At 47.7% G+C, this 70,864-nt stretch overlaps 2 long non-coding RNA genes across 2 annotated transcripts in view, besides 4 other annotated features; both read right to left on the bottom strand.

Moving 5' to 3' along the window:
- LOC105371738 (uncharacterized) overlaps positions 1-610 on the bottom strand; it is a 3,890-nt gene extending 3,280 nt beyond the window's left edge. The window contains exon 1 of the long non-coding RNA XR_934687.3: positions 495-610. This is a non-coding gene — a long non-coding RNA (uncharacterized LOC105371738). The remainder of the gene's footprint in view (positions 1-494) is intronic.
- Positions 29,036-29,536: an enhancer, noted in NCBI's record as "H3K4me1 hESC enhancer chr17:32771890-32772390 (GRCh37/hg19 assembly coordinates)". NCBI's record gives its function as "activates a minimal SCP1, AML or CMV promoter by ChIP-STARR-seq in naive H9 embryonic stem cells {active_cell/tissue: H9 hESC(naive)}" and the evidence as "EXISTENCE:reporter gene assay evidence [ECO:0000049][PMID:30033119]".
- Positions 29,940-30,439: an enhancer, noted in NCBI's record as "H3K4me1 hESC enhancer chr17:32770987-32771486 (GRCh37/hg19 assembly coordinates)". NCBI's record gives its function as "activates a minimal SCP1, AML or CMV promoter by ChIP-STARR-seq in primed H9 embryonic stem cells {active_cell/tissue: H9 hESC(primed)}" and the evidence as "EXISTENCE:reporter gene assay evidence [ECO:0000049][PMID:30033119]".
- Positions 48,596-49,097: an enhancer, noted in NCBI's record as "H3K27ac-H3K4me1 hESC enhancer chr17:32752329-32752830 (GRCh37/hg19 assembly coordinates)". NCBI's record gives its function as "activates a minimal SCP1, AML or CMV promoter by ChIP-STARR-seq in primed H9 embryonic stem cells {active_cell/tissue: H9 hESC(primed)}" and the evidence as "EXISTENCE:reporter gene assay evidence [ECO:0000049][PMID:30033119]".
- On the bottom strand, positions 61,787-67,635 carry LOC124903986 (uncharacterized). Its single transcript, XR_007065722.1, has 2 exons — positions 67,431-67,635; positions 61,787-62,272 (listed from the first exon to the last, which is right to left on the bottom strand). It is a non-coding gene; the product is annotated as an uncharacterized LOC124903986 (long non-coding RNA).
- Positions 63,804-64,559: an enhancer, noted in NCBI's record as "NANOG hESC enhancer chr17:32736867-32737622 (GRCh37/hg19 assembly coordinates)". NCBI's record gives its function as "activates a minimal SCP1, AML or CMV promoter by ChIP-STARR-seq in primed H9 embryonic stem cells {active_cell/tissue: H9 hESC(primed)}" and the evidence as "EXISTENCE:reporter gene assay evidence [ECO:0000049][PMID:30033119]".
- Positions 67,636-70,864: the final 3,229 nt, after the last annotated feature.

Below are 70,864 nucleotides of genomic sequence, written 5' to 3'. Positions count from 1 at the left end.
CTGCACTTTCCCTCTCCCTGGCCCCCACTGCCCTCACCATGACAGCTTCTTACCAGAGCAAAAGTAGGCAAAGTGCAAAGAGGCTGCCCATGGCTTTCCCAGCCCCATGCCCCGCCTCACTGCCTTGCTCCTGCTGAGCTTTCCCGTCTGCCAGGCTTGGCTTCTGCAGGAAATTTCCCTGGGCACCTTTACTCCCAACTGTGTGTTAATTACTTAGTCTCCAGCCTCCCCATCCACCTCAGAATGGAGGGACAGGGTCACCTTGCTACATAACTTTACCCCTGTTTGAATGATAGTAATAAGAGGCAGCCAGGGGCCAGGGGAGCAGGTTGACAGGGTGCCTAGGCCAAGACTACGGCCACCACAAGGAAGACACTGAGTATGAGGAGCTGAAATACACAAATCTGGCCCTCATGCCCCACTCCTGTCCTCCCTCCTCGAATCTAAATGCACTCATCTCAGGGATTGGAGGTATTTGAAGGGAGATGACTTACCTGGTTGCCCAGATACCTGTAGGTGATGTGCCAAGCCTGTTTCAGTCCAGGGGAAGAGTCCTTTTCAGGAGACAGCATGAGGTGAGGGGTGGTAGCCCAGAGGGGTGTAGACTCACCTGCTTGGAGACAGGAGAATGGCTTAGGTAGGCCAAGCTCCTTCCTCATTTTACTCTCATTAGTGACATCACACTAGCCCCTCTTCTGGCCCCTCCCATGAGTGAGACGATCTTCTTTTCCCCAATTCCTACTCCTCCACCCGTACATCCCTGTGGCTTTCCTCTTAAGTTCATGGGTCTAATGGTTTCTTACAGCTTCCTGGAAACCCTTTCACTGTTATGAGAGTAGACTGAGGCTCAAGACCAGAATTCTTTCTTTCAAGGGCACAAGAGTCTTAAATTCTAGTCCCAGACCCTGTGATCCTGAGACTGGGTGACCTGGGTACATCATTGCTGTCCCTCTGTATTTTGGTTTCTTTACCAATAAAAGAATCAAAGACTTTACAGGCAGCTCCATGCTCTGCCACAGGGCATCACAGTGGGATTCCAGAGTGCTCTGTGCATGGATCCAGGCCCCTGGGCCATCCAGCCACACAGTCAAGGAAGTTCTTCCAAGGGAGGTCCTGGTAGTGATGGAGGACCATGGTCGGGGTAGTAAGTGCTTCCTGACCTTCCTCTTCAAGGACGAGCCAGATGGCCAGTGATTAGAGCATTGGATTAACAGACACAGGACTTACTAGGAGTGGGGAGACCTGCCCAGGCCAGGGCAGGGTCCACTAGACTGTGAGTTCCTGAGGGCATGTCTGGTTCATCTCTCTAGTTCTTCATATTCTGTCTCCTTGGAGCTGATGCTCAGGGAATGTTTGTTAAAGAAATGGATAATTGAATGGAGAAGAGAAGATCAAGTTTGTGAGATAAAAAACTAAGGAAAGAAGAGATCTTGGAATGCTGGACCAAGTGGAAGAAAAAAGAGGAATTAGAAGGAGATGACAAGATAGATTAAGGCTGTGTTGTGCTATGGTGACAAACAAGTCCCAGATCTCAGTAGCTGAAAACAGCAAAGGTTTATTTCTCATTCATGCTACATGTCTACGTGGGTTGGCAGGGAAACTGCTCATTTTAGTCACTGAAGCATGTAAGTTGATTGAGCATTGAACATTGCCAGTCACTGTGTTAGAGAGAAGAGGGTTTCACTCTAGCCATTAGCCCAGAAGTAATATTTTCATTCGTACTCCATTGGCCAGAACTAGTCACATGGATACTTTTATTTACAATTCATGGGCCAGAACTAGTCACAGAGTTACTTTTGCTCACAATCTATTGGCTATAACTAGTCACATGATTACTGTTGCTTACAATCATTTTGCCAGAACTAGTCACATGATACCTCCAATAAAAAGAAGATGAGGAAAAGCAATCCTACCATATGCCTAGAAGACAGAAATGGAAATGCTTGATAAATAGCATTAATGAGTAATTGAAGAATTAGCCATGGAGAGCTGGAAGGGGGGGTGTGCAGCTGATATTCCAGATCTTCACCCACCCACATGCTAGGGTTCCGAGCCTATGGGTTGTGCTTTATTAAGATCTTAAAGTCATAAACTGGCCCTAGAAGTTAATGGGGTAAGGCAAGCTGCACATGAATTGAGTACCAACTATGTGCAAGATTATTATGACCACTGGAAATATAAGATGGATACAGCCCCTACCCTGATGGAGCCAACAATTAGATAAGAAATACATTAAAGTATGAAATAGCATGAGGATCTGATATCCTAGATTCCTGTTGGAAATGGACCAGCTGAGGAAAGAGGAGACAGTATGGCTTGTAGCTACACTTAGTGGTTGCTATATTTTTTCCTATTGTCTCAAAGATTTAGATTGCCCATAAGTAGTCACAGACCAGTACAATTACACGGCTTCTAGTTCCTGCCTCTACCTCTGTCCACACCTCTCCAAGATTAGGAGCCTTTGTAAATGAAGATACTCCCGAGAGAGAAGCAAAGACTCACTTCAAAGTCTTAAAAGCACTTAATGTTGTCCCAGTAAGCTATGTGCTCTTATTAATGGGACTGCTTCCTTCTGATTACATTTTTATGGACATTTTCCTGGTGACATTGTGCTAGCCTTGTTCTGAGCTCCCCAATCCAACTGATAAAAGGCCAAAATGAAAGACAGAGAGGGAGAAAGACAGAGAGAGAGGAAGGAAGAAAGGGAGGGTGGGTGGGGAGGAGGGAGGGAAGGAAGGAAGACTAGGCTTTCATTTCAGCAAGATAGGTTTCCTTTCCAATCATGTGGAGGAAAATTCCTCCCTCACTGATATGGTTTGGCTGTGTCCTCACCCAAATCTCATCTTGAATTGTAATCCCTATAATCCCCACATATCACAGGAGGGATCCGGTGGGAGGTAATTGAATTATGGGGGAGGTTTCTCCCATGCTGTTCTCGTGATAGTGAGTGAGTTCTCACGAGATCTGATGGCCTTAAAAGCATCTGGCATTTCCCCTTCTGGCACCCATTCTGTCTCCTGCTGACCTGTGAAGAGATGCCTTCTGCCATGATTGTAAGTTTCCTGAGGCCTCTGCAGCCATGCAGAACCGTGAGTCAATTAAAACTCTCTTCTTTATGAATTATCCAGTCTCAGGTATTTCTTCATAGCAGCATGAGAAGACTAATACCATCACCAAATTTTGGCTTTGTGCAATTTGGCTTGAATTAGGGAAATCAAAGGACTTATAGTAGTAATACTTGAGTGAATACCAAATTTACCAGTGTCAGAAGAAGAGAAGAGGACAAATTACACATATATGCTCACTTAGGAGCTACAACTTCACTAAAGAACTGTAACTGTCAATGGTTGGATCCTTTTGTGGCTTCTTTTTGCCATCAGAATAAAATCTAAATTTCTGAGCTTGGATTAAAAGACCTTTATGATATCACTCTGTCTTTTCCTCTAGCTTCCCCTCCCCTTTGACACCTACCTGCACTCCACACTCTAGTTCTAGGCTGCCTACCTTACACTTACCCAAACGTGGTTCATGTCTCAGTGCCTTTGAATTTACTGCTTCCTCTACCTGGAGTGCTCTCCCAGTCACCTACTTGGAAAATTCTCCTCATCCTTGTATCTGTGGATCAAGCATCTTTGGTCTCCTTTAAGCCACTACTCTCTTGTACAAGCTTCTATTACAGTTCTTATCACACCGACTGACAATTGTTTCCATGCATGTCTCTCCAGTTAAGCTGTGGAATTCTTGAGGGCAGTGATTGTTTCTTATTCCTTTTTATTTTTCTGTTGTGCTTATTATAAGGCTTAGCATACAGCAAGGGTTCAGTATATGTAATAAAATGAGTGAATAAATGAATGAGTTGGGAGGAATCTAAAGGGTTACCTAGTGTAAACTCCCTCTCAAAACAATAATTTTTACCTCTAGCAGGGGTCAACAAATTATGGCTTGTGGGCCAAATCTGACCAGATGCCTGCTTATAGGAAGAAAGTTTTATTGGAACACAGCCACATCCATGTGTCTATTGTTTACAGCTGCTTTTGCACTACAGCAACAGAGTTGAGTAGTTGGGATCCTATGGCCCTCAAAACCATTTCTGATCTTGCCTTTTACCTACCACTGTTTTATAGCATTGGCTTTTAATCTTTCTTGGACCAGAGACCCCTTTGAGACTTTGATAAAGGCTTCGAGATTGAATATATGAACACACACAGAATATGTTGTATTCAATTTCATGAGGATAAGTGACTCCTTGAAGCCCATTCATCAATCCCCTAGGGATTCGCAGACACCAGGTTAAAAATTCTGTTGCCCAAGGCTAGTGAGGCTAGAGCTGAGAAAGTGATGGAAGTGTGGTCCAGAGGTAGCTGGGGGAAGTGAAGAGGCCTAATAGTCATATCTCTTAAAAATAAAAAAATTTAAAAATAAAGCATTGCCCTGAAGGATTCCTGACACCTTTAATGTGGTATCTCAGTCCCAAGGAACTCACAACTATGCTTGATGTTGCTTGGTTGAGGAAAGCGCAATTTGCGGGGAAAGCCTGTCTTCACACTCACCTGAACTCTGTATCCTTACAATTTGAACCTATTGGTCCTCCCGGATGTTGAGGCTGTGGCCCAAAGGGCACAAACCCGTCTCCACAGCCAGTGTGGAGAGGCAAGGAAAAACCAGAAGGCAGGAGAGAACATGCCTACCCTCACCTTCCAAAGGAGAGGCACAAAGGGGAGAGGGAAAGGAAGGGAGCTTGGGACCATTACAGTTGCTCATATCCAGCTTTGCTTTCTTAAAAACAAGGGCGGGTAGAGAATGTGTGCATCGGAGAGCTAATGAAGTCATGAGCAATAGGAGGCGTTAGGCCTCTGGGAAGCAAATTGTGGACCAAATGAGCTCATGTTTTAGCAGAATTATTAACTTAGCAGATGAAGGGAACATATTAGACATTATGAATCTTGCTTTTAGCAGAGCCCTTGATAGAGGGTTGTGCAGATGCTTGCTAAATTCATTCCATTAGGGTTGGAGGGAAGCTGGCATCACCGGGATCCCCAGTGGAAGCCAGCACTCCTGGAAGGGACAAGGGGGTGATGTCAAATGTATATCTGGGCCAGGCATTGTCTGGGGGCTTTATTCAATACCACAACACTCAGCAATGAAGAGGCTATTGTTCCAGTTGCAGAAGAGAAGATGAACTCAGAGGGGTAAAGTACCTCATCTCAGGTCGCACGGGGTCAGCAACTAGGCTCATGGTTGGAGTCGGGTCTGCCTTAGTCCAAACCCAGTGCTCTTTCCCTGAGGGGAAGAAATACCTCCCTGCTGGGATCTCATGGGAACTACTTAGAAATGGAGCAAAGCGCTAGACTGGAACAAGAGGGATAGGTGAGGTAAGATCTGGGGTCAGGCAGAGCGGGTTGAGACCTTCAGGTAGGGCTTAGTGAAGGCATAGGAAGGGAGCTGGGTCTCCAGGGGCAAGGCTGATTCTAAATTCTGCATTTCAGGAAGGTGCAGCCAATGGGAAGGTGCTCAGAAAAGGGGGAGTGAATGGAATCCACATCCTATGGGGAATGGTTGTGTGAACATACAGGACTGTCTCTTGCCAAAATATTTAGAGTTCTGTCCTGGAGGGTGCTGGAGATTGCTGTGGCCTAAGAGGGTTGAATGGGTCATCCAGTGCCTCACAAGGGGGCTAAGAGAGCTTTGCTGGGAGGTGCTCAGTATTGTAGGGAGTGAGCTAACCTTCCCTGAAGATATTCGTGGAGCAGGCGTGGAATGGGAGGAGAGCCTGACCATAAAGCCACTCCCTATGCTACAATTTTTTACCTTCTGAAGTCAGGCATGAGAAAGAATGTTCTAATAAGAAAGCTTTCCAGAGCGGCCTACAGATGTTTGGGAGTAGGGCAGGAGAATCTGTATTTATCTCTGAGATTTAGTGACCGACTATATGCTTGCATACGAAACGGATGGACTCAATGGCCCCTAGAGACTCCCCTAGCCTGAGGACTGCTTGCATGCAGTGGGTGACTGACAGACCTTCCTGAATTCTCTTGGCATGGTGTGGGAAGTTTGGGAGCTTCACTTCCAGGGAACTTTCTCTAGCAGTGAGCTCCAGACCCACCATAAACAGGAGAAAAGAGAGAAGGCGACAGGGGAGGTGACTGAGAAAGGACAATGGTCCAACCTAGCTGCCTACAAACCTTTTCTGAGGTTGTACCATGTGCCAGAATCTCAGACAGACAGGAAATGAGCTACGGGAAGCCTGTAGTGCAGCAGGTAAGGTGAGGCATGGTCACCACTTTCTCAGACAGGCTGGACATAGCCACAGGACCCAAAAGAGGACAGACGAGGCCATGGACTTGTTCAGAGCCATGAGAGATCACCTCTCTCTAGGGCATGTCTGAGTGTATCCCTGAAGCAGTGGTCTTCATAATCCTGCAGTGGATTTGGCCATAGGGAGCTAGAGGAAGAGCACCAGAGGCATGGTGAGAGGTGAGTGGTGGGGAATAGTGGGGATATACAGGAAGGTGGAGGGGCCAGATTTCACAGGGCTCTGCATGCCAGGCTGGGTTCCGACGCTGGAGCCAGTAGGTGCCCTTGAATGTCCTCTTTCCATATAGGAAAGCAAGAGTTCCATGCCAGAGAAGAGCAAGATCAGGATCATGTTTCAGGAGCATGAATGTGACTCCCATGTGGAGGTTGGAATGGAGTGCATGAGACTGGAGCCAGGAGGCCAGGGAAGGGTTTCTTGCAGAAATGCAGGGATATTGGCAGCCTCTGTCTGACAGCTTAAAGAAGCTGATTAGGAGCAAAATATTCTCCATGCGTGTATGTGTGTACACACCTCCAAGTGAATGTGCATTTCTCCAAGTGTACACTTTTGGGTGCAAACATGTTTGTATGTGTCTGCTTGTGAATGTGCTTCAGGGCGTGTGATGTCTAGCTTGCTGTGAAGTGGCATGGACGCCTGCCCCAGGAATTGTGAGACTAGTTCTGCACATGTGAGTGTGTATGTGTGTGGGAGTAAGTGTGTGCCATCCCCGGCTCTCCAGGGAGCCCAAATCCTGCTCTCAGGCTGCAGTGACAAGTCAGGCAGACAAATCTTGCCACAGCTCCCATCACCTTAATTCCATCTGTGCATCTTCTGCCACCACCCCTTATAATGGGCTAGATTCTCCACACAGGACACTGTCGATGGGCTGCCTGCATCTCATGAGGGCCTCTCCAGCCCCATACTGTCCCCACAACCATCTTCCACCCCCCTAGTTTTTGCTCTTGGATTACACAATAACTGCCTTGACTGGGAGGGGCAATGCCAGTCCTTTCTAGTTGTTCCTTCAGCAGAGAGATGTGAGGGTGCTGTGGGTAGGCCCCCTGGTACTGGTTGCCAGACAGAAGAGGACCTCTCTCCCTCTCCCCACCATCTCAAGGCTTACCCTACACTATTTCAGCTGGGACCCCCCAAATGCTCAGACCAGGATCAAAGCCAGAATGATCCTGCCATTTCTGACCTGAAATTACCCCTACTTTCTTGGAACACAGCCTGGAGGAGAGGGGGTGAGAGGCCTTTGTCAGCAGAGTGAGGGTCCCAAACCACAGCCCGGCCCTGCCTTTGACCCACTAGGTGACCTGTGTTAGATCCTATTTTAGCTTTAGCTTTTTTTAATGTGTAGTTTGGGGCCAGGCTGTTTTGTCTGGAGCCTGGGATTGGAGGAAGTATCGGGACTGTCATCCATTGTGCTGAAGTGTGGAGTCCTGTGGCTGGACTTCGCTGGGCAAGTCCTTCACCGAGTCCTTTATGCTGGTAAATGTTTTAACAGCTGGCTCCCTGCAAGCAGAAAGCCCCGATTTGTAGGGTTTGCCAGTTTCTCCGGTGTAAATGCTCCCACCACAACCAACTGCAATCCACTAACATGAAACCACTGAGCATGGAGATAAAAGAGATGTGCACACTCGGCCCTTGTGAGCTGGTAGGGGCCGGCTCCAGCACATCACTGCCTGTATCCTAAACACGACGACAGCCCAGCCAGAGGAAGAATCCAAGCCAAGGTCATGCAGAAAGCAAAAGGGCTAGAGTGCCTAGCACTGGGTTTGAGCCAGAGGTGAGGCTATAGGTGAAAAAAAAGAGTCAGGACGTTAGGCACTAAGAAGATTAGCAACACGTTTGGAAGTGTGGAGTGCAAAGAGGGCTAGGGCGAGTGGCTCAGGATGGAAACTGTGCTGTGCTGGGTGATGCTGCTGGAATACAATATTGCCTCTTGATGTTCTCTTCCCAGGCTTAGGGAAGGGACGAGGGCGTACATGATGATGAGGGAGCTGGGCAAATAGACAGGTGTTCCCTGAACACCAGGGATGACGTCTGAGCAGGCCAAGCCAGGAAAGGGCAAATCCAATCTCTGTAATTGTTGGTACATCAATTCTTGTGACGGTCTCATGAGGATGATGCCAAGGGCCTGGGGAGGGCGGGATGCCCTGGCTGACATCATCTGCTATTTCTGGACCAATTCATAGCCTTCTTTAGTGGGAACTTCCTTCAGAACATAAATCACCCCATCTGTCATGACTACCTCATCCTCCCGAGAAAACAGAGGGAACCCAGTACGTGGAGCCAGAAGAAGTCCGGGTGTCCTCTGGAGATGGCTTTGGGAGCAGAGAGAAGACTGTAACTTCCAAGGTCACATGCACCAGTGTTCAAATCTCACCTCTGCCCCTGGCTGGCTGAAGGGCTTTGGGTAAATCATTTTAATTCTTTGACATTCTGTTGCCTCAAATGGGCTAACCATACTTAATAATCTCTCTCATTTCCTTTAATTCCTCTCTTTTAAAGAATATGCTTCCAGTGATCAGTTTGTGGAAGCTTCCAGAAGGAGATACAGACTCTCTTTCTGGCCCCTTCCCTGGCTTTGTGATGAGGAGGCCACAGCGATGGGCATGGAGGCTGCTGCCAAAGAGGGTAGAGAGCGTGGGAGGAGGAAGGACTGAGGGTGCTCTCCTCAGTGGGGAATCTGACCCCTCTGTGATGTGACAGAAGCTGTTCTCAGACTTCTCCTTAGAACTTCTCAGCCAAGGTGGGGCTCAGAGCCCAGGAGAGCAGCCCGGGACCTCAGCACACAAAGCGAGGGCCCATTTCCCAGACAGAGGGGCCTGACCGTCTGCTGCCCATCTGCAGGTCTGCTTGACTTTCTTCCTGCTCGAGGCCTGGCTCTGTCTGTCTGCCCCAACTGTCTGTCCATCTGTCCCAGGGAAAAAAACTGTCAGGTTTGTTACCTGCCTGCTGCCTGTGTTTCTGCAGAGGCCTGCCTGACTTCCTGTCCGTCTGTCAGTCTGCAGCAATCTGCCTTCCTATTGCTTTGATTGCAGCTGACTCTCTTGCACCTGGGCTCCATTTTATGATGTGCGAGTGACAGAGAGGTGACAAATGAGAGTGAAGGAGAATGACAGATGGGAGCACACATATGGGGGATGGAACATGTGCGCATGCATAGGGCTGACAGTTGGGTTGTCCTCTTTGAGACAGGGTCACTCAAGTTCTTCCCAATCCTAGGGGGATGCCTGGAGCACCGCTCATCCCACTGCAAAGCACTGTCTGTCTGCACCCATGACCACTGACAGTGGTGTCCCTCATGGAGGCTCTGGGAGGAGTAGCAGGAGAAGGGACAGTACCCATGACAACAGATGAAGAGGCACATTTCAGCTCAGGAAGAACCTTTGTAACCATGGGGCTGTCCAACAAACAAAGTGGGGTGCTGGTGAGGTAGTGATCTCCCTGTCACGGAACTTGTTCAATTATAGGCTGGCCACCCACTTGTCAGGGCTGCTTTGGCGGGGTGTTTCCTGCCCTGGGAGAGTAAGACTGGAAAGGTTGAGATGGACTGATGTTTAAGGTGATGATTTCTGTAGATAACCCTTGTAAAGCACTTTGCACAGGGCTTGGCACATAGTAGATGCTCAAAGACAGAACTGTAATTAGGAGGGAGGTTGGACGAAGTGATCTTAAGGCCCTATCCCACAGCCTTGGAGCTGGAGAAAGAAGAAAGGCCAATTAATGGCAACAGGTTATGAATAAACAGAAGCTGGGAACGTGGGATAATAAAGGGCTTCCCAGAATAGGAATGTCTCCATCTCTCTCACCCTGATTTGCATGGCTCCTGCAGGCCTCCCTCCCCTCTCCTAACTCAATTTCAATTTCAATTTCAATGTCAATAACTTCCCTGGCACGACAAACAGCCAGGGGTTGCCAAAGTGAATCAGAACATTGAGTTTCAAAGTCTCGGACCAGCTCGTCTAGCCAGTGTTGTGCCCCCCACAGGCCTGCCAGGGACTGCCTGATGCACATCCCTCATCCTCTGTGCCCTTTGGGGAGACTTATTTTTACCCTCCCCAGCTGTCTGCGAGATTATTTGAAAAATGACACACTCCTTCCTTGATCAAGATGTTTAAACAACAACAGCACGGGTGACACCAAGAGCCTGCTCTGTGGCTCCCCACACGAAGAGCTGGGGATGGGAGGATAAAGAAGACTTATCCCCCTCCTGTGAGATCCCACTCAAGTGAGGAAGGCAGATGAGACTCAGCAACTCCAGCAATGTGGCTAGTGCTGTGACGGAGGTGGCGGGGGGACCTGGGAGCACAGGAAGGGTGCTTGAGCCAGGTGGAGCAGGGGCAGCTTCCTTGAAGAGGAAGAATGGAAGGGCCTTCCCAAGAATACATGGATGGCAGGCCACCAACAACGTTCCCTATGGGACAGCAGTGGCTGGACTGTCACCAGAGGATGCACCCTTTTTACTTTAGCCATAACAACTACTGACCCACAGCAATCAGATCCTTTGTAAAGGGAAGGCTTGTCGTGGAGGAGCGAGATGTGTTGTACCAGGGACCAGGTAGACAATGTCTGAGGGCGATAGGGCCTAAAGTCCTGGATGGTGGGCATGGGGTGAATGCATGAGGCTTTGGGCACCAACCTCTGTAGCCCACTCATGAGCACTGATTTCAGCTTGATGCTGGCACAGAGGGAGAGGCCCTGGGGGGAGTGGAGTGAGGCGTCGGGGGCCAGGAAGCCCAGGGCACCATCTGAAATGCTTTGGCTCAGAGACAGGAATGGAGAGGACAGGGCTGAGGCAGTAGCATCCTCGATGTGCAGAGATGAACAGGTGAAGGGGTGAGCTGACGCTAGCCTTGCTGACTTGACATTCTGCCCAGCACCAGCTGGGGGTCACCTCTTGCCTCCACAGGTGGGGAGTTGGACAGACAGGGCCTGGGGCAACGTTGCCAGGAAAACCCCATGAGTAGGACCTTAGCCCTCTTCCTCCTTTTCTCCTCTCTTCAACCAGAATGTCAAGAATGCTGATAGACACAGACACAACTCCAACTCCCCTCCATATCAACACCAACACTAGGGGTGCTAGGGCAGAATCTCCCTGAGACAGAGAGGGACACAAGCTCTCTTTCCAAAACCTTTGGCCAGGCAGAGAGAAGAGCCCCAGGGACAGACAGCTCTAAGCAAGATGAGCAAATGCTCAGAGGCCCAAGGGGAGTCTACTTGTGGGTCTGGGCTTTTTTTCCCATGGGATTATGCTGAACCAGTATAAGCAGGTGTCTCTCAAGCACTGCCCCAATCTCTTGGTTTCTGGAGACTCCTCAGCTGTTGTGGAGGCTGCTTGAGCAGGGGCCCCCATCATCCTGTTTGCTCTTCTGGTCCTCCTCTTTGCACATCCTCAAAGTCTGATGAGGCTGGGAGTTGGGAGACACAGGTGGGCTGGGGGAGGAGGGGAGCCACCATGGAATGAGAACACTGAGAAGGTATTTCCAGTTCTGAGGCTGGGTACCCTTGAGCAAATTCCTTCCACATTCATGGCCTCATTCAACTCTTCAGTAAGATGAGAGGAATAGGCCAGACCAGGGGTTTACAAAGAGGGTTACTTAGAAGGCTGTTCATGTAACATGTCCTGGGGAAAGAATTTGGGAGAACAAACTTTTCATGCTCCCACACACATTACAGGCTCTGAAATCTCCATAGCACAGACACCTGTTCAACTTAGCCTGACCAGGTGTTTCCCAGACTCCCTTGATGACCCTGTTTTCCTCAAGCCACTTATTTTTATCCCAAGGAAGGAATGACTGTGCCACACAGTTTGGAAAATATTGGAATAAATTCTCCTCTCCAAGATTCCCTCTGGTTCTGAGAATCCAGATGTGTGTTTCTCTAAAGAAAATTGGGAGAGGATGTGGTGAGGAGAAGCTCTTTCTGTGTGCCCAGCCCTGTTCTCTATCTTTGATCCTTGAGGTGACATGTGGGTAGGTATTAACTCTCCCACTAGCAGATGAGGACAGTGAGTCATGGAGTGGCTCAATGGAGGGGGCCCCATTTGGAATCACCCTTTTCTTGGAGAGACCATTGGAGAGCTTATGGGGTGAAGCCAAGGGAAGCCAAAGGCTGGGGTAAACCACCTACACATGCCTGAAAAAGCAGCCCCTAAGAGTTCAGACCCACATAGGGCTGGCCCTCGGCAAAGGTTTAAGCTTGCAATATGGGTGTGTGCATAGTGGAAAGAACCTGAATTTTGGAGTCAGACCAGGATTCAAATCCTGCCTCAGAGAGACTTTCTGAACTAACCTTATTTAACCGATGAACTAGATGACCTGATTCCTCTACTCCCTTTGTAAAATACTCAAACACAGCTATAGCCTGGGGCTCTTGGAATGTCTGCCTATTAGACAACCCTTTCCCAGTTTGCCCACGTCATGTGCGTTCCCAGTGTGTGTGCCCCCAAGCCTGTTTATGTCAGTTGCACTTGTCACTGTAAACAGGTAATTTAACCAACTGTAACATAAGCCAATTAAATAACAGTGCAGAAAAGTTATGTTTCTATGGTAATTAATGTAATGCATTGGGAAGGTTGCTAAAAAATTGCTGTTGAGTTAGGGGTGGGCAAGACTATAAAAGATCAGAAGAAAAATAAACCCATACATGGGGATTTGTGTACATCGATGGCCTTGCAAGGAATCAAAACCAGAAATCTCTCAGGTGATAGTTCATGCGAGAAAGACAACACGATCTTTATGACTGTGAACTCGGGAAGCCTGTTCACCTTTCTGAACTTCTTGTTTCTTGACTTTAAAATAAGTAAAATAATTCCTACCTCACAGAGTTGCCATGAGGAACAGTGAAGCCACGTGCAGTCCCATTTCTATCTTTTGCTTCCTTACTGATGATTCCTCTCTCCGCTTCCTGCCGTGACATCCTTCTCCCATTCAGCATGCCTTGGGCTTCATCCACAAGTTTGCAGTTCAGCTCATCTGATCATAATTAGGGTTTAAGGCATGGACCCCCACGAAGAGGGGCATCTTCAAAGTGCTTCAAAGGAATGCATGGATGAAGGTAGATTCCCAGCAGTGTGACACAGCAGCAGGGTGACAGTCTGAGCTGGAGAACCTCCCTGGCAAATCACAATTCCTATGACTGGACCCCGGTGAGGGTGTGTTTGTTCTTTCTAATGTGTGATCTAGCCCTCTTTGTACCCTTACAATGACATACACAGCTTCCTGGGGTTCAACTAAACCTCAGACTCCAGAGCAATCATAACTCAAGCCAGGGGCACCCAAAGGAAATGGAAGGTCGAGAAAGGAGTTGTTGGCCTGGGATATCCAGCTGGGGCAAATCTGGCTGAGTTAGAAGATGAACCAATTAGTGGAGCTTTGCGGCCAATGGACTGAGGCCCTGAGAAGCTAGCAGTGGCAGGAGCAATGGCAGGGCCAAGTCCTCAGAACTGGAATGAGTGAACACACTGATCCCTGCTCCATTCAGACCTCTTGCACCCTGGCTCTTGCCCAGTGGCCCAGAGTGTCAGCAAGAGGTTTGGCTCTCCCGCACCTGCACTCCTGGATGGGCTCTGTTTGTCTTTCAGGGATGAAAATGCTACCTATGGCTGGGTCCAGCTCCTTGCTGTCAACTGAGATCTCTCCAAGTACCTATCACTTGGTACCACATGCCCCCAAATCCTGGCCTATGGAACTTAAGAGAGATCACAAAAGGGATCAGTGTGTGGATTCATTCCTAGTTCTGAGGACCTGACCCTGCCTTGCTGTTGCCACTACTAGCTTCCCAGGGCTTCAGGCCACTGGCCCCAAACTCCACCAATTCATTCATCTCTTAACTCAGCTGGATTGATCCCAGCTGGATCCCCCAGCCTAAGGGGGCTGCTTCAGCCTCACTTCTGCTGCCAGAAAGGCAATGCCCCTAATTGTGCCTGGAGCCTGGCAAAGGCACCCATTAAAGCCCTTTGTGTATGGGGGTGGAGAGAGAAAAGATGGGGAAATTTGAATAGATAGCAAACTCTTTTCTCCTTTGCATTGGTTTCTGTATTTTGGAAGGAGCCAGGCAGACCTGGGTCCATGATTAGTGTGAAATCTTGGGGCACCCTCATAGCCCTCCTGAGCCTTTGTTTCTCCCCCTGCAAAGTTGGAATGATGATGTTGAAGCTAATGTCAACAACATAATGCCTGTAAACACCTTTTTTTCCCCCATATATGACCTGTTCTTATCAAAGAAGCAATATTGAAAAATGAGAGATTTGCTGTAGCAGACTGGTCCAAGGGTGGTAGTTGGGGGTGGGGCAGGAGGAACTAGGTGTTCCTCCTGATGGGGTTACCTCCCTGCTTGTCCTGGGCAACCAAGCCTAAGATTGGACTTTTTGGCTTCTGGCTTATTGATCTTGACAGAAATTGTTCAGAGATAGAGCAGAGAACTCATTTTTCCATTTAGCCAAACTAATGCCAGCTTATTCAAGACCACAGAGCAGGTCAAGGTCAACATGGGATCAGGCTTCCAGAGCTCTGGCTCTCATGGTTAGGGCTAGGAAGTTGTGCAGGCTGCCTCCAGCCAGTCCGTCTCTCTGTGTTCTGTTGACGGGCACAGGATGTTCGGTGGTTGAGGCTGCCTGGGCTCCATCTGGGGCAGCCTGGTGGGTGGGGCTGCACTAGGGCACTCTGCCCTTTCTTCTTGGGTGGCTGTCTGAGCCCTAGCTGCAGCTTGCCTGAGTAGGACCACTCTTTTCCTATCAACTCCGGGGGCTGCTCCTCAGTGTTTTTCTCAGGGAAATAACCTCCCAACCCCATTACAAAAGGGCAGAGAGGCAGAGTAAGGAGTGGGCAAGGCAGACCGAGGTAAAACCCAGGGTGACCAGGAGATAGAGTGATGCCTGCATTCAATCATTCGCTTGGGTCTGACTTGCAGCCAGGATGCACCAGTATCCTTTTAAAATAGTGAAATTCTCCCACCTCGGCTGCTAAGTAGTTACTTCCCAGAGCTCTGTGAGCACCACCTCCTGCCAAGTACCCTCCTTCAGTGGAACCTCCGGGCTCCTGCTCCAGGGCTGGTTGTTGAATATTTTACTACCACTCCTGTTCAAAGATGCCAGAAAACTCTTTAATTGAAAACCGTCCCATGAAATAGGATGTACTTACTTGGGAAATGCCATTATTCATTCATTCAGAGAGCAAATATTTATTGAGCACCTAGTATCAGCCAAGGAAAGGGCCAGGAATTGGGGCACAGTGCTGGATCACATCAGGTCCCTGCTCACAGTCTTGCTGTGAACCGGGAAGAAAGGAGGGGGAGACACAGCCGTAAACAGTGACAGAGAGAAAGAGGAAACATGGCAGAGAGAAAATGACCTGGGCTGACACCTCTGCTTGGAGCCACAGGGAAGGAGGCTGTTCGGCCCGTGGGGAGGGGCCTCCAAGTCCAGCTTGGAGCTGTCCAGGTTCTTCAGTTCCGTCCAATTATCCACTAACGATTCACAATGAATAGATTAGGAAGGGGACTGAGGACAAGGACGCTTAATTATCAAGCGGAGGAGAGGAGGAAACACTGAGCGTCCCCTGACAGGTCTCAGGGAAGGCGGGTGAGGGGAGGATGAGAGGAGGTGGAAGCTGCAGGGCCTGGCTGCTCCAGGACCACTGCTGGGGCTTCTGAGGGGTTGGGCCAGGCCACCAAGTCCTGGACACCCCAGGGGCCAGAAATGGAGCTCAGAGTCTGGGAAGGATAGAAAGGACTCTGGCTTCAAGGTGGAAGGGAAGAGGTATTTGGGGACTGGCAGCTGGGTGGATACAGAGCTTATTCATTAAAGGCAGGAGATTTCTGAACATCATCTCATCTTTCCTCCATGAGGACTGGAGCTCCCAGAGCAAGGGGTTGGGCCCGTGGCATTTGTCTGCTGGGAACCATGGCTCTAACCCTGATATGTAGTTGTACTTGTCTCAGGCTGAGAAAGACATTGGACTCTGTTGCCACCTCCACTGCCACCTTCTCCCCAACACCAGGTCCCCACCTACCCTGGGGTAGGAGGGATTCCACACAGCCTCTTCCGAACAATCACCACCAGCATCTCCACTCCAGACACAAAGGCTCAGCTATAATGTGAGTTCCCAATCTTCCCTGCTGTGATACTCCCAGCAGTCCAAGGGGTGGGCAGACAAGGCGTTTTCCCACCCTTAGGCCCAGGGGGAAAGGGGAGCTCAGAGAGGTGACTAAGTTTGCCCAGGGCCTCACAGGTGATGTGCCTGGAGGTGGGACTTGAACCCAGATCTACCTGCTTCTGCGAAAACTTCTCTCCACAGCTTGATACTAACTTGTCCTTCAGACCTGAGGGTGCAGATGAAGAGGGCTGGCTGGTGGCCTTTGCACACAAGAGCAGCTCAGCTTGAAGTCCTGTCCTTCTGCCTTCCATGGAGACTCCCCCCAACCAAGCCTCATTTATGCTCACCCTGTGAGGCACCTTTGAGCCCCTGGGCTGGTATTCCAAGGTACCCATTCTGCACATTTGGTGATGTTCTCTGGCCTCCAGGGAACTTCTCTGCTCTGGTACTCGAGCATCCCCCACCTCTGTGACATGCCTGTTTGCAATGGAAGTGCCAGGGACCTGGGGCGATGCTCATTGCATTAATTTAGTTTCCATGTGTTTGAATCACAGCCCATACAGATTTTTAGCTCCTTGATCCCACAGTCTGTCCACATCCCCTGCCTTGCTCACACCATGGGGGCCACCGACCACATGCTGATTGATGACAGAATCTGTGAGCTCGGGCAGGAAGAGGAACACAGGCAGACATGAGGCAGAACGTTCCTTAACAAGGGGTGAGAGAGATTGGAGTGGGAGAATCAGTGTTTGATTTTCATTGGGTTTAATTCCTGCCAGGGGTGTTCTTTCCAAAGGAAATGAAGGTTTATATATTTTAAACTATGTTGTCCTTGGAAAAGAGTGGAGGGTTGCTGCATGTCTACTGTGTGCTAGGTGTTTTGCAGACATTGTCTCATTTAATTCTCACAATTGTTCCATAAGTGGGTATTTCAAGTTTGCAAATGAGAAGCCCAGACTTGGGAAGAAAAGGTGACTTGTCTAAGGTCACCTGGTTAGAACAAAAGCTGGGCTTTAAACAGAGGGGTCTTGGACTCCAAAGCTAATATTCTTTCTTTCATTTGATAAGGTGTACAGGAAACAAACGGGGAATTTAGGGGTTGGGATGAGGCTGCCTTAAGCCAAATGCACTATCTTGCCCACCTGTCATGCTTCCAGGGAGAGGTCAGGAGCTTCCTGACCAGAGGCTCCTGGGAAATTATATGATCATCTTGCAGTTCTGTCTAAAGTTTCTCATGTTCTCAATGAATGCCCATAACCACTGGAGAATATAGAAGTCTCATCTCCATTTCACAGATATGGAAACTGAGGATCAAAGAATTTGAGAACTTATTCAACATGGTGACAGAGGTAAATGGCTGAACTAGGAATCTAGCAGCCACCTGACTTCAAACCCAGTGTTCTTGCCACTATCTCTCACTGCCTGGACCACTTCTAGTGCCAAGTAAGAGACCATAGACCTATAAGCAGGGCCTGAGACTCACAGACTCAGGCCAGAGGTCACAACCAGGACAGTTAGTGCAAAAGGGCAAGAGATGTGTTTAGACCATGGGACAAGGCATGTAGGGTCTAAGGAGCTGAGAAGTTTCAGACTCCGAGAGATGGGTGTGTCTATATTAAGATCATCTAGCTCAAACTGCTAGCTCATACAGGTGACATGACAAATCTCAAGCAGATGCAAGACTCAAACCCAGCCCTCCCTTGTCTGATAATCTCTATATTAAGAGCAACTGCAGGAAGTGGGACGCTTCAGAGGTAAACTCTAACCCCAAGAGGCAGCTGCTTCTCCTCTCCCAGCTGAGATGTTCCAGGTACCCAAGATAAGTGTCCTCTGCAGCAGCTTAGGCCTTCCAGAAGGGTCTCAGGTGTCCTTGGTTGTCCAAGTTCTGGATGTTTCACAAGGATGGTAGAACCATCACCTCCTTGCCCTAAATTCTGCCTCTTCTTCAATCCCAGCAGCAAATCTCAGGTACCTCCATGCAGTGGATGGAAGGGCTCTTTGAGGCCCAGGGTCTTCTTTTTGACTTTTATGCTTCTGAATTTGGGATGTCCAGGACAGGAGCGTGTTATTGAAAGGACTGGTGCTTCTTTTTCTGTTCCTTCCTAAGACCCGGCTGGGCTTCTGACACCTTGAATGTTTAATGGGGGTGGGAAGTGGCATTTGAGGCTCTTGTGTTGTATTTGGTTACCAGCTTAATGACATCCTGGGCTGGAAGGAGTGTTCTGGGTGGTGGTGGGGGCAGGGGGGAGTAAGGACGCTGGGAAGGAGGGGAACGTGCAGCAGGACGTGGCCTTCTCTGCTTGCAGTGGTTCAGCCTGGGGTGAGCCTGGAGGGCCCTTCTCTTCACAGCAGGCAGAGGCAGCTTTCTAAACCTTCAATCTGACCATGTCCCTTCTTTGCTTAAAATCCTTCAAAGTCTCCCTGTCACCCACTGAATCCAGCTCAGATGTGTGGCTTCAAGGTCCTTCCTGACATGGCCCCTGCCCGCCTCTGCAGCCTCCTCCCCAACTCCTCACTCTGTAGCTCTTCAGTCTGGTATGATGAACTCAGTCAGCCCATCCACTGGAGTGAAGGCCTCCCCATAGGTTGTTCTCTCTGCAATGCCATCTTCTGTCCCACCTCGTCCATCTTGTCTTGACCTGACTGTTTCCTCCACATGCTTTCTTTTCCCGGGAAGCCCTCCAAGATTTCTGAAGTTCAGACTAGGTGTCTCTCCTCTCACTTCCATAACACCCTGTGCCTCCCTGCCACTATGAGCGACACTATCACTCCCTGAGTGTATGATTCTTTTCTTATCTCCCATTAGACTCTGAACTCCAAGCAGGCAGGGGTACACCTTGCTCAGAATGGTAGTACTAGGGTCCAGTCTCTTGCTACTCAAAGTGTGGTCCATGCCTGGCAGCTTCCGCATCACTTGAAATGTTATTAGAAATGCAGAGTCTCAGGTGCCACTCCAGACCTCCTGAATCAACGTCTGCATTTAAACAAGATCCCAGGTAATTTGTGTGCATGTTAGACTTTTTTTTTTTAATTTCAATAAGCTTTCTCCGGTTGAATCATATTAAACTTTGAAAAGCTCTGATCTAGCCATGGGCAAAGTAGATGCCCATTCACTGTTTTTTGAGCAAATGAAGGAATGCAAAAAGACTGCAGTGAGAGGACATTCTCAGACAGCCTGCAACAACCCCTGCACCCTGAGTGGCAGGGAGGGGGCATCAGCGCCAGGGCCCAAGGACCATCGTCCAGCTCATGCACTCCTCCATACATTGTTCAGTGAAACCTTATGAGGGTAGGATCATTAGACCTCGTTCATGTATTTGGAAGCTGAGGTTTAGAGGTGCTTTCCTCAAGAATAGAGAGTGGCAAAGCCAGGGTCTCAACTTCCTCTCACCACCTCTATCTAACTGAGAAGTGCAGAGAGAGAGGGAGGGGATGGGAATGGGGTGTGCTAGGCAGGACTTGCTGGGCCAGGCCCAGGAATGAGCTCACTTCAAGATGGAATTGAAACCTACTCCCATCAGAGGAGGTGGTGGAGGGACTTTGGGTGGAGGCCGGGCAGGTTTAATTTGTGGCTGAAATCCCAGCTTCCACTCTGGGGGGTCTCAGGTCCTTCAGCCTGGCTGGAGTTTGCTTCATGTTCCTTGGGTGGTGCCCTCTCTCCCTTCTGTGTGGGAAATCTATCCCCCTCACTGGGCTTTTCTGCAGCCCACACCCGCCAGGCCACATTTCCTGGGCTCAGCACAGTCTGGAAGCCTTCCCGTCCCTGCAGGCAACTGCCTGGAGCTGAGTATACCAATTGCTCCTTCTTCCCCAAATCTCTTGCTTTGTCTAGGGGGGTCTAGAAGCAGCTCAGCAGAATGTGGAACCTGGAAGACAGGCTCTAATCCAGCCCCCTCGTTTTTGAGACCAGGAATGAAGGTTCAGAGGCAGAGGGCAAGTTCCCCAGAGTCAGAGCTTGCACAGCAGGTCATGGGCAGCACCAGGCACAAGGGTCCAGGCAGCTGCATGTGCCTCCATGGCAATGGGCAGCCTGCTCAGAACCTCTGTGCACTCACAGGTAACACTTGCCATTTTTATTACTAGCTATTATTTATTGAATACTTGCTGCATGCTAGACACTGTGCAAAGCACTTAATATACATAATCACATTTACTCCTCATAATAACCTCATGATTTATTTACTATTTCTATCATTATTGTTATTATTCTCATTTTTAAGATAAAGAAACCAAGGTTCAGAGAAGTGAAGTAACTTGCCCCAAGGTGCACAGTTAAGAAGTAAAGCAGTAGAGATTTAAAGCCAGTATCGTCAGCCACCTAGCCTTCCTCTGCTAAGCCTCGTCTTGTGTGGGCTCACTCATACCCAGGGACACAGATCATTGTAGTGCAGCAAGACAGGGGTCCTGTGTCTCTCTGAGGGACTGGAGATCAGAGCAGCACTGTTTTGCAGGCACTTGCTGTTTTATTTACAAAGTACTCCTATGATCTTCACATTATCTCCGTGCCTGCTAGAAACATGTAAAGCTGGCCATGTAGATATTTTTGCCATTTAACAGGTTGGGAAATTGTGTTTACTACTGCAAGGCACACAGCTTACTGGACCTGGGTGGCAGTGCCAGTGTTGTGAGAACACACTGCTCCCTGCCCAGTTTTGTGATAAATGCAGGGACCCTCGAGGCACTTAACATAAACTCATTGGTGTGTTCAGACCCATCAGTGCTGGACCCTATAGTCTGCAGGACTTTCACTGCTGGGGTGAAGCTAGACACAGGAAGGCATATTCCATATGTACCCTCAGGATTCCTCTATAGCAAAGAGTCTGGAAGTGTGAGGGTGAAGCCCTCCCCCAACCTGCCTGGATTTGCTAGAGCGTTCTATTTGCTCATCCTCATGGCCAACAGATGTTTGTGGAGGGAGATGTCAGCAAGCAGGGGGCTGCCATTGCTACTGGTTAACTATGTGGCTTTGGTCAAGTCTCATAATTCCTTGGAACCTTGGTTTTCTCACTTGTCAAGAGGGGGACTGATGTTTACCCTGCAGATTCCTCAGGAATTTTGTGAGGGTTGGATGATGCAATGTAGCTGAAAGGGCTTCAAGAAGAACAAAACACTATTTATGGAAGGATTATTTCAGGCTTAAAAAAAGGAGGCCTGGGGATGGCAGTATGGAAAGGCAACATTTATTGAGCATCTACGATGAGTACTTTATAGACTTGTCTCATACCACCTTCCACACAGCTCTTCAGAGAGGTACTATGGGAGTTTTTGCTTCTGATTCCAGCTGAGAAACTCTTAACAGACCACACCTGCCACAGATAATAGCTGTGAACTCTGAACAAAATATTTAAAAAATCGTTCTCAGAAGGAGAGTAACTTAAAGTGGGCAGATTCCAGAAGGGTTCGCGTGGGTGTTTATTGGCACTTGGGAGAAGGGAAGGGCACTGAGTAAATTTCGCTTTCTTAATAAGTTTAGCCGGAGGGCAAACCCCAGTACTCCTCATGCTAGGTGTCTTAGATGGGTCGAAACCTCGTCATACTGATTTGAAGAGCCAGGGAATAGATTTCAAGGCAACTATGGTAGCTGAAAAGTAAAGGAGGAAACCTTGAAAGAGGCAAACCAGGGTGGGGAACCTCAGACTCTGTGTACAACCTCTATCAAATATCTGGCTTACCCCTGAACCAATGCATATGCAGGACAGACACCAAGGTGCCCAATTAAGGCTAATGGAACTGAAATTTCAGGTGCCATCCACCAAAGGGGTGACAGTTTTGCAGTGAGAATTTAGTCAAACTAACTGCTTAATTAAACAAGCAAACAACAAACAATACTTTTTATAGCAATATACAGAATCTAAACACTTTATACTATTTACTTTATCCAGTATGTAATTCAAAATTACTAGCCATAGGAAGAAATAGGAAAACTTTACCCATAGAAAACATTTGAGACTGGCCCTAAAATGACCCAGATTTTGGAATTAGCAGACAAATATTTTAAAGCTGCTCTTATAACTATGCTCAAGGATATAAAGAAAAGTATGTCTACAATGAATGTAAAGACTGAACTACCAATGTTAGCAAAAAAAAAAAAAAAAAAAAAAAAAAGAAGAAGAAGAAGAAATGAAAAGAAACCACAGAAGAGAACCAAATGCAAATTTTAGACTTGGAAATATAACATCTGAAATAAAGAAATATTATAAGCATGATTTACAAATAAAATAAATTCAGGTTCATAAAGATTGAGTAATTTTCCTAAAGTCGAGCTGACAAGCAATACAGCAGGAATTTGAATTTCAAGTCTATCTAGCTTTAAAACCTATACTTTTTCAACCTCATTATATGGAATTTAGAGCTTAGCAGAAGTCTGTGGGAAAGTGAAAATAGGATATGAGCATTTCTGAAATTCAACTAAGATGAGTTTGTCTCACTAAAATACCTTGCTGTTAAGTCTGCTGTGGCTCCTTGAGAACAGCCAACAGGATGATCTACCCATGGTGCTGAAATTTGTCCTCTATCCAAAACTTCAGTGTCTACTGATTATTTGCACCAAGGAGTGGAGAGAGAAGTGATTATAAACCACAACATAGAGCTCAGGCTCTGGAACCAATTCATTTTGGCTATCAAGGCTACTGCAATGCATTTCTCCATCCATCGCTGTCCGTGGGTTTTGCCCATGTTTGGCATAGATCTTTTCCATGTTTTGCAAAAATATTATCCTTGGGGTAGAGACAGAGAGTGGGGGTCTTCATGCATTTACATCACCTTCTTATGGCTGAGATCTAGTTAAATTGAATGTATATTCTGTGAGTTTGATAATGTGCCCAGTGTTGTGCATGGTATTGTGGAAGGCAGAGAAAGATGATACCTGCTTTTCAGAAGTGCCCACCTGAAAATAAGCAGAGAAGGAGCAGGAACAAGGCTAGCAGGGTGGGCTCATGGTCTACTGTGTGTTCTTGGCAAGACCTACCTTGAGGCTTAAGGGTTGGGAGAATGTCACTATAGGTTGGGGGCAAGCAAAAATGCTTTGTAGAAGAGGTGGGATGTCACCTGTTCTGTAAAGGCTAAGCTTAGGAGAGGAAGGGAGAAGACCATTCCAGGACACAGTTGGTGCTTGACAAATATTTATTAAATGGAAGCATGAATATACAATTATTTTCTTCCTGGATATTTTAAAGTATCTGTCTTTTTAAGTGATTGTTTAAAATATTAAAAACAGACTATTTTAACACTATCTGTAATAGCACCAAACTGGAAACTACCCAAATGTCCATCAATAGTAGAATGGATAAGCAAATCATAATATAATTATACAATAGAATAATATCTAGCAATTAGAATGGCCACTCTACAATGACACACAACCTTATGGAAGCATGATGTTGTACAAAAGGAGGTATACACAAAGGAGGAGCAGTTATAAGATTTTGTTTCTATGAAGTGCAAAAAGAGACAGAGCTAATCTATGGTGCTTGAGATCAGTATGGTGGATTTAGGCAGTAGTGATGGGAAGGGAGTCCAAGGGCAGCTTCGGGAAGGCTCTATTTCTTGATCTACATATTATGTACACATTGGTTCAGTTTTTGAAAAATGTATGGGCTGTGCACTTATGATAAGTTCATTTTTCTGTATGTTGTATTTCAATAAAAAGTAAACCAACAAACAAAAACAGGCTATGTTCTCAGCTTGACTTCCTAGACCCCATGTTCTCTTGCCTTCTCTCATCGATACCAGATGGCATGACCTGTGAAGATATTTTTTAAAGAATGGCAGGCTTTGCTCAAGGAGTAGCCTCTCCTAAGACCAGAAGAGAAAAGGCAGATAATCTTTTCCCCCATTTTAATGATTGGGAAACTGAGGCTTGTAGATATGAAATAAAGCCCTTTTTTCATATAGTGAGTCACTGTAAGAAAGAACTTTTGTCTTCTGGGAGCCTCCATCCTGTGGCCCAGCTAATAGGTACCTGTTCAGCCAGATGCACCTCAAGAGACAAAGACTGTTACAGGAAGTCAGAGTGATGGGTGGGAATACCTGGAGGTGTTCAGTGGGCTTTGCTATCCCCCACTTTCATGGTCATGTCCACATAAAGTAGCACCTGGAGGGTTCTCAGCCTGCCATCTGCTTTTGTGAGATTTGAGTGAGTCAGTTATTGTCCCTGGACCTGTGGCCCCAACTATAAAATTAGGGATTGAACTCAATAACAATAAGGCATAAGTTTCCTCCCAGTTCTAATATTTCAGGTATAAATCTGAACCAGTGCCATCCATATTAGATTAGGCAGAGTCTCTGCTATTCTGTACCCTTAGAGGGCTGTGCGGGGTCAGGATTAAAGAAATAAATCTGAAATCTGTATGATATTTTAAAGCATTTCTTCATTCATTTGTTCACTCATTCACTCCAGAACCCTTCATTGAGCATCTGCTGTATGCTAGGTCCTTAAATAACTTACATTCTGGGGAGACAGACACAGTAATTAGTTGTAAAAGTGTATCAGTGTCATACATACAGTTACATATCAAATGCTGTGGACATACAGAAGACTTTATTGGTGCTTTGGGGGTGAGGTTAGGCCACAGAAGGCTTCCTAGAGGAGGCGATATTTGAGCTGGATCTGGAGGAAGGAAGAGATCAGACTGGGTAAATTGAGGTAGGAGTCAGTCACATCCTTGTTAGAGAGAAGAACGTATCTAGAGGCAGAGGAGCTGGAAAGGCATTTCTGTGGGTTCAAACCTGAACACGGAGAGTGAGTGGCAACAGCTGAGGCTGAAGCCTTGAACACCATGATTTTGTGTAGGGTGTAGGATTTGGCAGTGGGGGCCACATTCAGGATGAGTGTGAGACTAGAGTGAGGTGCAGGACCTGTGAGGGACCCTTCTCCTCGCTTTTCTACCACAGTTCGGTGAGACTTGGGTGCACATCCCCCGCCCTCTTAGATTGTCCAGTCAATAAGCTCTATAAGGAGCCAAAGCTAAAAAGCAAGATCAATGTAGTTGCCATCGATCCTGCCTCAGCGGCTGATTAGTACCAGGGACTTGGCTGATCCTGAGAGCTCATTGCTAATGCACCATGAAACTCAGATTAAACTAGTAGCGCCCAGCAGCCCTGGGGAAAGCTTCTGCCCTCTCCAGATGCATGGGGGTAGTGGAAGAGGTCCTGACCCCAACTTGCTGGAGCCTTTTGCTACCCAGATGAACAACGTAAGTCCCCTAAGCAACCAGCAGACATCTGATCATGGCATTTCTTTGCTTAACTCCTCTCCATGTACCCCATTGCCTCTGGGGTCTGTGCAAACTCCCTAATTGGGCAAACCTGCCCTCTGCAATCTGGCCCCTGACTGCCTCTTCCAGCCTCAAACATGTTGCCTTCCCCTTACCTTCTGAGTCAGTCCAGCAGAACTGCCTTCAGGGCCTCCAACTTTGCCATCACATTGCATGGAGTCACTTGTCATTTCTTCCAGTAGCCTTCCCTAACCCTCCTTCCACCACCACCACTAAAATCTGACTTAGGCACCTTTCCAAGGTCTCCCTGTACTTTCCTGAGCAGACCAAGGATAAGAAAATACTGTAATTGCTTACTTTCTTGTCTCATCCTGCATTCAGAATCACCTTGGAGCTTTGAAAAATATATAGATTCAGATTCGTTGGCCTGGAATGGGGCTTGGGTACTGATGCTTTTGCCACTTCCCTCCAGGGATCCTAAGGTGCAATCGTAGCTGAGAATCACTAGACCAGAGTCTGAGCACTAAGGAGTCAGGGACCAGGTTGATCACTTAGCCTCTCTGTCCCTGGCACCTAGCACAGTGCCCTGGCACATAGTATGTGCCCAGTGAATATTTGTGGAATTGTACTGTCCTGGAGGGAACATAAGGCCTAGGCTGAGCACTCTCACCAGCTAGAATGTTCCTCTGTTGGACAGTACAAAGAGCCGGGTTGGCTCTCAGTGAATAGCTTAGGTCATTGAGGAAGCTCTTCCATAACACATCATATCACATTTAACTCCCAGCTGGTCTGTGAGGCAGGAAGATGAGTAATAAAATGTCCTTTTGTCAAGGGGGACCCTGAAACCCAGAGAAGGTAAGTGGCCATGCCTGAGTATCACAGCAAGAATGAACAGAGCCAAGATTCCTCCCTGTCATCTCTCCACAATTTCTTTCCTTAAGTCTTGTTACCAAGCGCTTCCTTAGACTGAATCAAAGTCTCCTCTGAGGCCAATCGTTCTGCAGTCATTGGCCCTCACCCCTTTCCCTGTCTATTCCCTTTCCCTGGGGCAACCTTGCCACAGTGGAAGGGGGTGGCCTCCCTAGGCCACCAGCTGAGGGAAGCAGTTGGAAAGGCTGGCATGGAAGCAGTGGCTCGAGAGTGCCAGGCCAGAAACCAGCAGAAATGGGCTCGAGGCCAGTGTCTGTCACTTATGAGTCCTGTGAACTTGCACCTGTCACCTGTCTTCCTAGGGCCACACCAGCAAAGCAGGAAGTGCAAACTCCTGAGCCACTGGCCCCATCCAGAAAATGGGGCTGACAACTCTCAAAGTACTATCAGGTGAGATGACATACAATAAAGGACTGTGCAGACCTCAAAGGGCTGTGCATAAGGATCATAAAGCTTGGAGGAGAGGCTTGGTCCAGACATTCACCTCATCTCTTCCTGGGCTTTAGCCTGAGCTTGCTTCCCCTAATCTCTCCATTTCTATAAAAACAGCTGCTCTTTTTGGCCTTCCCCATGGGATACTAACCAGAGCAGACCAACCACAGCATGGGAAGCCTCACTAACATGCTCCATGGTAGTTTATTTGGATTCAAGAGCTATGAAATGAGACATAATGATGGATCAGCTTGAACAAGGACAGGGAGATAAGGGTCTCTTCTGTATCCTGTTTTCCTGGGAATTTGGAGGCAAGGGGCCGGGGCTTCTGTCTGGCTGGAATGGTAGGGATCCTGACCTCTTGCTCCTTTGTGAAGTAGAGGAGCCCCTCAAGAGCATCCATCCCATCTGCTCAGGAAAAGCTGAGCACCCTAAGACAGGAGAATGTGGGAAGTCCCATAGGATCTCTTCCTTAGGGAAAGGCCAGGGAGGGGAATGGGAGTGGGAGAGAGAGACAGAGGTTGGCAGAGTAGGACAGGTCCCCTTGTCCTGGGCCTAGAGTGGGGTAGCCATGTTCAGGAAACCCTGCCACCTGAGGCCCAAGTCAGGACAAGATTCTCAGGGCAGGAATACTCAAAGTGGGGAAGGGAGAGAAGCTGACCCTCTGGCTCTCTTGATTCTCACCCTTCCCAAATCACAGCCAATGTCCTTGGCACACCAGCCTCCCCTGGGGTGAAACCCCTTGGGTCCCAGGGGGAGCAGACACCGTTTGGCCTGCACATCTTAGGATAATTTTTTTTAATTTAAAATTATTCCTTTCCTTTTTAATGTCCAGGACACCAAAGTAGCAGGTTGAGTTCTGCTTTAAGAGGAAATTTTCTGCATAATCTGGGCCCTAAGACTCTTCTTGGAAAGCCAGAAAGGCTCAGTAATGGGAGCCAAACAGGGGAAGGGGAGGGATGTGTGGTCCACATAGAATTTACACTTTTCTTTGATATTTTCCCCAATTTTTGGAAGCTCAGATGCACCAAATTTGAGTAATTATCATCTTTGTTACACTCTCCTCATTGGGCCATGTTTGGTCCTATTTTTCTTTCATTCATCCATTTGCACATGATAACAATGCAATAAGTGCCCCCAACTCACCTCCTAACATAAAAGGAGAGTCCTTGACAATGATTGACACTTAATTGTGTGGCTTCCTCCTGCCTGTCCCATCTCCCTGCCTTTCCCCACCCAAGGTAACCATCATTCTGAATCCTGCCTTTTCTTAGCTTTCTTTTGAATGCACATATTTTATTGTATCTAAATATTTTCCAGTTGCCTTGAATTTTTGCTAATCCCCAGCCACTGCCCCTTTTGGGGCACTTGTCGTTACAGAATGCAGGAAATGAGATATGGGTCGCTCCATTATTTTTAGCTGCAATGAAACTTGTTACTGAAAGCACCTTGGGCTCCAGTGTTCTCTGAAGGGGAGGGCCCAGAATGGGAGGGAAATTCCTCATCTGAAGAGGCCAGCTAGCATCCAGAGAAGCCACTATTTAGGAAGTAGTGGGAAGGTTGTGCTTTGCTGGGCAGTGTTTAGAAGGTGGGCTCATTGAGTACGCCCCTCCTTCAAACCCTCACTTAATCTAGCCTTATCTGCAGCCTGGAGCCTCGCAAAACTAGCATATCCTCCCTAGATTGCTCAACCCTGGCAGAGCTGTTCCCCAGAAACCCTGGGTCTGGGAGGCCCAAATTTCTTCTCAGTATTCCCAGCCAATTTCTGCCCTCTTGAGGGTGCAGAGAAGGTGCTTATCAGGGGATTGGGGCTGCTGCCTAAGCTGTGATTACTGGGATAGAAGGGTGGCCCTGATGGTGTGTCCTGGGCCAGCGTGGCACAGACTTCCACTCCTGCTGCCTCGCTGCCAGCGTGCCAGCCCCAGGACCTCCATGGTGCTCATCTTGGATCTCCCCTTTGTGGCTTCTCAGACCAAGAACCAATTTTATCCATGAGTGAGCCTATATAATCATTTTCCGGTCTTGTCCACTGCTTGGGGAGGCTCCAGTGGGGGTGGGGACGGAAGCTGCTTGGACTGCAGAGGGTGGAGGGACAGGTCTGGCCTCAGTGGCGGGACAGCTGCCACTTCCTGCTGGAGGTGTCCAATCCTCTCCTGGCTGGCCGGCTCATGTCCCGCATGTTTTCCACGAGGAAACGGAGGCATTCATCAGCCCGAGTGAGGTCACTTTCAAGCCACTGTCAGAATCTCCTTCCCGATTACATTTTTGCCCTTAATGGATTTGGGGTGGAGCCCTGGTGAGGAGCACCTTCCCTGTGCACCCCCTCTCTCCCAGGATGAGTGTTGGGGCAGGGGAGAGGCACTCTGCCCAGAGCTTGGGATGCTACAGTGGGCCCAGAAATCTGAAGACCCTCTGAGCTCTCTAAAGCAGTCCCAACCAATCCAAATGCCATTATTTGTTATCAATTACAATCAGAGTCCCTGGAGACAGCCCCACCCTACACTTATTGATGGGGAAACTAAGACCCAGAAAGGGACAGTCACTCAGTTAAGCTTTCCCCAAACTGGTCTTCTGGCAGGACACACCTAGCTGTCACCCCTGCCTCCTCTCTTACCAGCTGCTGTCACTCGCTTTGGGCCCTGCAGCCTTGTACACATTTCCTCTGTGGGGGATAAGTCTTCCTAGACAAATCTGTTATCCTGGAGGGCCCCACGTCGCACAGGATAAGCACAGGGGTTGGCACTGATGGGTTGGGGTTCAATGCCTACCTCTGCCTCTTATTTACTATGTGACCTGGAGTGCATGATCCAACCTCTCCAAGTCTGTCTCTTTATCTAGAGAAAAACAAAGGTGCTGATAATAAAGTCTATCTTTCAGGCATGTTGTGAAGCTTGAATGAGATGTGACAACAGACCAACACAGTGTGTGGCACATGCTAAACAGTCAAGAAATCCTAGTGGTCAAGATTGTCACTGAGCCGGGGTGGGCTCCTATTCATCCTTCACAACCCTGCCAAGGCATTGCCTCCTCAGTGAAGCCTTCCCTGATGACCCCACACACAGACCTGAAGACTCTTGGGACCCTCACTGCTGCAGCTTCATTTTGGGCATGAATCACTTTCTGTTACCATTAATTTACATGTTTATTGTCTCTGCTGGAATGTGACCTTCGAAGGGAAGAGATATCTGTGTCATTCTCTGTTGGTGGGGCCAGAGCTGAGCAGAGGTGTCTCAGTGGTAGGCATCGAGTGGGGTCACTTTGGCTTGTTCATATCCCACCTCCCCAAGCCGGGGCTCCTCTCTTGTCCTTCTCTAAGTCCAATAAGCAGGCCCATTCTTCAGGGACTCTGTCTGCATTTGGTGGCCTTGGCTGCCCTCTCCTGACCACAGAGGGCAGAACTGCACCTGGGGTGAGGGTGAGGTTGGGGCTGGGGCAGAGAGGCAGGGAATTTGGGGGCATTAGCAGGAGGGCATTGGCCGAGCGAGGGTTCTACGTTCCTCTGTGTCTTGGGTCTCAGACCCTCTGAGCCCACAGGGGTAACCAGCAGAAGACTGTGTCGTAGGGGTGGGGAGGAGGCTCTGGAAGGGCTTATCCTCCTGTGAAAAGCCAGCCTTGCATGGCTCACAGGGGACCAACTCTAAAGATGATGCCAGCCCAGCTCACCCCGAAGCCGACCTCCCTAGCAGGCAGCCTCTGAGAATGACCCCTGGGACACACGGTATCACACACAGGTACCAGGGCTGGCTCACCAGCTCACTGCCTCACGATTATCTCCTGCCTTCCTTAGGGAGTGTGACAGATTGAAAGAAGATGGTTCCAGCTAAGAGAGTCCTATAATTATCAACTGCGGATTATTTTAATTAAAATGCTTTGCATCCTCAGTTCTTAATTTCTAAAATGATTATAAATGTTATTATTAAAGAAAAATCCTTGAAGTGAGATCCATAAATCTCCGCCTGTGCTGAGATGACAGGGCGAGCTGGTGCAGCAGAGGAGACCCAGCCTGGGACTGTGACTCCAGGGAAAGGGAGGGAGGAAGAGAGGAGAAGGGAGGGGAGAGAGGTTGGGAGAAAGAAAATGGAGGAAGGGTGAACTTAGGGGGTTCCACGTGCACCCCTCCCACTCCACCTTCTAGCATTTGGGACTGAGAAATCAGAGCAGATCTGGGTTTGGAACTTGCCTCTGCTGTTTGCTGTGTGAGTTTGGGCGTGTCAAGAAACCTCTCTGAGCTTGGAGTGTCTCATCTTTAAAATGAAAATAATTGCTAATTGCTGTCTGGTAGAACTATTTTGAGGCATGTCAATAACATGCATAAAGCACTTGTCATAGAGTAGCTACACTGTAGCAATTGTGATTAGCTCCACCCCCACGCTCAGGAGGGTTCTTGCCAGTCCTCTGTTGCTTTATAGCTCCATCCTTTGGCTGTCACAGGCTCATGACAGGTGTCTATCCCTCCCACTCCAGAGTGCTGAGGAGGGGATCGCAGAGGCATGATTGCTGCCAGCCCCAGTCTGGCACCAAGGGTGGCACCCTTAGGTTCCAGCAGCCTCCCGTCACAGTGGGTAGGGCCGGAGGAGAAGAGGCCAGCACTGTCACTTGAAACACAAGGAATTGCAGGCCCAGATAGGAAACTGTCTAGCCCAAGGTCATCCAGCAAATTGCTGGCAGGTCGTTTTACCCATTTTAGCAGATGGCTAAAGCCTGCCTCTTGTATTTATTTTAAGCCTATCTTTTTAATGACTGAGAACCAGGAGATGACGCCAATGGTGACATTGATGAGGCAGAGAAGGAAAGGGGTTGTCAGCATGGAGGTGGAGTAACCCAGCGCTGGCCTGGGGGTCAGGACACCTGGACTCTGCCCTGAGCTCTCTCCAGTCCTGGCTGCTCTGTGACCTTGGGCTGATCCCTTCTCTTCCCGGACCTTTGTTCCCTCCTCAGTGAAATGGGGATGGTAATCACTGCCCCGCTGACCTCTCAGGCTGGTGTTGAGGATTGTCTGAGATGATGGATCTGAAAGTGCTTTGTAAGCAGGAAAGCGTGAAGCAAATGTAGGAGATTATTAACATTAATATTAATGAACTCGCTCATGGTTGGCTACTGGCCACAGAAAAGAGAATGTTGGGAGTCTGGGGAAGATGAACTTTTCCAAGCCTCTGTAGGGTTTGCAGAGGAGTCGGGGATGACAATTCTCTGCATGATCATTTCTTAAACTCCTGTAGATACAAGTACTTGAGGAAAAATCTCTTGAGATTTTCAGCCAGGGAAACTGGTAATGGGTGCAGAGTGTACTAGGAGCAGGTATAGGAGGGGCCTCTCTCCCCCTGGCAGGGGCAGTGACAGAGAACACTCACTTTCTTATCTAAAGACTGATCTCTGGGCTCAGGAGGCATCTAGGATTGAGGGCTGAGCTGCCTTCTTGGACCCCACTGAAGGTAGTGGGGTTTCCTTCTCTATTCACATCCCCTCTACTTTCCTTAGAAGACTAACTCATGCTTCCTTGGGAAAATTGCCGGGTGGAAGAGATGAGGACAAAGGCCGGCTCTCGTTCCCTCTCCCTCCTCCTCCTCTCCCCATACACCCGCAAGTGATTGAGCCTTGCTTCTATAGCTGTAGCTGTGCATAGAGTTCATTTGCATCCTGGGTCATCCATCCATCCATCTGTCCATCTGTCCATCCATCCATCCATCCATCCATCCATCCATCCCTCCATCCATCTGTCCATCCAGTCATCCATCCAACCATATGTTCAGTAAGGCTTTGTTAAAGTCTAAGATATGCCAGGACCTGGACCCATAGGTGAATGAGACCCTGTCCCTGTGGTTAGGGCTCAAAGGCTGCTGCAGGATCCAGATGACGGACCTGCAAACAGGCCACTATACTACCTGCCAAGATTTGGTGCTATGGGAACATACTGGAGCCTGGGGATGAGGGGAGAGTTGTAGGAGAGATTTCCTGGGGGAAGTTGTGTCTAAGCTGAACCTCAAGGGAGGATGTGCATGCTCATGCCCTCATTACTTAGCTCACATGGAAAATTCCAGTTTCTTGTCTCATAGAAGAAGGAGGCGTAGATCCGTGAGGCTTGGAGGAACTCTGCTTGTGGAGAGAGTCCCAAGGAGATGCAGTACCTGATGATATAAAGCCTTCCACAGCTTCTGCCCGTAGAGCTTGGGAGTCAGAATCCCAAGAGGGACTTTGAACACCAGCTCTGCCTCAAACAGACTGTGCCCTCAGGCCTCCTCCCTAAAGATGGGAGCAGATCGCAAGGATCTAAGAGCTGCTTGTGAACAGCACTCCAGAAAGGGTAAAACATATTGTCATTCCTTATCATTGTGCTGTTCAGCTGCTGGAGGTGTTTTGGTATACCCAGCAGGACTGAGGCTTGGAGAGCTCTGCTGGAGTTTCTTTCAATATTTGTTTAATTTGTACCAATCATGAGGTTTAAGAATGTGAAGATCTACAAGATGTCTTTGCATTATATGTGCAGTGTGTGTGTGTGTGTGTTTGTGTGTGTGTGAGAGAGAGAGAGAAGAGAGAGAGAGAGAGAATGAGGCCTGAATGCTCACTTAGGACTGCAAGGAGCTCTGTGTGTGTGAAGTCCCCAGTGCACATATGCAGACTGGTGTGCACATACCCACACACTTCCTTCTGTCCCACAGCATCACCACACCCTTGACAATTCATGTTACCCCATCCCCTGACTGCCCTGGAGTAGCCCCAACTCACACTCACTTTGTTTCCAGGTATCTATCTCATTGGCACCTCAGAGCTAACATCCTGTTCCATGTAGTACAAACTTAAATGCAGACTTAGCAAATTACCCATCTATGCAAATGGCCCTATTCTAAGTAGACTTTGATGAGTGCTAGAATAAGGAGCCCAAATTCTGCACAGTGTGAGGGAGAGAATATTCTGGGGGGATTCTGGAGGGAGAGAGCATTTTAGCTGATTGCTGAAGGATGTTGGGTTTTTGCATGAGCAAAAATAAAGAGGCAGGATCGGGTATGGTGAGCGTTGGGAATGGCAGTGCTGAGAGCGGGTAGAGGGGGTTGTGCGGTGAGGGCTGTTGACGGTTGGTTGGGTGCCAGCTGGTGCCAGGTGCTGTGATGGTCATTCCATAAGGCCAGCAGCACCCAGAGAGTGGCTGGCTTTGGCTGCCAAGTGGAGCCATTGTGATGGGGAGTGTGCCTGAGCCTGGTGCCGAGGCCAGGGGAAAGCAGACCTGGGCCTCAGGGTGGTGGATCTGCAGTCGTGTGCTCAGTGGGCCTGGGGGCAGCTCAGAGGCTGGGGGCAGTGAAGCCTATTAGGAGGGGGCTGGGTCAGCTCAGGAGAAAGGCAGTGGGGAGGGCCGTGGGGACAGAATAAAAAGAGAAAGGGAGCATGGTGCGGTGGCTCACGCCTGTAATCCCAGCACTTTGGGAGGCCGAGGTGGGCGGATCACAAGCTCAGGAGATCGAGACCATCCTGGCTAACATGGTGAAACCCTGTCTCTACTACAAATACAAAAAATTAGCCAGGCGTGGTGGCAGGTGCCTGTAGTCCCAGCTACTCAGGATGCTGAGGCAGGAGAATGGCGTGAACCTGGGAGGCAGAGCTTGCAGTGAGCTGAGATCGCGCCACTGCACTCCAGCTTGGGTGACAGAGCGAGACTCTGTCTCAAAAAAAAAAAAAAAAGAGAGAGAAAGGAGGGGAATAATGGCGTAGGAGCCTAGACATGCAACTTCACACCCTAAGACTAGGAAGATGCTTCTAAGGAACACATGAGGGAAGACAGCTCAATGGGGTGGGGAGATGGCAAGCCTGGCATTTGGACACTTGAGCCCACTCCAGTCCTCCCCTTTCCCTGCAGAGAGGGGTGAATGAATGAGAAGCAACACTCACGGAGCACCTCTTGTGTGCTGCACCTACTGTGTGCCACACCCAGGGTACAGGGCTCTGAATCTGGTATTCAATACCCTCCTCCCAACAAGCCTGCCAGGCAGCTGCTATCGATCCATTTCACAGATAAGACAACACAGCCTTAAGGAAGTGGGTAACTGGCCAGAATCACAGGAGGAGGATCAGGTCTGACTGCACAGCCAGTGTTGGTCTCAACTCTCCTCCCTTTCTCCAGCTTGACCACCCTCCTCTCCCCTCCAACTCCAGTTACAGGCCCGCCCAGCCCATCTCCTCAAGGCACTCCTGTGAGCTGAGAAGGACAAGCACATCCTTTCTGGCTTCTACCCTCAAAGAACTCAGCACTTTGCAGTTGATTACTCCACAGCCCTTTGATTTGTGAGAGAAACTGGCGGCAGGGCTGTCCCTGGCCACCAGCAGAATTAGAGGTCTGGCTTCAGGTGAGCAAAGCTCCTTCCACCTCTCTCCTTCTCTTATTTTCCTTTCCCACCTCCTCTTCTGGCTTGTTTTGAAGCTTATTTTTAACAAGGGATTTGAAACTTCAGATGCAGCAAGGCTCTGGGACAATAGGAGTTGTAGGTTTGATGCTGACTGGCTAAAAGAGGGGCAGCCTGGAAGCAGATGGAGGTTAATGCTAATGTCGCTCAGCACCTACTCAGTGCAGACATCCGGCTCGGTGCCTGCAGCTGTTTTCTATTCCCCAACGCTCTTTGAGGGAGACTGTCCATTTTACAAGTGGGGAAACAAAGGCACACAGAGTTTGGAAAGGCCCCAGGTCACACAGCAAGGAATGGGGGGTACTCCAGAGCCCAGATCTTTGCCACTACCTGGACTGGGATGTCAGAAGTTAAAAGGGACTTCCCAGCCCTGTCCCCCTGTGAGATCACAGCATGGGAGCTCTGCCGTCCCCACTCCCAGACACATTTCTGGATGCTTAGAGATGTGTCTCCCAAGCCCAAGCTCATCCTTCTGGTGGCCCAGAAAAGGTTCCTTTCCTCCTTTGCTGTCCTTATCCGGAGTAACATGGGATTTTAAAATGGGAAAGACAATGTCCTAGCTCTGTGTGGCTCCTGTGTGACCAGGAGAAGAAAACCCTAGTCTAGGAACTTCCAGGGTCCTCACTCTGGTCCAATCTGGGGCTATGAGAAGGCTTTCCAAGGAGGTGACCACTAGTTTCCTTTACTCCTGCAGGAGCAGCCCTGTGAGGGGACAGCGTGGCGCAGTGAAGGGAGCCTGTCTTTGGTGTCTAACTGATCAGGTGGCCCTCCTCCTGCTACACACAGGAGAAAATCCAGAGCTTCCACTAGGGCTGGCCAGGCCCTGTCTGATCTGGGTCTAACCACGAGCTCAACCTTTTTCTTGCTCTGGGCACCAGCACACTGACCCCAGACACCATATCCTTTCCCTTCTCAGGGCCTCTGACATGCTGTTTCCTCTTCCTGGAATGCCCTTGCCCTCTTCTTGTCTGCTTGGTTCCTTTTCATCCTTTGGGCCTCAGAGAGGCTGCATAGCCCTGACCCACCTATCTGTGCCCACCCCCCCCCCATTATTTAATTTAATCCAAAGCACTTGTAACTGACTTTGTCAGTGCTGTGAGGACAGGAATAAGGCCTTCCCTGTACATCTTTGCATCCAAGTGCCTACTGTTAGCCTGAGCCCAGCCTAGACCACAGTAAGTACCAATTAACAAATAATTGCAATTAACAGCTCTGGAATCTCAGTTTCTGCATTTGTAAAGTGGGCATAGTAACATCTACTTTCTAAGGATGGTGAGAAGGTGAAATAAATACTAGTCACGATTAATATTAATTCTGGTCAAGTCCAATTAAGCATTGCTGATGCACTTACATATCTTAGAAACTTGCAGTGAGGAAACTGAGACTCTGGGAGGTGGCCTAAGACCAGCTCCTAGGAAAGCTGGCCATCATGGGGGGCCTGGGGCTCACTTCTGCCTTTGTCCATGCCTTCCGCTGTCCCTGGGATGATCATATAGCCTCTCTTGGCCTCAGTGTTTTTAATATGGAGAATGGGACCAGCGATGCAAGACCTCAGAGGGATGAGCAAGGCATAGAGACACTTCCCACGTGGAACAGAGAGCTAACCCGTAAGCCCCACCTTCACTGGCCACTCAGGGCTCATCCTCTCTGTCAGCTGACCCTGTCCCATTGCCCTTCAGCAGACTTCCCTCCCTACCTAAGGACATTTGCATGAGCAGAGCATCTTCAGCAACTGCATTCCCACCACCTGCTCATGTGGCTCTCTCCACACCTGAAGCCACAAATACATATGCAAAGGCCAGTTTATTAATTTGTGTTTGAGCGCAGAGCGGGGGTCACCGCCGAGAAAGGGGATTAGGCAGCAGCGGCGGGAGGCAACAGATGGCTTGATTGCTTTTACCTGTTGCTAATTTGTTAGGCAACAATCCCTCGTTTTTGTTTAATCGTGCCCAGACCTTGAGGCGGCAGGGCACCAGGCGCTTGATGGCACTTGGGTGCCTTCTCAGGGCGAAGGGTCAGGTGGCCTGCCTGGGAATTAAATACCAGAATCTAGAAATGAATGTCTCTTTCTTGTCCTGACTCTGATCCTCTCTTCAACTGGGCACTCAGAGTCCTCTGGAGTATATTAGCAGCAAGGAGGGTGCTGAGCCAGGAGGTGGCAGGGCAGGCTCTCTCATTCACCAGCTGTGTGACCTTCTGTAGGTCGCTTAGCATCTCTGGGCCCCATTTGCTCGGCTGGGAAATGTGCATCATCACACCTGCCCTATCTACTTTGCAGGGTTGCAGTGTGAACTGAGATAATGGATCTTAGAGCACTTTGACATGTGTAATGCTCTGTTATAGTGAGGCAATATTTGCTAGCAGAGCAGTTAAGTGCTTAGATTCTGGAGTCAGCCAGGCCTGGACTGAATTCCAGCTCAGCCACTTATACCTGTGGGGTCTTGGGTAAGAAACTTCAGCTTTCTGCACCTCAGTTTCCTTCCCTCTACAATGGGGTGCTAACAGTCCCTGTCTCAACAGGTTACTGGGAGGAGGGAATGTGCTAAAGCGTGGGGCAGGCTCAGCTCAGCTTTTTTAGAATGTGTGTGCCCTCCCAGTGAGCTGTCATTAGGATTCCATGGCTCCCCTTTGCAGCCTTGGTTTAAGACTTGCTGTTCTGTAAAGCCTGCTGTCATCTGTGTCTCCCTGCCCCAAGCTACTTGATGCTCTCTTCTCTGTGTCACCCTTCTGGTAGAAATTTGTTGGGGAGTTACTTCTTCCCCATCAGCTACAATCTGATAGGATGATAACCTGGAGCCTGTGATTCTATCACCAAAAGGACAGCAAGTGAACAAGCATAGCTGTCTTCTGGAGTTAGGAAGGAGGCATCAAGCTTCTGAAATACAGGGAGCTCATGTCCCCACAGCACAGGGCCCAGGACAAAGAGGTCTTGATTTCCCTGTTTTCATACCTGGCCTTCCAAGTGGCCCTGGTTCCCACCCATGTCCAGGCTGGACTCTCCAGGCTTCCTGCAGATTCTTTTGAGCCTTAGATAGATTATCAAGAAGTTTCCTTTTGCTTAAGTGAACTAGAATGCTTCTGTTGCTCATATCCAAGGTCCTGGCTGGATGCCTTGTAGGCAGCTCAATGATAGCGTGTAGAAACTTCTTTTTAATTAACTGCTTCTATGTTTGTCTCTATTACTTGCTTGTTTTGTGACGCTGGGCACATCACTTAACTTCTCTGCACCTCGTTTTTTCTCCTGTATAATGAGGGGAGGGAGGCTTCCTGGATTACTGGAAGGATTAAATGCCACTGTAGAGGTAAAGTGCCCTGCTCAGTGTCAAGCACATAATTGGCACTCAGTGATGACTAATGGATTAATTCTGTAACCACTGAGGACAAGTGGCATTACTTTCTTTTGAAATCACAAAGAACACAAGGCCTGCTAGTTTGTCAAGAAAGCATACTTTAGAGAAACTTGCTCGGGGGGTTACTGACTGAGAAGTCATTTTATCTCTCCTTGGCCTTCGAATTTGTCTCAAGGAAATGTGCAATTATTAGAAGAGATAAGATGACAGAAGGAATGGAAGGTGGCAGAATGCTCTCTGGGGCCAAGGGGTGAGCAGGAGGAGGAGGCCATGCAGAGGAGGGTGGAGGAAGAGCTGTGGAGGAGCGTGTGTGGGTTGCTTGTGGGAAGAGAGGGAGCAGGAAGGGCAAGGGGGGGAAGAGGGAAAGGAGGTAGGAGATGGAAGGAGGAAGAAGGGGAGACACAGAAACAGGGAGAGGAAGTGGAGAGAGGGAGGAGAGAAAGTGGTGGTGATAAAGATTCTGACTTCCATTCTTCACCCTTCATCATTTCCCTGACATCTCAACCTCCTCTTATGTCTGATTCTACACCTAAATAGCACCCTCCCCAAGGAACTCCTCCCCCACCCTGTCCCCACATTCAACCTGGGGACACATTGAACACTTCAGAGGTTTCTCTCCTTGGCCTGCAACCTTGGGGACAGGGCTCTCCCCACCAGGTCATTTCTCTCTCGTAGATTCTCCTTTCCTAGGTGGTGGTGACACAGGAAGTGCATGGGATAAGGACAACCCTGGTTTTGAATGTGGAGTCTCTCAGGTGTCAGCTGGTGACTTTGGGCCAATTCCAGACCTCTCTGCTCCTCTCTGTATGCAGTGTGGATGATGGTAACATCTGCCCTGCAGGAGCCCCTGTGTGTAAGCAGGAGGGCACCATCCTGACCCAAGTTCATGCAGTTAGTGCAGGGACCTCCCTGCATCACAGGAGAACCTCAGCATAGGAGGCAGGTATGTGCAACCAACTCAGTGCTACAGAGCCTGGTGACAAGCGAGGCAGACCCAGGGACAAGCCACTCATGATACTCTTGACTCTTCCCCATCTTTGTCTAGATGTTGGCCTTGAGCCATTAACAAGTCTCTCTTCTCCAAGGTTGCTCTGCCTGGGCAGCCTCCCCTGGAATCAAGAGAACAGGGAAGGAAAGAAAGGAGCCCATGCTGGGACCAGGCCAGTGTCAGTGAGCCTGTGTGCAACTCCATTGCATGCTCACATGGCCCAAGAGGCGGGTGGTATTGTGTTTTGTTAGAGGTGCTAACACCAAGGTTACTCAAGTTAAGTGACTTGCTGGACTCCTGCGGCCAGTGGAGCAAGGGATGGAGCACACAGAAGCCTGACCTCTTCTAGAGCACACCGGGTCCACTTTCTCAGTTCAGAAGCTTCTTTTTCATGGGCCCAGAAAGACCTAGAGAGTTTCACATCCCTTCTGACTCAGCAATCAGATCATTCTGTGACAGCTGGACTTTTGTAAACTCTAAGGCAACTTCCTTCCTCATACCATTGGCTCCCACTGTGTGCTTTTCTCCAGGAAGGTATGCTGACCACGCTTATGAACAGCAACCTGGATCATGGTGAAAAATAGCATAGATCAATAAGAATCGTGGGAATGGAGAACTAGGTGTTTGCCTGTCTAAAGCTAAGACACACATGCGGAACCCAACAGAAAGCAGCTTAACCTTAATCCAAAACTTAACTAATGTTTGCCAAGAAGTAGTTATTCCTGGAAAGCTAGCAACCAGTGACTTAGAATGTTGGGTCTTATCAGAAACCTGTGAAAGAAAAGAAAATTGTCATGGAAAAATAGCTTGTTTGCAACTTGGGAAGACCAAGAATAATGACCCATGAAAAAATCCAAAGGGAATCAGTTCTTAAAGGAAAGAAGACCCCCAGGGCAAGGTAGGGCTCCCTTCCCTCTCCCTGTCATCAAGGGACCTTTCCAACATGCATGCAGATTCTAAAAGGCAACACAGCATCTGGGTGAAGCTCGAAGACTTACGAGACTGCATATTTTGTAGGAATTAATATGGGTTTAACTTCGGCATTCCAGTGCTTCGTGCCAAAGTTTTCATCAGCTTGTGGAGAAATGAGAAAAACATGAGTGAGTCTTTCATAAAGTTAAATTTATTCATTATCAACAGGATTGTCCTTTCCCTGGAGTTATATCTTTCCTGCTTTCTTGGTTTGAAAATATCCTGTCACCCGTGAAAAGATAGTGATTATAGACTTGAGATGATTTCTCGGGTATCTACACTTAGAACTGCATAAAGCTGGTAATGCTATGTGAATCCTCCAATTTTCTCTTTAAAGATTTTGCTGCACCCATCAATGTATAGTAACAAACCTGCATGTTCTGCACATGTATCCCAGAACTTAAAAGTATATACATAAACCACAACAAACTCCTTAGCTTGTTAACTGTCATCTCATTCACACTTATGACTTTTATTTTCTTCCTTCTCCATTCATACCAATGATGTATCTGTCAACCTCCTTTTTTGCTGTTACAAAAAAAAAAAATTGCTGAACTACAGAATCCTCTAGTCTGAGAACCACGGGGCTGTACTTTGTCAGTTATCATTTATATCAACTCCTTTCCCAATCTTGGGACTTTTTTTTTTTGTTTGCTTTGTACAGATAGTCTTTGAAATTCAAATACCTCAATCTGTGTTTAAATTTAATAATCTTTAAAAAATGTTCATAAGGTAACATATATTATATTCCACATACCTGGTAATTTGGGAGAAGGAGACATTTCTTTTACAAGATCATATCTTTTTGCTTTTCTGTGTCTGTATGATGACTTGGTTTGAAGCATGTTCAGTCCTATAAAGACTCCATACACAACCCCATAGGCTCAAATTAGGTGATGAGTGTGAAGGGGAGGTGGGTGTGAAGAGGAGGGGGGTGTCTTAGCTCAGGCTGCCATAACAAACTTCTGTATCCTGGGTGGCTTAAACACCAAACATTTGGCCGGGTGTGGTGGCTCCTGCCTGTAATCCCAGCACTTTGGGATGCCAAGGCGGGCCAGATCACCTGAGGTCAGGAGCTTAAGACCAGTCTGACCAACATGGCAAAATCCCGTCTCTACTAAAAAAAATACAAAATTAGCTCGGCGTGGTGGTGGGTGCCTGTAATCCCAGCTACTCTACTTGGGAGGCTGAGGCAGCAGAATTGCTTGAACCCAGGAGGCAGAGGTTGCAGTGGGCCGAGACCATGCCACTGCACTCCAGCCTGGGCAAAAAAGAGTGAGACTCTGTCTCAAAAACAAATAAACAAACAAATAAACAAAAAAAAAACCCCAAACATTTATTTTTCACAGTTTGGAGATTGGAAGTCCTAGCTAGAGTGCCGCAGGGCTGGGTTCTTGATGAGCGCCTTATCCTTGTTTATAGACAGCCATCGTCTTGCTGTGTCCTCACATGGTGGAAGGAGAGTGAGCTCTTTGGCCTCTTCCTATCAAGGCACTAATCCCATTCATGAGGGCTCCACCCTCATGACCTAATTACCTCCCAAAGGCCCCACCTCCAAATACCATCACACAGGGATTAGGGCTTCAACATAAGTTGAAGGGGGTGAGTTGGCGGATGGGCACAAATATTCAGTGCATGGCTGGTGAAAGAGTGGAAGGGTAGAAGGATGGAAGAGAAAGATGATGAATTCCCAAGGTATCCTGAGACAGCTCAGATACGGGAAAAGCAAAATCATGGGCAAGAGGCTGCCAAATGTCTAGGGCTGGGAAGGTCAATGATGAGAGCCAAGTTCAAAAAGCAAGGTAAGGAGGATGTGTTAGAGAGATCAGTCATGGTGGATGCTAAAGGGATCCATGAAAGAGTGTTAATGGAGAGTGAGGAGTGCAGGGGCTCCCATCCGCTATGGCCTTCCTACATTACTGGTGGACGGTGCAAGGTCAGAAGCCTGGGTGCAGAGGCTGCATGTGCTCCTGGGCAGGGTAGGGGCTATGACCTAGTAACACTAGTAACAATAGTAGTTAGGGATATGACCTAGTAACATTAGTAACACTGCTATGTTACATACGATGGGAGCCCAGGCTAGAGTGCAGTGGTGCGATCTCAGCTTACTGCCAGCTCCGCCTCCTGGGTTCACGCCATTCTCCTGCCTCAGCCTCCCGAGTAGCTGGGACTACAGGTGCCCGCCACCATGCCTGGCTAATTTTTTGTATTTTTAGTAGAGACAGGGTTTCACCGTGTTAGCCAGGATGGTCTCCATCTCCTGACCTTGTGATCTTCCCACCTTGGTCTCCCAAAGTGCTGAGATTACAGGCGTGAGCCACCGCGCCCAGCCCCCTATTTCCTTCTTTCTGTTGAGAGAGTTTTGCTGGGGAAAGAACTGCAACCTTGCTTCTCACTCTCCACTTTTCCTTTCCCTCCTTCCACCACAAAGGAAGAGGAGTTGTAAAGTGACAGGTCAAATTCTGGACTCTCCTGGGAACATTAGAAAGTAGGCAGATATGCTGCCACCTAGGTGTAACATTCCCTGTGGGGCTGCATGTGTCTTTGTCTTAAACTGCTCAGACTGTTGTCACTAAGTGCCAAAGACTGAGTGGTTTAAACCTTAGAAATTCATGTCTCACAGTTCCAGAGGCTGGGGAACCAAGGTCAAGTTCCTGGCTGATTTGGTTCCTGGCTTGCAGACGGCAGTCTTCTACCTGTGAGCTCACATGGTGAGGGGTGGGGGGTGGGGGGCATGGGAAGGGTGGGAGAGAGAGAGAGAGAGCGAATGAGCTCTGGTGTCTATTCTTATAAGAACAAGAATCCTATATTATCAGGCCCCATCCTAATCCTCTCATTTAACCTTAATTGCCTCCCTATGGGCCCTATCTCCGAATACAGTTCCATCGGTGATTAGGGCTTCAGCATATGAATTTGGACTGAGGACACAGTTCAGCCCATAGCAATCCTCATGGACACATCCCAAGGCAGGCCCTATTTCTGAGTTCCATATAAAGTTGGCAAGAAGACAAGGCAGGTCCCCAAGAGGAAGGCCTCGCCTCATCCTCTAGACCCCATGTCAGGTGAATAATTCAGGCCTGCTTTCAGAATCAGAAGAGGAAATCAAAGTCTGGTTAGACCTCCAGGCTCAGCCATGCTCTCCAGCTCAGTTATCCCAGAAACACCTCCATGGGGGTTATTGAGCACTGCCTCAGATACTAATGAAATAATTCTTTGATTCCCAGCCTGCTGTGTTTCATGGCTTTAAATGCCAGCTATACGCTGATGATTCCAGGATGTGCGCCTGAGCTCGGGATCTGTATATCCATCGGTCTACTCAGCATCTCTTTAGGCCACCTTCTGGGCGTCTCATGCCACGTGCCCTAAGCTTAGCTGCTGACCCTGCCTTTCCAGACCTGCCTTTCCTGCATTGTCCCTGTCTCAGTGAATGGCAAGTCCATTTTTGGGGGGGCTCAGGCTGAACACTTTGGGGTCATTCATGACTTCTCTTTTTCTCCCAAGCTATAATCAGCCAGCTAATTTTGCCAGCTCTGCATCTAAAATATTTCCAGAATCCAAGCACCTCCCACCATTCCTGCTACCCCACTCTGGTCTGAGCCACCATCATCTCTGTGCTGTGGGTCACCGAAGAGCCTCTTAACTGATCTCCCCACCGTCCGAGTTTCTACTCTGTCCCTGCACCCAGCATCATGGTCCATTCTCCATCAGAGCAACTCTGTTAACACACAGGCCAGATTGTATTGCTCACTCCAAACCTTTCAGTGACTTCCCTTCTTTCTCTGTTCTACACGTGCAAATGCATGCACACATGCACACCTTACCATGACTTACAGACTCCACAAGGTCTGGCTCCCTCTTTCCTCTCCGACTTTATCGCGTGGTACTTTCTTCCTTTTTTTTTTCTCACGCATGGTCTCCTGGCTAGTCCTTGAAGGTCCTGCTTCTACCTTGGGGCCTTTGGAATGTGTTCTGTTTCCCTGAATCACTCCTCTCCCAGATGCTCCCATGAAGACCTCCCTCACTTTCTTCAGGTCTTGATGCAGTGAGGTCTTTGTGACTCCTTTCCCTGAAATTTCAACCTTTGACATTTTATATACCCCTTGACTGCTTAATCTTTTTTCTCCCTGGCCTGCCAGTTGTCCTTATCTGATACTGTATGTATTTATTGTCTTGTGTATCGTCTGTCTCTCCAACAGGAATATGAGTGCCCTGCAAAATTTTATCTATTTGCTCACTGGTCCCTAGAACAGTTCTGGCACATATGAGGTGCCCCACAAATATTCGTTGAGACAATGAATGAATTAAGCACACCAAAAGCTGCTTGACACCGTTAGTCATCAAGAAATGCAAATCGAAACCACAGCAAGACACCACTTCATAGTACTCCAGTGGTCATTATCAAAAAAACATACAATGACAAGTGCTAGAAAGGATGGGACGAAATGGGATCCTCACGCATTGCTGGCTGGATTGTAAAATGGTGCAGCCAATTTCCAAAAACAGTTTGGCAGTTTCTTAAAAAATTAAACATAAATTTACTATACCACCCAGCAATTCCACTCCTAGGTATATACCTAAGAGAAATGAAGCCTTTTATCCACACAAAGACTTGTATGCAAATACTCCCACCAGCTTTATTCATAATTGCCCAAAATGGAAACTATTCAAACGTCCATCAACAGGAGAATGGTTAAACAAGATGTGGTATATCCATACCGTGGGATCTTGTTCAACAATCAAAAGGAATGAAATACTGATGCATGCTACAACATGGATGAATCTCAAACACATGCTAAATGAAAGTAGGCAGACACACACACACAAACATATATTGTAAGACTCCACTCATATAAAATGTCCTGGAAAAGGCAAATCTAGAGAGACAGAAAGCAGATTAGGGGTCATCTAGGGATGGAGGTGAGAAGTTGAATTAACTGTAAATGAAGGTGATAAAAATGTTCTAAAGGGGGATGGTTGGTGATGGTTGCATAACTTGGTAGATTTCCTAAAAAATCATTGTATTTAATAATTAAATGCTTAAAAATGGGTGAATTGTGGCCGGGTGCAATGGCTCACACCTGTAATCCCAGCACTTTGGGAGGCCGAGGCAGGCAGATCGCAAGGTCAGGAGATCGACAACATCCTGGCTAACACAGTGAAACCCCGTCTCTACTAAAAATGCAAAAAATTAGCCAGGTGTGGTGGTGGACACCTGTAGTCCCAGCTACTTGGGAGGCTGAGGCTGAGGCAGGAGAATGGCGTGAACCTGGGAGGTGGAGTTTGCAGTGAGCTGAGATCGCGCCAATGCACTCCAGCCTGGGCAACAGAGCGAGACTCTGTCTCAAAACAAACAAACAAAGAAAAATGGTGAATTGTATTGTATGTAAATTATATCTCAATGATGTTGTTTTAAGTAAATGAATGAATGGATGCCCCTTGTGTACAGAGCCCTTAATCAGGAGTCCTGGGAGGTAAGGGGATGGGTGGGGTGGGCGGGAATAAAAGGGGGACATAGGCTTTTCTGGTCCTTTCCTCCTGATCAGCTACATGGATAAAAGCTCCTCTCTGCTCACAGAGTGTGAGCAGAATAGGGATGGGGCAGGAGCTTGGCAAATCCTTGGTGCTCTCAGAGCCATGTGGGCCTCAACACAGAGACAGGCTTAGAGACCAGGCCTCCGACCAAGTCTGAGGAGGGAGGGAGGGAGGGAGGGAGGAGAGGTGGAGGGCTGAGGAAGGTGGGCGGGGGGCACAAAAGGAAGATCTGGAGTCAGCAAAGGCTTCAGAGAAACAGAAGGGCAGCCAAGGGAAGAAATAAAAGCTGCAGAGAGCCTTGGGGCCTCCAAAGGGAATAAGAAGGGCGTTTTACAAATATATCAGGGGAAAAGAGATACTTGAAAGCCGCCTGGCCCATTAATAAATGAGAAGGGAAATAAAATTAATGATGATGATAAAAATGGCTGAGCTGCTGAAGTGCTTTGTAATATTGGTCTTTAACAAGGAAATGAAAAAAATCCTAGGGATGGGCAATTAGAAAGGGACAGAAGGCTTGTCAATATAGTTGATTAAAGGTAGGAAAGAGAATACTTAGAACATTTGGATGACGCCTACCTGGACCAAATCACCATGTCCGGATATAGGCCTTGGGGTCTGAAGGGAATTAGCTGAGGAAATTATTAAACTGTTGGCAGGAATTTTAATTTCATAGATTTGGGGGCAGGGGAGGCAGAATCAATGAAGATTCAGGAGCTGGGGATAGAAAAGGGAGAGGAAATGATATAGGTTGAGCTCCTTTGTTGGGCCAGGCACCAGGCTGAGTGTGTTACACACCTTCTATCATTTAATCCCCACCCCTTCTGCAGCTCCGAGTGGTTACTATGATCAGCCCATTTGACAGGCAGTGAAGCTGAGGCTCAAGAGTTTATGTGACTCTCCAAGATGACTCAACTAGCAGATGGTGGTGCCAGAACTTGAACCCGTATTTTTCTGATTCCGAAGAGGATTCTTTTCCATCTACCAGCTGCTTATTCTGACTCTAAATATTGGATTCCACATCTCAGAAGGAAAGACAACCACCCACCTGCCAATGACCTACTTCTGACAATCCTTTTTTGCCTTGAAGCCTTGGGAGTCTAATGACATAGACAGAGGGTGGTCTTATTTTCACTGTGAGGGGTTTAGAGAAGATTTCAGAATGTGCCTGTTGAGGAGAAAGAAACGAGGCAGAGGTTGAGGAATCATGACATCAGGGTCATCGGGGTTTTCAGTTTCTTAGAGTCCAAAGTCCTTATCATACCGGTGGGAAACAGCCATAGCCAGGCCTGCTGACTTGAGGGCTAAGGCTTTGTTCCCTGCACTGTGTGGCTAAAGGTCATCATTTGTCCTGGTCCCTGGCTTCTATCTTCCACCATCCAGTGTCTGTCTTCGGCTTGCATTCTCAGCATCGGCTCTGTCCCCTTCTCTCTGCTTTTGGTACCATAACCTGTGGCTCACATTAGTGTCTTCTATAAACTTATTTTGTCTCTGTTGCTGTTTTGTTAACCCAGATGCCCGGGGAAAAAAGGGTGGGGAGGAGGTGAGAAGGAGAAGCTCATGAGACTACAAGTGTGAGCCCATTCATTCCTCTCTTTCCTGTCCCACTGGGGTCCTACCATTCTGGGATCCTGTGCATGGGGTGATGGGGACCCACCTGTGATCAGTTGAAATACTGGCCCATTTCTTTACACCCCCTCCCCTAACCCTTTTCATGATGTCTTCTCATGTCCTGTTTACTTCCTTGCTTCCTGACTTTGGGTTTGACCATGTGACTTGCTTTGGTCAAGGAGATGTTAGTAATATGACAGAAGCTTTTATGTGTTTGGGCATCTCCTCTTGTACCTCTCCCACTGCCATAAAATGAGCATATCCCAGCTAGCCCACCAGCCCAGGGTGGGTGACAGATGCTTGGAGGAGGCTTTTCCAGTCAACCCTCCATCTTGCAGCGAGAAGCAGGGCTGTGGCTTGAAGCAGAATTGCCTGGCTGAACTTAGATCACCAAGCCATAGCTGACTTGAATACCTTTGAGAATGAAGGCTAATTTATATGCACCACTGAGACTTTTGTGGCTGTTACACGGCCATAGCTAACGGATACACAAGCCGTCTACACAATGTGTTTGACAGTTCTCCAGTCCCTATCTGAAATCTCTTCTTACTTTAATTCATTAAAGTTAAAAGAAGATTACTGAGCACCCACTAGGTGCCCTTTCCAAGGTTAGGCAGGATGTATGTACAGGTTTTGATTTCTGTCTTTGAGGCGCTCATCCTGGGGGAGTCAGGAAAGCAAACAAATTGTTATGAGATAGGACATCAATGAAAGTATCCTGGAGGAAAAAGGCCTCTGAGTCAAACCTTAAAGTAGGAGGAAGGGGTAGGGTGCTCAAGGTGGAACACACAGGATGCACAAGGGCACAAGGTCATAAAGCAAGCTGGGTTGTTTGTGGAACCTAAGACCATCTTTGTGCTGGAATGTAAACTCCAGCATGGAGAGGCGGGCAGAGCCCAGGCCTGGCTAGGACATTTTACAAGTCCTGGGCCAAATGTTTTTTATAAAAAAAAAAAAAAAGGACATCAACTGTGGCAATTTATGACCAGATGATGAAGTCCAGGGATACTCCATTAAATAAAAAAGTGGCACAAGATGTGATAAACCTCAAAGAAACAAGAAGAGAATAAAAAGACTCTTGGTCCCACTGCTGATGCAATAAACAGCATAATCCAGGCATGGCACAGGCACAGAAGTAATTACACCATGACACCTGCTCCTGCAAGTCAGGCTGGGGTCTGGCAGGCTCTGTGCGGGGCTGCTGATGTGGAGCCCACCCTCGGCTGAGCTGGTGGAGCTGCGGTGGAAAGGGCTGCTGTGCCACCTCCTCCCGCCCAGCTGCTGACCTGGCCCCTCTGCCCGGCACTGCCCTCACCCCACCGTACCCCCAACCCTCTGGAGATGCAGACCTTCCCCTTGGCTCCTCAGGGTGTCGCTGCCCCTCTGACTTTTGTGAGTGTTGCCCGCTCTTTGCAGGGGGAGGTGGTAGGGAGGGGAAGGTGAGCAGGCTAGGGGCCATATGGTGATGAACAGAGCCTCTCCCTTGGGCCCATCCCTCTCCTTCTGACTCCCCCTCCAGGAGTTGGGGAGCCCAGCCCAAGTATGTGTGATTTCAGAGTTAATCTGTCTGCACTAATTAAATATTGACGGCTGTTAAATATTCATGGGGCATTTTAGTTGCCAGGTCTGATGTCTCCAGGCCCTGCTGGCTGCAGCTCTGCGGATCGGCTCTTTCAGCTGGCGGTCACTTTGCGCTCCTGCCCTTCTCCTCCCCCACCCTCTTTCTCTCACCCGGATGTTCCCAGCTGCTCCCTGGGGCCTCCCTGGGTCTCAGGTATCTCTCCTTGCATCTTAGGTCACTTCTTCCCCCACCTTGGGACACCCCCCCCCCCGCCCCCGCCTTTAGCTCACTTGTGTAGAATTCGAGGGGTTGCAGCTTTGGGTTTGGGGGCTTGGTGGGACGAGCAGCAGAGGGAATGTGGCCTGCGGTGTAGGAAGGGCTTAGGCTCAGGTGCTACTGAGAAGCCAGGTGAGTGGCATCCGGCGAGGGCTTCCTTCTGGGAACTTCCATTAGTAGCTAGGAGCGCCAGGCTCTGGGAGGTGCTGGGATGAGGCCGGGAAACAGCACATCTCTTCTCCGCGGAGTGAGGAGGTGCCCCGCAAAGAGGTGGTTCTGGTCCTCAGGAAACACTGTTATGGGGGCAGGGCAGGGGTTGTCTGGTGTACAGCTTGCTGGGGTCGCCCACTAGACTCAACCAGACCGGGGGAGGCAGCACTCAGGGAGGCTCCCCAGAGCGTGATGTCAGGCCAAATCCGAGAGACGAGCAGGAATTAGCCAAGTCAGTAAAAGAGGGTTTGCGAGGAGACGGGTTCCTGTTAAGGGAACAGCATAAGCGAACCGCCTGGACTAGAGGGAGAGGATGGCCCAGCAGCGAATGGCAGGCGTTCTCAGGAGCAGAGGAGAGAAGCGGGCAGGCTGCAGGGGCAGTGTTGCATGCCGGGCTGGGGCTGGGCGTCGGCTGCTTCCTCCTCCTCCCCTCCTCTCCCTCTCGCACTCTCTGATCCTCCATCCCTCCGTCTCCACTCTGACTCCCTGTCTGAGACTCTTTTTGCTCCACCTGGCTGCCTGCCCTGCACTGTCTCACCCCAATAAGTGGTCACCTCTGCCCTTCCTGAAGGAGGGGCGGAGTCAGAGCACACCACCCTGGGGGTGGAGGCAGCAGGAGGTGGCCTCCATGCCCGTCAGGAAGTCAGTTCCTCTCTGTTTTCTTTCCGAGTGTCACGCAGTCCCAAAGCGGGGGTCAGCACCTTCTGAGCCTCAGCACCTCTGATTTTTTTTATTATACTTTAAGTTTTAGGGTACGTGTGCACAACATGCAGGTTAGTTACATATGTATACATGTGCCATGTTGGTGTGCTGCACCCATCAACTTGTCATTTAACATTAGGTATATCTCCTAATGCTATCCCTCCCCGCTCCCCCCACCCCACAACAGACACATGCACACGTATGTTTATTGCGGCACTATTCACAATAGCAAAGACTTGGAACCGACCCAAATGTCCAACAATGATAGACTGGATTAAGAAAATGTGGCACATATACACCATGGAATACTATGCAGCCGTAAAAAATGATGAGTTCATGTCCTTTGTAGGGACATGGATGAAGCTGGAAACCATCATTCTCAGCAAACTATCGCAAGGACAAAAAACCAAACACCGCATGTTCTCACTCATAGGTGGGAATTGAACAATGAGAACACATGGACACAGGAAGGGGAGCACCTCTGATTTTCTGAAGGGCTGTGTGACTCCAGGTAAAGAGGCTGCATTTGGAGCCAGTCAGCAGCATCTAGCCCCGGCTCCCTAAGGCAAAGAGGTGCTATTCAGGCCCTCCCAGGCACCTGGGCTTTGTGCCAGGCTCTGGGCCCAGTGCTGGCCTCACCCTACTGTGTAACTTCCCACCTCAGTGCAGGGGCTGGAGTGTCAGAGCTGGCCCCTCACCCTACTGCATGTGCAGTTCTGGTTATGTGGGGTCTGTGAGGTCCAGGGAGACATGACCAGAGTGACGGTGTGTGTCAGCTCCCCCCCCTCCAAAGGTGTGAAGGCACCTGCACTGAACTTTGGGTCCAAGGGAATCTGAAAATCTAGGCTGCTTCACTTTGGATAATACTAAAAACAACAATATTGATCATAATAATGTTTGTTGAGTGCTGGCTATTGTGTTAAGCACTTTACATGCATGATTTCATTTAATCCTCTCTCAACTCTATAAGCTAGACAGTTTTATTACCCACATCTCACATAGAAGAAAATAGAAATTCAGAGAGGTCGAGAAACCTGTCCATGGTCACACAGGAAAGGATGGAGCTAGAGTTTGAACTCTAGGCAGTTTCATTCCAGAGTCCATGCCCTTAAGGTCTATGCCAGTCTTTTTCAAACTTCCCCAAGACAAAAATTGCCTTGGGAGCCTGCTAAAATACTGATTCCAGCTCCCTCTTGGACCCACTGAATCTCAGTTGGCCGGGGAGTGCCTGGGAAGGGGATGGGTACCAAGTGCAGCAGGGACAGGTGCTGTCTGCCTGTGGGCTGGTGGTCTCTTCTTCCTGGGGACAGAGGGATGAGGGGGGCATCAGCTTAGGATCAGAATCCCCCACCTGAGGAATCTGGCTGCTTTGATGTTTATCACAGTTCTCTTTAAGATGCAGCCTGCTTTGCTGGTGCTAGTAGAGTCGGAAAGAGTTTGTGTTCTCCCTTGGGCAGGAGTTAAAAAGCAGGGGCTGTTAAGCACAGGCCACCTTGATGGTGGTGGCAGCAGCAGAAAACAGAGTGAGGGATGAGAGGAAGGAGAAGCTCAGGGGACACCCACACCCTTTTTGATGGGAATGAAGTCAGAAAGAGCTGCACTGCGGTCACCTCTCACTAGCTGTGAGGTCTCGGATAAGCAACTGTTTGCCTTTGAGTGTCAACATTCTCACCTGCAAAATGGGCTAGTAACATTATTTACCCAACAGCATTATTATAAGCATCAAATGGGATATGTAAAGCACACAACAGTGGTAACTGATCCTTAGAGAGCTCTTACTAAGTGTCAATCATTATTCTGGGTGCTTTGCATATATCAACTCACTTAATCCTCATAACAGCCCTACCAGGCTAGTATTGTTACTATCCTCAATTTCCAGTTGTGAAACTGAGGCATGAAGATATTAACGGACTTAACTGCAGTCCCACAGGAAGTAAGCGGTGAAACTGGGATTTAAGCCCAATGTGTTGGGCTCCAGAGTCCATCCTCTTAACCCTAATAGGTGTCCAATAACTGTCAGTCTCCCTCCCTCCACTTTTCTCAAACTCCAGGGAAATTCTCTGTTCTGTTTTGGACAAAGTCAACTCTTTCTTGGAAGATCTTCTTAGGAAAGCCAACTGGGCTGAGACTGGATTTCTCCCTAGTAAACTCAGGATTTGTCGGAACTCACTCTCTTCATTCACTCATTCATCACTCCATAACTACTTATTGATCACTTACTGTGTGCCGTGCCCTGGAGAGACAGCAGTGGACAAATTAGACTAAAAAAAAAAATCCCTTTCCCTAGTGAGACCACAATTGGACATAGAAAGGCAACAGATAAGAAACTACAACATCTAGTAGATCAGTTTGCCATAACTGCTATGGAAGAAAATAAGCCAAGAAACAGGGCTGGGAGGGGAAGCTGGGGAAGGTCCATGGAACATCAGGAATAAACATGAAGCGGGCTTGTGCCTGGCGTGTCTGGAGGAAGAGGGAACCAGCATGCTGGGGTGTGGGCTGGGGGTTGTTGGAGATGTCAGAGAGGCGATGATGGAGGGAGTGGAGCATGGTGGGCCCTGTTGGCCTTGTAAGATTTTTGGTCATTGTCTGAGAGAGATGGAAGCCATTAGCAGACTCTTCACTAGAGAAGTGGTAGGACCAGAGTCCTCATGGCTTAGGATTCCTTCAGCTGCCGTGAGAATAGACAAAGGGCAAGAGGTGAAATCAGGGGATCAGTTTGGAGGCTGCTGCCATAGATAGCCCAGGTGACAGATGATGGTGGCCTGCACCAAGGTGTTAGCGCAGATAAGATGCTCATGCGGGTTAGAGGTAGAGCCTGGAGTATCTGCTGACAGACTGAATATAGGTTAGTGAGAGGAAAAGTGAGGCCAAGGTTTTAGGCCTGGACCATTGGAAGGATGGAGTCACCATTTGCTGAGATGGTAAGGACTGGGATAGAGTGAGTTTGGGGAGGAGGGAAGGGAAGGATCCCAGGAGTTCAAGTTTGGCTGTGTTAAGCTTCAGAGGCCTATTAATTAGATCTTCACATGGAGATTCAGGTAGGTGATTGAAATACATGTATGGCATTTAAGAGATGTGTGGGCTAGATATATAAATTTGGGAGTTATCAGCATGTAGATGATTTTTAAAATCATGATCCTAGATGAGAACACACAAGGAGAATAGATAGGAAATAGAGAATAGGTCTGAGCACTGAGCCCTGGGAACAGCAATATTTATAGATCGGGGAGATGACAAGGAACTAGCAGGAGAGACTGTGGCCCTGTCACCGCAGCCCCAAGAGCCAGGCAAGGACCCCTGGCTCTGGCATTGGGATCTCCTCTTTCCTGGACTCCGTTGTGTGCTTTTGGCAGGCCTTTTCTGCCCTCTAGTGGTCATGACTGAGAATGCATCCAACCGAGCTGGCACCCTAGCCACCTTTCTGCGTTTCTTCTTGTTCAAGTCACTCATTCATTCAGCAGACAGTTTCTACTAAGCACCTACTATGTGCTGGGAACTGACAAGCACAGAAGATGATAAAATACTCTCTCAGAAATCACCACATAGTGTAAAAAAAGACGCACAAACACAACATTTAGACAGTGGCTCTCAGCTGGGGATGATTTGGTTAGTATCTGGAGACATTTTTTCAGTTGTTACAATCAGATGGGGGTAGGGTGGGTTGCTACTGGCATCTGGTGGGTAGAGGCCAGGAATGTTACAAAAGATTCTGTGATGCGCAGGACATCTTCCTGCAACAAGGAATTATCTGGCCCAAAATGTCAATAAGTGCCAGGGTTGAGAAGCTGTGATCCAAGAAAAGGTGTCAGGTGCTATAATAAAGGTATTAGCCAAGCCGTTTGGATGCAGAGGCAAAAGGAATTAAACTTGTTTTTGGGCCGTAAGGAAGGCTATAATTCTTAGAAACTGTGAGGTTTCAACTTGTCTTGAAGGACGAGTAGAGATTAGCCAGGTAGAAAGAAGAGGGATGAAAAAATAGATGATGGAAACATTACTCAAATCATGTCACAAAAGAACCTGGCTTGGCCAGGAAAAGCACAGGTCCAGGTGTATCTGGGGCAGCCTCAGTTTACACAAGGTGTTCCCGCATAACTATTCATTGAGTCCCCTCTGGGCTTCAATGTGTCCCAGTTTGGAAGATAGAATCTATGGCCACCTTGTGCCCGGCAGGCTCCGGGCAAACAGGATGAGGAAGAATAGTCTTGCCTCAGAGAGGCCAGAGGAGAGGCTGCCATAAAGACCCAGGGGCAGATGTCTAGAGCAACCCGCCCAGTGCTTTGCCTCCCATAATCCCAGTCTTCAGGAAGCACTGGAGACAATAGGGCCAAGGGCTATGGGTAGGGATAAGGAGACACGAGAACTCTCCCTTCCAAGGCACGGAGGCCTGGAGAGATGATCTGGCCTCTCTGGGCCTCTGCTGGGCCTTCCTCCTCCTACCCTCTCAGACAGAGGTAATGATTGGGTTGTGTGCACAAGCCAGGGGTAGGGGTCAGGCAGGAGGATGGGCTTCTGTCTGAACTCTGCTGCTGACAGCTATGTGACCTAGGGCACATCACAGCTCTTTCTGGCTTTGGTTTCTCCATCTGTCCCAGGAGCAGGTGGACCAGATTGTCTCCAAAGGCCTCTCAGGCTCTCACCTCCTATGTTCTTGCACATTCTAATCCTGAACCCCCTTGAGGAGTGGATTCTGCAGCCAGATTGTCATGACTCAGTGCCTCAGTGATCAGCTAGTAGGGGCCACTTTCTCTTCCCAGGACCTGGGTCTTTAATGAAATGAGAACAAGTCTATCCACTTAGAGAAGGCAGTGCTTCGGGGCATGGGTCATCAAGACCACTGCTGAAATCTATGGACTGTATTGGACCATACAGCTGTGGACTCCCAAGGAGCTGTTAGCCCTCTGCCTGGGACCCCCCACAAGGCTGGGTCAACCATGGCAGAGCCAAGCATGAGAGAGCCTGGTACATGTCTGAGGGAGCTGTTCAGGGCTCCTGTCTGCCCAGCCGTGTTTCTGGAGAGAGGGCAAACAGGCTTTGCCACAGAAAAAGCAGAAAGGGCGCAGCCCCAAGAGCCATCAGAGAGAACACTCTCTTGCTATTTGCAGATGGCTTAACTCGAGTGGGCAGAAATGACAGCAGATGGGCTGAGGCAGGCCTGAGCGGGAGCAGCATGGCTAACAAGACAAACTCCCAGCTATGTATAGTGATTTACAGCTTAAAGAGTGTGTACCCACAGGCAGGGCAAAGTGGGGAGATGGTCCCCATGAATGGGACTGAAGTTCAGAGAGGTGAATTCCTTGGGCAAGTACAAGGCTGAGTATGCGGGGGCAGAACCTGGACATTATGATATTATTTGGGTCTGTTTCTGGGACATCTATTCTGAAGCCTTTTCATTGACAGAGGAGAGTGCTGAGGTCTGGAGAGACAAATGGATTTGCCACAGGTCATCCAGCTACAGTGAAACACCTGGAACCCGATTGGATGCCTGGCAGAGGAGCAGTCATACACCCTCATTCCTCCTTTACTTCAAAAACTATCCATCCACGTACATTACACTGTCTGTGTACAACATCGCCAACAGCTAACATTACGCAGAATTTTATTCCATTGTAAAAATAACACTTACAAAAGTTTAGAAAATAAAGCAAAGTAGAAAGAAAAAATTATCCCGCTTGCCAAGCATTAACTTTTGGGTACATTTACTTTTCTTTGTTTTGCCTGCTTGTAATTCTTTTTTCCCCCTTTTTCACATAGTTGAGTTCATACTGACTGTACAAATTCTCCATATCCTGATTTCACTCACACTATCATAAGTGTTTTCCATGTTATTACACGTACTTCATAAATGCTGTTCTGAAGGCAACAAGCTCACTGAACCGACCCCTGATTGTTGGACATTTAGACTGTTTTCAATTTTTCACTGTTACACGCAATGCTTCAAAGAACAGCTTCATGTAAGATGGCTTTGAATGTTTAGGATAATTTTCCTGGGCTGGCATATTAGAGAGAATACTTTTAACATGTCTACAGGCTGGCATATTAGAGAGAATAGTGGTAACATGTGTGCCAGGGTCTCTTATGGTTGGCTCTGCCATGGTTGACCCAGGCTTGTGGGGGTCCTAGGCAGAGAGCTAACAGATCCCCTTTCCTCTTTCTGCAACCTTTCCTGAAGTCTATGATGATTTCTTATTCTCACTTACTCCCTTAGAACCCATGAGTTCTTTCCCAAGACAATTCCATTAAAATTTGTCCCATTAGCCAGGACACTCTTTCCACTGAAAGTGAGTGAAAAAAAAATTACCTCCAAAATTATATTGATTAAAAATGAAATGTATTGGTTCAATAACCTGAAAAGTCTCTAGCTTCAGGTGTAACTGGATCCATGTGCTTAAGTAATGTGATCAGGGCCTGGATTTATACTGCCTCTCAGCCTGGTTCTGTTGGCTCAATCCTCAAGCCCTACATACTGGCAAAATGGTTGTAGATCAGTTTCAGCGTGCCTGTTTCCAGGCCTGCAGAAAAGAGCAAAGTTTTCTCTCTGGTACCTCCTACATAAGCCCCAGAATTCACTCCGATTGGACTAACTTAGATTGCTCACTCTCTCCTGAAATAATCAATCACCAGAGACATGGCCTCACCTTAAGCTCAGAGAGCTTGGATAAAATACTTTGTGCGTGGAGCTGGGGTTAGCTCATTTGTCCCAGAGCCCATAGGTTAGGAGAGGTGATTCCTGCAAAGCGTGTGTGGGGCATTAGTTACAAGAAAAGGGAATGGATCCTGGAGGGAGAAGGAAACACAAAACAACAGCTGCCGCTCTATTTGGGGAAAGACTCTTGTCTCAGAAGCACAGCATTTTGGACCTGAAGAGTCCTGCAAACACATCCCCCTCCTATCCCAAAGAGAAGTCCCCATAAAGGCTACCCAGGTCTCCTCTCTAAAATGCTGCACAGCTCCAGGGGAATTTGGCTCCAGTCCAGGTACTGAGTTATCCCCTACTTTGTGACTTATGTGAATTGTTCTGTTAACCAATTTCAGGCCCTGAAAGCAAAATAAGAATTTCAACTATGTGTTACTTAAGAGGATATTTATTACATTTAACTGAAATGGTCCCTTTCTAAGAAGAGAACTCTATACGCCAGCCACAAGCAAAATGGCACCTGCTGTTGAGCTGGCTGGGTGGGCCTCCCAGCAAGCTGCCTTCCCTGTCTCTGCTGCCCAGTCACTCAGAGCTGGTCTTGACCTTTGGGACAGCGTGCAGCTCATATGGGCCTAGCAGATCATAGCCCAGGTAGCACAGGGATGGATCTTCTTGTCTTGTAGTTCCTACAGCATTTTGTGTGACACCATGTTTTTCTTTCTGTAGCCCGAGGAGGCTGCCATTCAAACAGCCACCAATTCTCCCTGGCTGGCGAGACCCAAGTGTATAATAGCATCATGTTTCTAATGGTCACAGCAAAGAAGGATTCAGTCAGAGTCAAAGCTGATGGCCACAGTTTAAACTGTTTGCCATCTGAGTGAGTTAGGGTAATTCTTGCTGCTGTAACAAATAGAACCCAATGTAGAGGCTCAGATGCTACAGAACTATGTTTCTTGCCTATGTGAGAGGATTTATTCTGCTATAGATGCTTGTTTCTTGCCTCAGGTCAGCAGGGCACTGTCCTTCAAGTTGTCTCTGGGTCCCAGGCTGCTGGCTGCTTTGCCACCTTTAGCTAAGGGCTTCCAAGGTGACCCCAAGGTTGTCTTTATTTCAGGCAGCCCAGAGAGGAATACGAACAAAGAGGAGTCAAGTGGGGGTTGTGTATAGGGCAGTCCTGGAAGTGGCACTGATTTCTGCTCCTCTCCCATGGGTCAGGGCAGAACTTAGTCACAAGGCTACATGTGACTTCAAGAGAGACTGGGAATACAGGCCGGGTGCAGTGGCTCACGCCTGTAATCCCAGCACTTTGGGAGGCTGAGGCAGGAGGATCACTTAAGATCAGGAGTTCATGACCAGCCTGGCCAACATGGTAACACCCCATGTCTACTAAAAATACAAAAATTAGTCGGGCATGGTGGCGTGCACCTGTAATCCCAGCTACATGGGAGGCTGAGGCAGGAGAATCACTTGAACCCAGGAGGCAGAGGTTGCAGTGAGCCCAGATCACGCCACTGCACTCTAGCCTGGGCAACAGAGCAAAACTCCATCTCAAAAATAAAAAAAGAGAGAGAGAGGCTGGGAAAACAGTCTAGCTATGCAGCTGGGAAGAAGTAGGGAGCACAGATTTTGGTGAGCAGAGAGCAGTCTTTGTCGCACAATCTCAATCCAAATTCCAAGCCTGAATGAAAAGGGACCATTCCAAGGGGAGAAGGGAAAGTATGAGTCCATGTCCAGAGAAGAAAGGTGTGGGCTAGAGGGTGGCCAGGCAGCCAAGCAATCCATTGATCATCTGCCATTGCAACTGGGCTGGCATATTAGAGAGAATACTGATAACATGTGTACCAGGGTCTCTCATGGTTGGCTGGGTGGGCCTCCCATTGAGACTCCTCTCCAGCCGTCCCTCAAGTCCGGGTACAAGGCCCTCCCCTGGTTACCAAGAATCACTCCCAAGGCAAAGGCAAGGGGCATAAGCCCTGGAGAAGAATTTTTGGATCAGTGCACCCCACTTTTTGCTCCTCACACACAAACACTACACATAACCTGCAGACATCATGATAGAATCATCTGGATACATTATGAAATTTCAACCCAACTGCTCAGGAGGTCTGAGGCTTGTAGGGTGAGAGAAAGTGTGATTTGTCACTCAGAGACAGACTGAAACTGGAGGATGGATTTCTGATAACACAGTGTGATCAATGTATAGCATTTTCTGACTTCGGTTAACAACACTTCAGCTGTTGTTACTCAATCTTGGCAGCTCACTTCACATTAACGTTCATTTCCAAAGGATCATCTCAGATTCAAGTATCTTTCACAGACTCTTAGCCCATTCAGCTGGCAATAATTATTGCCTTGTTGCTCAAGGTGAAGTTCTACTTGTTGCTGCGTGACAACTTCCACAAGTGGGGGCTAGCTTCTTAGGTGGGCACCTCTCACCCCCACTTCTGTGCAACATGGCCCCCCAAAGCATTATTGGTCTCATAAAACATTATATCTCTCCAACCATGAAAGGCTTCTGACTCCGATTTCTCCCCTGAATCTATTCCTGGTCTTCTGAGAATGGCAGTGAGGGAGGGCTGCTTTCATTTGGATTGCTTTGCTTGCTTCCTGGTTATGTGCTAGGCAATGCTATCGGCAGCTTAGGTCATCTCAGCAGAGAGAGGGATTTGTTTTCAAAGTCATGAGTTCATGCTGATGTGCTGGTAATCACACCATTCCACTAAGCCTCTTCCTTTGTCATTCTTACCTGAGAACCTCTTGATTCATGTCCTCGTTCCCTTTCCGAAGCTTCCAGTTTTCCTCTCTTGCATACACTACGTTCTAAATGCTAAGCTACACATCGTCAAATCAAACTATATGTTAAGCTATAATAGCACCCACAGCTTTCAAAACATCAACATTCAAATGGCAACTTGTGGCTACCTGCTGCCATGATTTCTTACTCACGACACTCCGCACACCACCTATTGGTTAATATGAACTTGAGCTGGGGGCTTGCATTCCTGCATTTACTTTCCCCACTTTACTCAATTTATTAACAACAGTTTCCATATCCAGCACTTTCAGGAAACCAGTAACAGGGAAATTTCACCTAAGGCTCTACGTCTCCTTTCTGATATGAAAGTGTTCTTTCAGGAAAGAACACTCTGCAATGAATAAGATATGAACTATATAAAATAACAAGAATCCTTTCCAGTTTAAACCAGCCTTCAGAATAATTCTATTCACACAGCATACGGCACAACATGAGCATTTTTACCCAGGGCAAACGGCCTTGCATGATTTCAGCAAGGAAGTGAGGCTGCGCGTGGCAGAGGAACGGGGGAGGAGCGGTTTGTGGGAGGGTGGTAGTGAAGGGAAATGTCAGGGGTGAGTTGGTTCTGGGAAGGCAGCCACTGGGTTCTGGGTCCCATGAAAGAAGTATCCTAGGCTATAGACTGCAGATCTATTGGGATGGAGAACACACACACACACACACACACACACATACGCACACACACACACAAACACACCCCAGATCTATACGGTCACAGCCTGTGCAATGCCATTCCCTCTCCCTAGAACAATGTTCTCCTCCATGTTTGCCCCACCTGTGACTTATCCTAATCCTGCATATGAAGATCTGTAGTGACGTCTAGGCCCCCTCCCCTTTCTATATGACACCCTATCTATACCTCTTCCCACACTTGATCATTTTGCGTATGTGTGTGTGTGTCTGTCTGTCTGTCTATCTTCTCATTTGACAACAGAGCCCTCCGCAGTAGGAAGCATTTCTTTCTCATCTTAATATCCTTAGCATCTGGTGTGTGGTCAACACTCAATGAATGTTGAATGAATGACTAAAATTAGCATCCAGCCTATCATGAAACCTTAATGAACATTAAGTGAATTAAGCCCCATCCAAAGTCTCTTCTTTATCAATATCCAGGAAGGCCTTGGATATGCACACTAATGATGACTATGCATATTTCATAAAACTGTTTCCAGAACCTACCACGCCCCCCGTATTAGTCATGTATAGTAGCACAGTGTTATTCTATTGTGTTAACACATTTCCCTTTGCCTGGTCAGCCCCTTCTTGTTTGGCCTTTGTGTTGTTGGCAATTTATAGTTATTATAGAAATAATGCTGCTATAGATGTGTTTTTCTTTCTTTGGAGCTAACACTGTAGGATTTTTTTTTAACCAAAGAAGGAATTACCGGGTCAGAGCCTCTCAACAGCAGTGTGGCTCTCATTCATGTTGCCTGATTGCTTATGGAAATTTGTCCAGTCTTTCTAAAAGGCAATGCTGAAGGATGTGTTTCCACTGGCTGCCTATCCTGGGTTTTATCATACTTATTTTTGTGGCTTTAGTAGGCATGTAACAGGACCTGAAAGTTGCCTGGATCTAAATTGTATTTTATAGCTGGCAAGACCGCGCCTATTTCCACGTGGTGATTTACTATCTCCATTTCCTGGTTTAATTTTGTTCATCTCCTTTGACCACTTATCAGGAAGAATCACATAACGGCCTATCCATTATCTGTTTTGGGCAGTAAGCAGGCCTGGGAGGGAGAATGAGACAGACGTAACGGATGCCGTAGCTTTCCTTTTGGTATTTATTTTTATTACATTGCAATGCAAACATTTTTATTCTCACATATTTGAACCCATCTATCAGAGCCCTGATGGTATCTTTTTCTTCAATAGCCAGGAATTTATCTCCTTATCAGCAGCAGGGGTAACAATGCCAGTTCCTTGTCTCCAGGTTTGTCACAGATTAGCAGTACGATATAGCTGAACTTGACAGGTATGCTGTATGAATTTAAATTAACTCTCCCCTGGCCTGTTAGCCAACTGTCCCCGCGATGCTTATTAAATACCAATCTCTTTCTCCAATATGCTCCTTGGCTGGCCTAACGTTGGTTTTGCCAGAATTCAAATCCATCTCAGGAATCTCTCTTCTGGTGACCTTTGTGGTTTTTAACTCAGTACAGGATGGTTTCAGTGATTGACAATTCACATCTTAATCACTCAGGAGGGATCAGCTATCACTGCCATTAAAAGACAAATGCTTTGATGGTTCTTTACCTGGAAGAATAAGCATCCTACACTCAGAGCTGTCAAATTCTATTAAAGGACTCAGAAGAATTTACATTGGTATTGCACTAACTCTATATATTGACTTTGGAACATAGCATATGTACTTAGGGATTACAATTAGACCAGAGCTGGAAAGCTCCCCAAAGACCTCAGAGCTTTAGACAAGGGAAAAACTCAAGTTTTCTTCAAATGAGTCTGGCCTGGGGAATGTCCCAAGGCTGATCCTTCTCTGTAATGTCATTTTTCTCCAGCCTTCCCCCACCCCCATCCCAGGAAATTGGTTTCGATATCCAGAGAGAGAGAAAACCAAAAGGGAATCTTGACTGTACTCTAAAAGTCCCGTGGTAAATATGTTGGTGGGAGGGTGATGGGTTGGGCAGAGGATGACAATAGAAGATTCACAGCTCCTTCAGTCAGTCTGGAGCTCACAGAACATGCTTTCCACCACTTCAGTGCCAGTATTTTCAATTCCCTTGGCTCACTGTCCTTTGGTTTTGCTCTCCTAGCAAAGCCCCAGATCAGAATCTATCCAAATGTCCAGCACCGCCTCAGTCACACCTGGGCTGCTCAGCACTCTCAAAGGAAGATCACACAGCCGCATGAACTGCTGCTGCAGAAAGTGTGCAGCGTCCAAGCTCAGTGAGGCTGGGGATCCTCTGGTGCTTCCACCATCCCCATTCTCTTCCCAACCCTGTCTTTCGTTTCTCCTCCCGGTCACACTGGGATCCTTGCACATGTGTGGATCTATTCCTCCTGGAGCCTAGTCAGGAAGGAACCTCACTCTCCTGATTATACAGGCTCTGTCCTGGAGCCTCAAACTCATCTCTACTGGCTCCTTCCCATCAATACTTAATATAATCTACTGTCTTCGTTATTATAAAACTCTCTTTTAACCCTGCAGCTACTTCTAGCTGCTGCCTTCTTTCATCTCCCCTTCACTAACTCTGGACTATCCTTGCTGTCTGGTTCCTTCAATCTCAACTGACTTCTCAACTCGTTGCCTTAAGGATTTCACCCCATCACTCCACAGAGATGATTGTTTTTAAATTTCTAATTAAGCTTTTTTTCTATTTAATAGAAACCCTTTTCTCTGACTACATACTTACTTTCGTTTTTTAAAAAATAAACTTTTATTTTAGCTTTAGGGGTATATGTGCAGTTTGTTATATAGGTAAACTGTGTACATGTCACAGGGGTTTGTTACATAGATTTATTTCATCACCCAGGTACTAATCCTAGTACCCAATAGTTATTTTTTCTGGTCGTCTCCCTCCTCCCAATCTCCACCCTCAAGTAGGTCCTGGTGTCTGTTGTTCCCCTCTTTATGTCCACGTGTTCTCATCATTTAGCTCCCACTTATAAGTGAGAATGTGCAGAGGTTTTCCATTCCTGTGTTAGTTTGCCAAGGATAATGACCTCCAGCTCCATCCATGTTCCTGCAAAGGTCTGCCATTAATGGGCATTTAGGTTGATTCCATGTCTTTGCTATTGTGAATAGTGCTGCAGTGAACATACACATGCAGGTATCTTTATGGTAGAACAATTTATATTCCTTTGAATATATACCCAGTAATGGGATTGCTGAGTTGAATGGTAGTTCTGCTTTTAGCTCCTTGAGGAATCGCCACACATCTTTCTACAATGGTTGAACTTATTTACACTCACACCAACAGTATATAACCATCCCCTTTTCTCCACAACCTTGCCAGCATCTTATTTTATTGATGTTTAAAAAACAGCCATTCTGACTGGTTTGAGATGGTATTTCACTGTGGTTTTTATTTGCATTTCTCTAATGATCAGTGATGCTGAGATTTTTCTTTCATATGCTTGTTAGCCACATGTATATCTCCTTTTGAAAAGGGTCTGTTAATGTCCTTTGTCCACTTCTTAAAGGGGTTGTTTGGTTTATTTTCTTGTAAATTTATTTAAGTACCTTACAGACGCTGGATATTAGACCTTTCTTAGATGCATAGTTTGCAAAAATTTTCTTTCATTCTGTAAGTTGTTTACTCTGTTGATCGTTTCTTTTGCTGTGCAGAAGCGCTTTAGTTTAATTAGATCCCACTTGTCAATGTTTGCTTTTGTTGCGATTATTTTTGGCATTTTTGCCATGAAATCTTTGCCAGTTCCTATGTCCAGGATGGTATTGCCTAGGTTGTCTTCCAGAGTTTTTATAGTTTGGGGTTTAACATTTGAGTCTTTAATCCATCTTGAATTGATTTTTGTGTATGGTGTAAGGAAGAAGTCCAGTTTCAGTCTTCTGCATATGGCTAACCAGTTACCCCAGCACCGTTTATTGACTAGGGAATCCTTTCCCCATTGCTGTTTTTGTCAGCTTTGTCGAAGATCAGATTATTGTAGCTCTTTTTTTGGCTTCCTGTCCCAGCCCAGGCCTCTAGCATTGGTGTTCCTCAAGTTCTGCCTAGCCCCTTCGTTCCCCTCACTCATCATTCTTGTTCTTGTGGCTTCGGTGGTGAGTTAGCCACATGTGGACCCGGCTGGCTCTCTCCTGAGTTTCAGAGCCCTCACATGAGCTCTGGAACCTGAATGTCTGTGTATGGAACTGCCTTTGCCACTATGTGCTGTGTGACCTTGAGCAAGTTACTCAACTTCTCTGTACCTTAGTTTCATTTCTCCTGAGGTTATTGTGAGGGCTTAGTTGAGTTTTTGTTATTACTGTTACACAGTCAACTGCCTGTTGAATGTTGTCTCCTTCACATGTCCCAAAGACATATGGAATGTGACTAGCCTGAATCTAGTTCGCCTCCATCTCCACCCATCCTTGCAACCATCATCAAAGGAATGTCTTCCTTTCCCTTTGGTGAAGGATGCCACTGAAGTCCTGGACCACCTGGACTGTCCTTCTCTCTTCAACCCTGACCAATCAATCACCAAGTCCATGTATCTACCTCCTCGACATCTCTCTTCACCCCTTCCTACCCACACCCCCAGCCCCCACCCTTACTCTGGCCACCACCATTTCTCGTTTAGGTTTACTGCACGAACTCTTTGGCAAGACCCTCTTGTTCTTAAACTCCAAGCCCCTTGGCATGGTTCACAAGTTCCTATTTGCCTGGCATGGTGGCTCATATCTGTAGTCCCAACACTTTGGGAGGCTGAGGTGGCAGGATTGCTTGAGCTCAGGAGTTCGAGACCAGGCTGGACAACATAGTGAGACTCTGTCTCTACAACAAAATACAAAAATTAGCCAGGCGTGGTGGTATGCACCTGCAGCCTTAGCCACTCGGGAGGCTGGAGGCAGAAGGATCACCTGAGCCCAGTTTGAGGCTTCAATAAGCCCTGATGCTGCCACTGCATCCAGCCTGGGCAACAGAGCAAGATCCTGTCTCAAAACAAAAAAACAAAACAAAACCAAGTTTCTGTCTGGTCTGGTGCTGCTTGTTTCTCTTTGTGCTCCTTCACTGCCTAACATCCAGCCACATCACTCCTTTTCTTGCACTCACATGTTCTCTGGTGTTCCACCTGCTGTTCTCTCTGCTTGGAACAGTCTTCTTCCTGTCCCTTTCCAGGCATTGCTAACTCCTTATCTTTGCGGTCTCATGCTAAAAGCCATATCCTGGACAGCTGGTCCACCCTTTCAATGGGAGAAGAGGTGCTTAGACCTAAGTGCTCTCCAGCACCCTGTATTTCACCCATGACTGGGCCTCCATCACCTTCTTGGGAAATCCATATTTCCCACAGAGGAATCATGACCCTGTTGTTCACTCCTGTATGTCCACTGCTTGGCACATAGCAGATACACCATAAATATTTGCTGGAAAAGTATCACATATTTTTGACAATATGCATACTATCTCCATGTTCTTCAATTAATTGCCCTACTCAACAGTTGGTGCGGGATATTGGGTATCCTTCTCTCTCTTGTTCTCTCTCCTCTAAATAACTCTCAGTACTTGCCATTAAGAAGCTGAGTACAGCTGTGGAGAGGGATGAGGCATCAGGTAATGATGATGGAAATAACACAAGCTGATCTGTGTGTACAGGAGTCAATGCTGTGGAATAGGGGCTGGGGAGAGAATGGGCAGATACTTCCTGGAGGAATTGACTCTGAGCTGAGTTTTTAAAATAATAAAGAAGAACTGGATAGGGAAAGAAAGAGGGGAAAGATGCTCAGACTCTTCTATGCGCCAAATAGCAGCTAAGTAGGCACAACCCTTATGTCTGTTTCCACCAACAATTTTCATACCCATGATCAGCTCCATTTTATTGAAAGATTGTGATGCACACCAGGGACCTGGGATACTGAGGACTGTGCCTCCTTCTAAACCTCTCTGTGTCTTCACTCCTCTAAATAACCCAGCTGGTCCTGCAGGGCAAACACTGCCTAGAGGATGCTACTAAGATCAAGTGTCCAGTACATGCCTGTCTTCACTCATGATTTCCCTAGGCAAAAGAATGGACTCCGAGGAGGTGAATTGTTTGTCTAAGGCTGCACAGAGCAAGTTAGAAGCCCAGCCAGGTTCAACTCCAAAGACCTGCTCTTTATGGCCTTTGTTAAGGGTGATTTGTTTGTCTGTCTGTTTGTTTGTTTTTGATGAGGGCTGGGGTAGAGCAGCAACACACAACACCCAACACCCAAATCTTGTACTTGACCAGTGAGTTTTTATAGATAGATTTTTCAGGAAATCTTTATGGATAGATTTTTTACTTACTATGATGCAAAGACATTTATTCAATAAGAAAAGACAGAAACATTCTGCTTTATGTATTCTAACACTACAGTTCGTTCAATGAAGTTAGAAATAAACAAGAAGGGGTTATCCAGTCACTTAGAAGTTAAAAACACTCCTAAATAATGCCATGGAAAGGGAAGATATTCAGAACAGAGTATTTAAAGAACAAGGATGTAAACACAGCATATCATATAAATTTATAGGATGCTGTCACGCTGGTACTTAAAGAAAAAACTGTTGCTTATGATGGCATCTATTAGTAAGAAAGAAGAAAAACTGGGAATTAAGTCTCTACTTAAATAACCTAGAAGGGGTACAAATTATTTAGTGAAAGGAAAGTGGAAAGAATAATAAACCCCAAAGCAGAAAGGAATAAAACAGACATAAAATTAAATTTGGAGCACAAGCTAAACCAATGCCTCCCAAATCTGACAATATATTGTAATTACCTGGGATGCTTGCTTGAACCACAGATTCCTAGGCAGGAGCAAAGACTTACTGAGTGAGACTCACTGGGACCTGGGACCTGGAACCTGGGATCTGTATTTCTGACAAGTTCCCCTCGTGGTTGTTATGCAGCAAGCTCAGCCATCTTTCTGTCCTTCTGGTGTTGGGAGCCAGGCCTACACGGATTCTCTCCTGTGAAGCTTTAGGGGTTCTTGGCCACTGTCACTGTTGGTGACCTTTATTCTCTTCTCCATCCATATAGTGGGACCAGGTAGGTCACAATGGCACTCTGGCCTTTGGACCTAGTTGGTTAGTCCAAGAGTGGACACTTGACTCTAACTGGGCCCAAGTGCCTCTTTCCTGGGACTTTCAGATTTGGAACCAAGAGAGCTGTGCAGCCTCCCTTTCATAGCCCTGATTGTTATATGTGAAGCAGTGGGCTCCCTGACACCGTATTTCCCAGCCTGTGGAGTGGAAAAGAGGAGGAAGCTGATCGTCAGAGAGAGAAGGTTGAAGGCATCATATAGAGAGAAGTGGAGAGGCAGGGAGAAGAATCCCAGCGTCATGCAAGTCTCTGCTTCCTTTTGCTCTTATGACTCAGATGCTTTTACGTCCTTGGTTTCTTTTGTTTTAAGACAGATTCCCAGTCTGTCACCCAGGCTGGAGTGCAGTAGTGTGATCTCAGCTCACTGCAACCTCCACCTCCCGGGTTCAAGCGATTCTCCTGCCTCAGCCTCCTGAGTAGCTAGGATTACAGGCACGCACCATTTTTAGTAGAGATGGGGTTTCACCATGTTGGCCAGGCTGGTCTCAAACTCCTGACCTCCGTTGATCCACCCACTTCAGCCTCCCAAAATGCTGGGATTACACGTGTGAGCCACCGTGCCAGACCTATGTCCTTGGTTTCTAAGAGATGTTCTCAGGTATCATTTTCCCTGCATGTGTAAGCTGGCTTGAACAGGGTTCCTGCTCCATGTACCAAAAGAGTCCTGGCTAATTCACAGCCTTACTTGGCTCCCTCCTCTCCAGGCACAGGCTCCCAGGATCACCACCCACACATTCATCCTTCCAGGAGCATAGGAAGGAGATAGTGACAATAGTCACGCCATCCATGCTTTGATGACATTGATGCTTCCTGGTCTGGGTGTGATACAGGTCTGTCATAAGACACTCTACTTTCTTTTCGGCAACATACCTTCCTGGAATCTTTTTTTTTTTTTTTTTTTGAGAGGGAATCTCTCTCTGCCGTCCGGGCTGGAGTTCAGTGGCCTGATCTCAGCTCACTGCAAACTTTGCCTCCTGGGTTCAAGTGATCCTTCTGCCTTAGCCTCCCGAGTAGCTGCGATTACAGGCATGAGCCACCACACCCTGCTAATTTTTATATTTTTAGTAGAGAAGAGGTTTTGCCACATTGGCCAGGCCGGTTTCAAACTCCTGACCTCAGGTGATCTGCCTGCCTCGGCCTCCTAAAGCGCTGGGATTACAGGCGTGAGCTATGCCTGGCCACCCTCCTGAATCTTAAAGTCAAATTAGACTGTGTAGCCCAGTAGCCATGAGGATAGGCATAAAGTGCAGCAGCAAGATCAAGACGGCCCATCCTTTGGAAAGTTACGGAATAAATAATAAACTGTAAAAGATATTAATAACATTTTTAAAAATTGATAAGCCATGCCTAAATAATAAGTGTTGTCAAAGTAGTCAGCACTAAATATTTGAGAGGTGTAGGCTGAACATCTCACACTGGGGGTGCTGTGAGGTCTGAGCATTGTGAGACAAGTAGAACTTAGTCACTGTCTCTTGGGTCAGGCTGGTGGAAGATACATGCTCATGAATAAACAGAGAGGGTAAAATGCCAAGGACAGTGAACAAGTTACTAAGGATTGCAGAGACGGGGACTCAGCTCTAATTGGAGATGTTGGTGGAGGCTAGCTTGGAGGAGAAGCCATTTGCCCCGAGTCACCCTGAATGAGTTCCTGGGCAGATCGGACAGCAGGAAGACCATGTGGAAGGGCCATGCATGGCCTGCCAAGGGAACTTAATCAGCTGGGTTACTGGAGATGGAGGCCTAGAAATGAGGCTGGCAGGGTGGCAAAGGCTGCATTCTCATGACCTCAGGGGCTCTGATCTGGGACTCTTGGTGGTGAGAGAAAAGCAGGAGGGTTTTAAGATGGGAAGTTGTCTTGGAGGTTGTGCAGTTATTATTGCTATTCATTAATTACTTCTGTCTCTCTTTTTTTCTGGGCCCTTGGTGGGACTACAATTCCCGGCTCCCCGTGGTTGGACAGGACCCCATGGATGGAGCTGAACAGTGAAATATGAGTGGAAGTGATGTGTTATTTCTGGGCGAAGCATCTATTGCTGGTATAAGACCCTATACAGCTCTCGTTCACTCTATTACAACTACCAGCATTCAAGATAGGACAGTTGATACAGCAGACCTGACCTCTATTCTCCAAGTGGGGGTTGGGGTGGGATGATGGCAGAGAGGCTTATGTGCTGGGCCTGCCATCCGTGCCCATGGAGGCCATGGAGGCATGGAGGTGTGGGGGCCTCAGAGGGGCTTCCCAGGAACTGGCCCCAATCTCACCCACATCTCATTGCCCATTGGACCAATACCCTTGACTGTCCCCCCTCCCAACCACCCAGTTACTTCTTGGAGAAGTGGGAAATTCTGGATATGGTCATAAAACGTGAAAAGTGAAGGCCCAGAGAAATGACACACATAAAAACGACCTTGGCTCGAAAACAAACACATGAACTTTAAAAATGCAAATCTGCCTCCAGCTAAATAAATAGAACCAGTCCAAGAAATAGCACACATGAACTTGGAAAAGTGTGACTGAAGAAAAAGGCCCAGAGAAAACAAAATATAATAGTGAGACAGAAAAATATAGCAAAAGGTAAAAGGAATGCAGACTTCAGAGTCCCATACCTTCCTTCAGATCCCACTTTTGTTATTTACAATACAGCCTCCCAGCACTCATCCATCCATTCACCCATCCTTTCCTTCAGTAAATGTGGAATGCTTACCGTGTGCCAAGCACTGTGCTAGGTCCTGGGGCTCCATGCATCTGAACCATTTCTATGCCAACTCTATCTGCATGGAACTTACAGTCCCATGGGACACACAGACAAGAAAGTGGGACAAGCAACTTGACTGGCCAGATTATTGTGCATGTCAGGGTTAAGGTATAAGCTACCTTGCAGTGAGCACAGCAGCCTGGAGATGCTAAACAGATGATGATTAAGATTATTAAAATACCAGAGGCAAGTAATAGACCACAGGGTAGGTAAGAAACAAATCTTCTCTTGAATAATTATTGGAGAGACATGCATTATTTATTTAAAATCTACAATGAGGCAATTTGTAACTATTCAAAGTTACAATGGAAACTAAAAGGAAATTATTGCTCCAGACTCTTAAATCCAAACACCT

The sequence above is a fragment of the Homo sapiens genome, chromosome 17 (genome assembly GCF_000001405.40).
Source record: "Homo sapiens chromosome 17, GRCh38.p14 Primary Assembly".
Taxonomy (NCBI): domain Eukaryota; kingdom Metazoa; phylum Chordata; class Mammalia; order Primates; family Hominidae; genus Homo; species Homo sapiens.
Note: the sequence above shows the minus strand (reverse complement) of the source record. Positions and strands in the feature narration are given on the sequence as shown.